The sequence below is a fragment of the Cloeon dipterum genome, chromosome X (genome assembly GCF_949628265.1).
Source record: "Cloeon dipterum chromosome X, ieCloDipt1.1, whole genome shotgun sequence".
Taxonomy (NCBI): Eukaryota; Metazoa; Arthropoda; class Insecta; order Ephemeroptera; family Baetidae; genus Cloeon; species Cloeon dipterum.
In genome coordinates, this window is record NC_088790.1 from 3,054,100 (window position 1) to 3,105,362 (window position 51,263).

The 51,263-nt window shown below is 42.1% G+C and overlaps 2 protein-coding genes across 2 annotated transcripts; one reads left to right on the top strand and one right to left on the bottom strand.

Moving 5' to 3' along the window:
* Nucleotides 1-7,701: 7,701 nt before the first annotated feature.
* timeout (timeless circadian regulator timeout) lies at nt 7,702-49,965 on the top strand. Its single transcript, XM_065492634.1, has 28 exons — nt 7,702-7,951; nt 8,376-8,529; nt 9,005-9,110; nt 9,179-9,253; nt 9,300-9,434; nt 9,541-9,636; nt 10,723-10,886; nt 10,945-11,062; nt 11,118-11,264; nt 12,438-12,550; nt 14,467-14,599; nt 16,255-16,409; nt 16,594-16,727; nt 16,788-16,950; nt 17,012-17,092; nt 17,151-17,248; nt 44,177-44,324; nt 45,053-45,275; nt 45,643-45,785; nt 45,836-45,942; nt 45,998-46,101; nt 47,337-47,430; nt 47,491-47,619; nt 47,948-48,088; nt 48,152-48,339; nt 49,086-49,421; nt 49,591-49,789; nt 49,846-49,965. The coding sequence occupies exons 1-28, from the start codon at nt 7,855-7,857 to the stop codon at nt 49,902-49,904; spliced, it is 3,840 nt and encodes a 1,279-aa protein (XP_065348706.1). The 5' UTR covers nt 7,702-7,854; the 3' UTR covers nt 49,905-49,965.
* Nucleotides 17,570-20,751, bottom strand: LOC135945166 (insulin-like growth factor-binding protein complex acid labile subunit). The gene has a single exon (XM_065492635.1). It carries the CDS (start codon nt 20,648-20,650, stop codon nt 18,158-18,160), a length of 2,493 nt encoding a protein of 830 aa, XP_065348707.1. The 5' UTR covers nt 20,651-20,751; the 3' UTR covers nt 17,570-18,157.
* Nucleotides 49,966-51,263: the final 1,298 nt, after the last annotated feature.

Here is a 51,263-nt window from a genome sequence, read left to right on the forward strand (position 1 = left end):
TTTATTAGGCACTCGGGCTATGCTGCCCGAATCGGTAATATGCTGGTTGCCGGTTTCCCAAACTTCTTCGCTGCCTCTCCGAGCGTGGCAAAATAATGCTGCTTTAATTGATTCAGCGTCAAAGTTTGTTCGAAAATAAAAAAGTTTCTCTCTCGTCCAAAAGTTCCGATCATTATCAAGCACATTTTGACTGCGGCTGTGTGTGTGCTTTATTGTTCGGCGCATAAGCCTTTCCCTTGCCGTCCGCTCTTGCGGAAAGTCCTGTGGAGACGGCCGCTCCATTTGCAGATGTGTGTGTTTTGTTTTATTTTACGGTCCGCTGTAAAGTAAAAGTATTGGCAGAGTGGAAGCAAGGCGCACAGCTCAGCATTCCAAGCCATTAATTCTTTCCTTGAGCGGCACTTTGGTGATGCGTGATGACCTGTCTCGGGCCTCCTTGCCACATCAGATACAAAGCTGCACTTATACGCTTTTATTGTTCTCCATCTGCGTCCCTTGCAATCCATCGGCCAGCCATTGGATTAGAAAATAGAAGAGCACTGGCCCCTGGTTGCAGCTTAAATGCGCGTCCCAGACAATTGCTTTTGCACACATAAAACCTAGCAAGGCCGGATTTAGGTTCAATCAGGACCAGCTGCTTTTCATGTGACAGAAAATAACACTACAGGGACAAAAATTTAAAATGGGACACTGCAATTTAATTTTTTGACATACAAAATTTGAATTAAGTTGGACTGGTCGGCATTTCGACCAAAGATAAAAAAAATCAATCTAAAAAAAATAATTAATTGTTACCAAATTTTATTGCATAATTAAAGAAGATTTATATTGAAATCTCCTGGAAAATGTTTGTTGTCTATGCATGAACTCATTTCTAAGGATTCAGTTGAAGCCAAAATTGACTGTAAAAAGTTTTGAGAAAAGTGGTTGCAAAGGTAGCATGCTTTACAAATGGGGAGGGCTGTTTCCTTACTTGAAATCCTGTTTTATTTCACAACAAAGAGTTTCCCTAAAAGGTTTCATATGCTGTTGGACAGATCTCGACCAGAGGAATCGAAATCTGTCAAAAAAAATGTGGTCAAGCACTGGAAATTTTGGAGAAAATTTGATAAATCGGAATTTTTACTCCTTTTTTACTATTTAAAATTGTAGAATAAATTGTTTATCGATCAAATGCTTCAAATAATTTTCAATTGTCGCCCTGTATCGATCCAAAGCTTTACTCAACTAATTTATGCATAGGCAACCTGTGCGTCTTCTTTGATGGGCGGCGCAGCATCTCACAAAATCTCTCATCTGTAATCAATTTGATTTTAAACAGCAAAGCAGATTAAATTTTATTACGATTCCAAGTGCTGTGATAGAATATAATTTGCAAAACTCAGTGAACGACGTCGTCAAAATCCGTTTTATGATATTAAGCAAAATTGAGTCTGCAGGCGGAGGATGATTTAAATTTTATGACCGGCACACGGGCAAAGCCGCGAGAGCTATACATTACAAAGTAAACAGCACGGTGTCTTGATGGCGCGCTAGATGCATTTTGTATAACGAAAGTTTGTCCTCGGCGTCCCCTTTAAGGAGCATGAAATGGGCGCGTACATATTTATGAAGTGAGTACTTGCCGTGCAAATTCCACAAGAGCTGCGTTAGCAAGTTGTAAAGTGTTTGCTCACTCCGAGGACGCGGGTTGAGTCGAAAGGGATGAGACGCCGCTGCCGCTGCCGCCGCCGCCGTCGCCGTCAGATATGTATGCGGCGCCACACACACCCTTATCAGAAATGCACGCTGGTCCACAGGTGAAAAACACGCGGTGCGTCTTGCCCGGGTCTCTCAGGACTCTGGCCTGGCAGAAAGTGCTTTATCACACCGAGTAGCAGAGAGACAGAGAGAGAGACAGCATCCAGGTTGGAAATTTCCAGTTCCCAACCAACCGACGACACCACTTTCTCTGTTTACGCGGCCCTGTGTCGGTCTCTCTTTCCTCCTTTGTCGCCGGCAGATTGCACTCATCCATTACGGAGCAGACGACAGGGGCGCGTCTAGTTTCCGCCTTCTCGCCCTGTCATTTGTGCTCTTGGTCAAATGGGATTTCTTTTTTTGGCGCCCGCATCAACGCTCGAGGGTCGCATTATGTCAATAAAATCGAGCAAATCGGAATTTATTATGATGTGGATAAGATTTAACAGCGTGGAAACTTTCTGCAGCGCCAACAGCAAACAATTCTATCTTTCTTCATTATACAAATAATAATAAATTGGCAAATATGTACATATAGTGATATGTTAATAAGGCTGTCGACCATGTCCTCGATGTGCATTTCCAATTCACTGATCTCTCCGTAGAACAGATTGTTTTAAAGACCGTATATGACAAAGTTTCTGAGCACACACCAATCGATTCTTGAGGGTTGAATTAGGTAAAGTGGATTTTTTTCCGATCAAAAAGTCCAGCGCGACTTGTGAACTTTTTTTCCCGCCAAAACAATATGAATGCGAGAACTGCGCATGCTTGCGAGCTGGTTTGAGCACTTGCAGAGAGACCGCCTGCACGAATGACTTCTTTGTCACATCCAGCCAGCTCTGACGCATGCGCACTTCTTGCATTCATATATTGTTTTGGCGGGAAAAAATTCGCACGTCGCGCTGGACTTAATTGGTCGTCAAAAAATATCCACTTTACCTAATTCGACCCTCTCAAGAATCGATTGGTGCGTTCTCAGAAACTTCGTCAAAGCAATCTTTAAAAATCATATTGGGAGAACTGCCGATCATCCATTATTTGTCTGTCTCCCCAGGCCATGCACAAACAAATAACGAGTCCGATATTGAAAGTTCACAGCACGCGCCCCTGAGGGGGTTAGTTAGTGTTAGTTGGGTGCCTTGTCATTCTCATTCCATTTCGGCCGATAGACGTGCGGACGGCGTAATGCAGATAGATGAATGAACGCAGCGGCACAAAATGTTCACAGTTAGTTGCAACGGACAAAGCTCTGTAATTGGAACGGCGAGCGAGTGGGCTGATTTGGGTGCGCACGACGTGGATGCGGCTCAAGTGCCTTTGTCATTGTTTGACGATGTTATTATGGCATATAAGCATCGTTCATTCCAACGCACATAGGGTTCACCGGATAATTCACCAGATATACACTCCCGCGTTAATAACAACGAATGCCCTCGTGCAAAATAAATTGAGGACTTCCATCAAGCAAACCTTTTATTCTTTTTCACAAAATGACACCAATTAAAAAGTTAAACAATGGGAGACATACTAACTTGATAATGAGCACGTCAACAATTCAACGCGAAGTGCATAAAATCGGTAGAAACGTAAAAACCGCCGTTACTTTGGCGGTTTTTGGCTTGAATAACCTACCCACCGACCAATCAGAAAGAACCATTCCCTTCTTTGATTTGTCGCCAACGTTCTTGTCAGTCAAAAACCGCCAAAGTTTTACGATTCTGCCGATTCTCAAGCTACTTGCCCTAATTCAAATCTCAGGAATCGATTTGCATTGTCAAAAATGAAACTCCAGCCAATGTTGAGCTGTATTATTCATCAAACACACGCGGTTTCAAAGCTGCTATTTTGACCTACATGCTAAAATTTAGTTGCCGTTGCTCATTGCTCATGGATTAAACGAACACGTAATTGCGGCTTTGAGCTAAAAGCACGTAGTTTCGTTACACTGATTAAAATGTGTCTGTGCTCAAGACATAATGATGGCGCATGAACTAGGACAGAATTTCATTAAATTTGCTCTAAAACTGCATGCACTCTGTCATTACTCTTTATTAATCGCAACACTAGCAGCCATAGCGTTTCTCTGCTGCAGCTAATTTATGATGCAAAGCATTCGCTCAAAACTATTCACGAGGAAAATTAATTTGCCTCTCTCATATATAGTATATGTGCAGTTATGAAAGTGCAGCAGGATTATTATTAATACACTGCCGGGCTGACCTGCTTTCTTGATAGAGAGCAGTCGTAAAACTGGCTCGTTTAAAAATGCAAGCAGTTACGCCGGCCATTAGAGCAAATCATGCTGTTAGATGCATCGAGTGTGCATTACAGGAAAGACCCGCGCGCGCATTTATTACCATCAGCCAGCATAAGTCGGGACGTGCTGCGATAAAATGCAGAATGTTGCAGACGTGTACTTCTGTGCAGCCATGGTGCGCGCCGAGATAAAATTGTAGCTTTCATAAAATGCTCGCTCTTCAGCGCAGCTTTTTGCAATTATGCACGTTTTCTGCTGAGACGGAACCGACGTGCAATCAGATTGCTCCTCCACCGAGATATTGCGGATTTTCCGTCATGTTAAACCAAAAGCAGATGATGAAATTGCTCATTCTGATCTTTTTTCCATTTTGCCCGCTGTAAAAATGAATAAAAGAACGGAATGTGAGTTCTTGAAGGGACAATATATTTACTTCTTTCATGGAATTTCATTTTGATATTGAGGAGAGAAGAATAATCTACTTTTTAAATAGCAATGTCACTGGTTGTAGGAAAAAAATTTCATTTCAACCCTCTAGAAAAAAAAGGAAAAATGGAGTAAAACATTAACATTTTTTATTCTTTTCAAATAATTTAAATATTATCCGTTTTAATTTTGAAGTAAGGGATGGGTTGGTAAATTAGACTGACGAAGTTTTGGATTTTTCGAAATATTTTTAAGTTTATTCGTTTGTTATTAAAATTATAGGGGGTTGAAAGGAATGAAGGATCAGCACCCCCTTAACCCTTTAGCTGGTCAGGGGAGGTCTCAATGAGTATAGCGGTGTTCAGTTTTTGAAATTCTGATTGTTAGAACCCGAGATTTGGAGGTGCAAAGAACCCAAAAAATTCGAAAAATAATTTTTTTTCAGTTTCGATATGGAATATCTCGAAAACTAAAGAGAACACCACTCTGAAATTTAAACACAAGTTTACACAGGTCGTGTGAAAACCTTAAAGCACATTTTCAAAATCACAAATCCCGAAAAAAATTAATTTAGCACATTTTTACCTCCTATAATTTTGTCTCCTCGTAAAAAATGCCGATTTAGATGGGTATGGTTTTACTTTTGTTTGTAAATCCACCGAAAACAAACAAATACATGCGAGTAACACACAGCTGCGTGAGCAGAGGCGAAAAAGGAACTCTTTCAGGCAAAACATTTAATTAAAGCAGCATTCTAGGTGTTTCTTTAGGCCGAGAGAGTGTATTAAATTGGTGCAAACTCAACATAACAGAAGCAGCGGAGGCGGGCCAGCGAGCCTGGCATAATAGCGGAGTTTTATCGCCGCAGAACAGCGAGTACGAGTGTACTACCGGCGACAAAAAGCGGCGCGAGGAATGCAAATGGAGTGTTGGTTCGCACACGCCGAGCTCCGGCCGCGCTGCCTTTTCTCTCTCACAGCAATTTTACTAACAATAAAGCGCCCGTCGGACATTCCTTTGTGGTTGTCACTCGAGCTGAATTCGCCGCTGCAACAGCCGCCCTTGATTTATCTCGCGCCAAGCTTTTTAATGGCCAGATCCACGATTTTCACCCTCTGAATGCATTTTAGTGGTTGCACACTCCCGACTCCAGCCCCTCGGCCCCCGTAAATAAAGGGATGAGCCGAAATTTACGGCTGCTTTGATTCTAAATCCGGCCTAATGCACATCTGGATGCGTCAGATTCCTATCAGGCTATCAGGGACCCGTCAAAACAATATATATTTCTTTAATCTGGAGAGGTAACTGCCCTGAATATTGCAGATAGCAGATAAAACGAGTCAGAAGAAGCCATTCAGCAGAGAAATACGAAAAGGCAATCCAAGATCGGAATACACGCTACGGTCGTCTTTGGAATTTCATTATCAGAAATTCCTCAGAAGCCTTTTTTTCAGTAGAAAAATGCGAAATCAGACTTTTAATTTTGTATACTCTTACAAAAATGTTAAAAAAGCTGTATATAGACTGGGGATTATATTTCCATGTCCACATGGGATTTGCAATTTTTTTTCAACTTTTTGTTGAGCATATATATGATTATGTTTTTTATTGTGCTGTCGAAATAACCAAGCTTGACGGAAAAGTGTGCCCGTTTTTTCCCGGCAAATCGGGACGCTAAAAATAGAGAAAAACTCGAGTTCTAATGAAGCTATAGAGCATCAAACTTTGTGTCACATGTTTGTTGGACACACAATATAACATTTCTGTTATATAACATTTTCAGGAAATTTACAAATTTAATATTTTTTTTTAGAATTATTTTTAATTTCAATTCCTCAAAACCAGCTTTTTTAAATTTTATCCAAATATTGGATGAAATGTTATCCTTATGTAGCATGCCTAGAAATGTGTAAAAGTGGCCTGTTTTTGTTTTTAATTCTGGAAAAAACCGGACAGACGCTGCAATATTTAACTAGTAGCTGCAATTCTCATACTTGTATAGTATAAATCGTTCCCGTTGCTGTATCATGAAAAGATAGCACTGAGATATTTCCCGCGCAGATCGTCAAACCTACTGGAGCCATGATCATTACTGAAAGTAAAATGAGAAAAATTCTGCCATAGCAATTAGCAGCAAACAGGTAAAGTCTCCCCGCGCCTTGTCGTTCATTAAAATTCATGTCATCGCCGTGTCGCGGTCGCAAAAACAGACTTTTTTGCCTCCCCCGTTTTTTACAATTTTTTGTTCACGTCGACGCACTCAAAAGCTTTCATTGTATATTTCCCGTATGCGAGTTGTGCGGTTTCAGCTCATCTCACGTGGAGGAAAAGCGTCAGTACTTTGAAATAAATGACGAGTTTTCAAAGGAAGAATATGAAATGGATATACTGTGCATTTCTTTCATCTCGACTGATTGCATGCAAATGCACTGAATCAATCGCAATTACAAAGAGGGAAACGCTGGCTCATGGGAATTGCTTTGTCTCGATCGTACAAATGCAGTTTTCCTTTCTTTACATTTTATTTGCGATGCAAAATCTTCTTGATTGCGACGAGTGCAAACTGTAAAATACAGACGAGGCGCTGCTTACAGTGTCGATCCCTTTTACAGCTGCAAAACCCGATTTTCCTTGAAAGTAAAATTATTGTTACATTCTGAGAAATAATTTGTTTCCTATAAATAAATAAATGGGACACAATCTAGGGAAATTCAGCTCAAAATTCGCATAATTTTGGATAGATCGCGATCAAATGAACCGAAATCATGCAAAAATATATTGAGAAACTATTTAATTTTTCGAAATATTGGCAAATTCTGAGATTAAACCACTAAAGATTTTTCGGCAGCAATCCAAATTAGTTTAAATATTACTTTGAAATGCTTTCAATGCTAAAAATACGATAACCTGAAGTCTAAAAGAATTTTTTTAATACATATTTGTTTGCTTTTAAAGTAATTAATAATGCATTACAGATTTTGTTGTTGTTGTGTTACAAAGCTCCACAATAAATACATGCCAAGCAAAACAAACCACTAAAAATATCCCAAGTGCCCTCATTTCGATGTATATTCCGTATAAATACGATTAAAACTAGTAAAAATCACCATGAAGAAGTTCAAAGCCGCGTTTCCCGCGCTTCCATCTCACCAGAGGTTTGAATTTCCTTCTTCTTGTGGTCACGTGACCAACCATCCAATCAGCGTTCGCCGCAGCCAGCCTGCAGCTGGGCGGGAATCATATGTTTTCACTTTTCAGTGATTGCGCGCTGTTTGGTGTAGTGCTCTTGTGACAGTGTTTAATTATTGTTCTTTTTCCTTTGATGTGCGAAGAAGTCAACTAAAACTTGTGAACCTGATTGAGAACAAGGTGATTCCTGGTCCAGTGAGTCCTGCAGGAGCAAGAGTCAGTGATTCTCTTCGTGCAACATGATTAACCCAAAACTGTCAGCCGAAATCGCGGCTGCTTGCAATGCCCTTGGTTTTTACGATGGCAGCAAATACACGAAGGACAGATATTGCTTCGGTGAGTCTTCTTAAAGTCTGAACGTCTGGTTATTATGTACATACATGCATAGAGGTGTAATTGTACATAATGTGGGTCGATTTTGTGAATTAAAATCAACAAAATAAACACCGCCAATTTGATTAATTCTTAAGTTAAATTACAATTTTCGCCGCGACTTACAGATTTCGCCACCCATACATAATTATATTTTATAATTATGGGATTATCATATGAACTGGTGAGATGTGTAACCCGGCGGAAACAGTATTTTTTCATATTTATGTATTTTGATGCGTAAAAGGCAAGAATCAATTATCAATTTTACGAATTTTACTAAAAATTGGGATACTACTCTCGATAGTCCTTTAGATTTTTTTAAATATTTAAATTTTATCTACCACACATTTTTGCGCAGTTTATAATTTGCATTTTTATGTCTCAGAAACGGTGAAAGAACTGATTCGGCACCTCCGTCGCGATGGCTCGCAGCACGAAGCGAGGCAGATGCTTGGCGAAGCGAAAGTGCTGCAAAAGGATTTGATTCCGCTGATGAAAGACTACCATGACGATAAGGAACTGTTCGGCATCGTTCTCAGGTAATTATAGCCTCGCTCTCTCTTTTCTCGTCTGAAGCCAAAATTGCCATTTTCCAATACGCGCGGAGATGGGGGGCGGCGGTGTTTTGCAGCAGGCTCTTTCACGCACCCTCCTTTCACTCTTTCTTTCCTTCATCATCATCAAATATTAAAAGTCGCTCCCTTTCAAAGTGCGCACAAAGCTGTATCGAAGTTCCACTCTTAATTAAGTTTGACGCAAAGTGCGTTTTCTTGGTTGGTTAATGCGTGCGCTGGAAAACTTGTTCTACACGCTTTACAACAGCAATTTATTAGATTTTGGGAGAAACAACTAGCAAGGAGAGCGCACCTATTAATCCAATAAATTCGGTTTTTAGCCTTGTAGATGTTAAGCTTAATTTTATGAAAACTCTCTTAGAAAAAAAATTAAACTCAAATTTCTGCTCGCAATTTTCCTAGAGCTTTTTATTCGAATCGAGATGTTTATCGATTTCAGACTAATGGTTAATTTGACTCATCCTGTTCTGCTGCTGTACCGCGAGGAGGAACCGAATGATCCGCAAGAGAGGAAGAACTACCTAAATTTACTTTCCCATCAGCAAGTGCGTTGTAACGTTTTTTAAATCAAATAATTTTATAAACAAATAATCCCCCCCCCCCAAAAAAAAAGGAATACAAGAAATCGTTTGTGGATGAAGACATCTTCACTGTTCTTTCGCAAAAACTGCGATCTCTGCTGGAAATTGTAAGTGCTCCAAATTGCAGACTCCCAAAACTGAATGGTCTTTTAGGATTGGACCGAGAGGGATGAAGACACAAACATTGAAATCGAGCGCGTGCTCATCCTGGTGCGAAATGTTTTGCAAGTGCCAGCTGACCTTGCAGAAGAGCAGCGAGCAGACAACGATGCATCAATTCACGACCAGGTCAGTATGTGTTCTGCACCCGAGCTAATTGAATGTTAATTAATGAACACCGACATGCAGCGTTATTGATCAATTCCTTGTTAGTGCAACGTAATTATTTGTGCAGGTTCTCTGGGTTTGCCATACCTCTGGAATCAATGCTATTTTCCTCTATCTCGCCTCTACTGAAAGTGAGCAGCCCTACTTCATGCACATCCTGGAGGTGAGTACCCATGCATCTAATTTAAAACTAGATAGAATCTCGTTATTTACTTAATAGGATGACGTTTTATATTTTTCGGAAAAATAATGAATTTGTATATTGTCCAACAAGCTGAAGTAGAGTTTTACAGAACAAGAATAAAAATAAAAAAAAGTTGTGTTGTTGACAATAGCAAGTAGTTCGTTTATCTCTAATATCAGGACCAAGAAACAATTCAATTTTAGATTTTTCCCAATTTCTCAATGATTTTTCACTTTATTTTGATTCATCTCCTCGCTTTCTATTCAATGGTGTGCGAATTCGGTAAATTGTGAAAAAAATCGTGACAATGCTTGATTAAAACGCAATATTTTGAGCCGATTTTCTCAAAAATTAAAAAATAGCATTTCTCTCATTGTTAATATATTATTTCATAGGAACTTTTCACAAATTTTCTTTAAAGCTTTATTTCAAAAGATATTCCCAGGGGAAATTTTCGATTCGATGGAGTTAACGAGTTATGGAGCTTTGGTAAAAACTAGAGCGTCCATCGGGATATTTTTTGTCCCGAATTTACCTTTTCCCGAAAATAATTTTCCTGGTTCAGTCCGGTCCCGGGAAAATGTTCTTATTTTTTAACCGAAACATGAAAACAACCTTCCGGGAAATGTCTCTAATTTATAATTTGGAATAAATGGTCTCAAACTTTAATTTTAAATTAAAAATAATCGTTTTTCTTTTGCTCAAGCAAAATGAAAAAATCAAATTATTGTTCGCCTATTCTTCTCTGGTACATGTTACCAAATTTTTCCATCGGGATTCCTGCCCCGAAAAAAATGCCTGATCCCGGCTCGTTTCTCATTGTATAACCGCTTAATATACTTGTGCTCGGTACGTCGGTACCCGGGTATTCCTGGGTACTCAAATATTTCCCAGCCTGTTGGAAGCTCTAGTAAAAACTGAAACGTGAATCCTATTTATTTCAGGCGAACTCTCTTTAATTGAAGACTGTTTATTTTCTCTAACGTGTTGTAAATAAATGCACAAAATGCTGAAACCTCTTTGAGAAGATAATGAAATTCTTGGTTCGTTTCTCTCTCGTGATAGATTTTATCACAAACGCTGCGAGAGCAAAATGCGGCTGAGCTGGCGACCGCGGCCGCCGAGCGGAGTCTGGAGGAGCGCAAGAGGGACGAGAGTGAATTAAGCAGATTAAGACAGGCTGAAATTGAGGCGCGGCAGATGAAAATGAAACTGCTCAGGGGATCTAGGTTTGTAGGCGCTCTCATGGGCCATTATTTCCTCCTAACGGGCTCGCTCGCTTTGCAGACACTCAAAGTTTGGCGGAACTTATTGCTTGAAAAATGTCAAGTCCATCAGTGAGCGAGACATGATTTACCACAAGCCGCTCAACGCTTTTACTTCCATCGACTTCGACCACAATAAGGTTGGAAGCTTTTTTTAATTTACACTTTTCGCTTAATTCATGACGTTTGACGCAGACCAAAGTGAAGACTCCAAAGAACAGGCGTGCCGACAACATTGACGTGCAGGAAAGGAGGTCTGCCTACAGCATCCGACTTTTCCTCAAGGAGTTGTGCATCGAGTTTCTGAGCGGAGCTTACAACGCCGTCATGTACCACGTCAAGGTAGGGATCAATCTCATTTTTAAAGTAGAGCCTGTGGCTTGAAATAGGTTAATTACTCACTGAATCACTCAGTCGGTAATTCGACAAGACATGCTGGAAATTGGTAGAAATGTTTATACCGTTGAATTGGCGGTTTTTTGGTTTGAACACAGTCAGCTACCAATTAGAGGGTGGATCTGATTGGACATGCACTCGTAAAAAATTCTCACAGAACCAAAAGCGGTCGGCTACTCACGGTGAGACTCAAAGTTGCGTTCTCAATTTGAGAGCCGCATTTTTCTTCTCACCGTGAGAATTAGCTCTCTTTTGAGTGATAGGGTTGGTCTAATTGTGAGATCGAGACAACAGCGCCACAGTGACAGACAGCCAGTGGAAGCAAGTCAAGAGATAAGTCTGGCTGCCTTGTGGCCCTGCCGCCTGCCGTTGATACGTCAAAGAGCCAATCAGAGATTCGCCGCTCCCTTCTCTGATTGGTCGGTGGCGTGCTTGTGTCAGTTGTGGCTAGGTTTAAACAGAAAACCGCCAAAATAACAAAATTTACAAATTTTATCGATTTTTGGCACACCGTTTTGAGTTGTAGACCGAATTATTTGGCTTCTCAACCCAATTCGACCCACACAAATCGATTGGTACTGTCAAAATATTTTATTCCAGTGCTTCTTTAATGTCTAAATTCACCATTCGCGAAAGTCTTAGTGTTCAAAGCCGCTAACAGATGGCGTCACCGTATACTTCCGATTTTAAAAAAACTTCCGTTTCTAAAACTCAATCAGCCCTTTAAAATGATTTCCTTTAATGTGTTAAAACCAAAATTGGTTCAGCCAATCCTCGTAGAAACGTGAAAACAACATTATTTAGAAATAATTACCCTTCCCGACGTTTGGCTGGGCTGATCAGCACATCAAAAGTAATCATTTCAAGAACATGCAGTATTGAGTCGTCTTGAATCCTTATTCTCCATTTTTGCAATTAGTAATAATGAGTTTGGAGTAGTTAACCGAGTTGCTGCTATGAACACTCCTCTTGATTATAAAGTTTGTTTGCATACTCGAGAGTTTCCCCTTCGTCAACTCTCTGTCAGCGCAATACAATGCTGATGGTAATTGAATTATCGTGATGACTTAACAACATTGAATTCGCGTCAGCCTCAAGATAATTTCAATCTTTCTTCAGGACTCGCTTGTCAGGAACAAGGGACAGGAGAACGACGAGTCGTACTACTTGTGGGCACTCAAGTTCTTCATGGAGTTCAATCGGAATTACAAATTCCGCATCGAACTAGTGAGGTAGGATTAATAAGATATGTGTGTCAGACGGCGGCGGCGGCGACGGCAGCAGCAGCAGCACACATATTGAATTTCTAATGAGTAAATAAATCGATGGCGAGCAACCAACAACAGATTGCAACCACTTGGAGCGAACGGGCGGCTGCTCTGCAATTACATTACATGATTTTCATTAATAAACCAGAAGCCGCGTGTGCTGTGCTGTTCCGACTGCAAAAGCGCACCAGGCCTTCAGCTAAATCACAGACCATAACTGTAGCTTTTTACGATAATTGCTGCACTGCTTGAAATATTCATGCAATCTTGCAACATTTGGCAAATAGTGCCTCATCCGTTTTGGCCAATTTAGAACGCGAGAATGGCTTTGTTGGATTTAAATGACATAATCACTGCGGACTCTGGATGCAGTTTTTAGTGTTATTATTTGATCATACGAAATTTGAGATCCTCAGGCATTTAGATTTCCAGAAGAATCCTAAGTCACGGGTCGGAGGACAAAACTGGCATTATGTTAAGAAAACTTTGAGAAATAAGAATATTGCGACCAAATTTTGGAAACCTCAGTATCTCATCTCCCCGTGGTGCAATTTCAAAAGTAAGATGAGCTTTGGATTCCTCTCGCCGAGCGCGATCAAATTTACACCAAATTTGATGCCCTCGGTCAAGGTCAAAGGTCACTTCTGTTAATTTTTGTTTATATTTCAAATTTTGGAAATGAGTTACGGATTTTGGAATTTTGAAAACATGCTTAAAAGTTGAACTAAGACTTTTATGAACTTGTGTGAAAATTTCAGAGTGATATACTTTTTGTTTTTGGGAAATTTTGCTTCAAAACGCGAAAAAAACTGAACCCCAAATCTCAAGTTCTAACCATCAGAATTGCAAAACCTGCACATTGTTAGCCTCGTCTCAACCTCCCCTGATCTTCTGAAGGGTTTGCAACCCCCTTGAAAACGTAGGAAGCATTCACAGAAGTACATTTTGCTATTAAAATTGTAGCAGGGGGTTGAAGGAGTTGGATGAGCATCCCTGAAACTCTTGAGTTGCTCTGAGGAGGTCGAGACGAGTCTAACAGTGTGCAAATTTTACAAATCTGATTAGATTGTTATAACCTGAAATTTGGAGTTGGTTGTAAAACAGGAATAAGTCGAATAATCGTGTTTACTGAGCTTTGAAGTGGAAATTTCGAGAGAAGAATAATATAAATTTACACAATGTGAATGGGACAACTTAAAAGCACGTTTTAAAAATTCCAAAAACTTGAGCTCATCTCCAAAATAATTATTAAAATCCACATTAATCAGTAGGGACCTTTGACCTCGGCATAGGACGTCAAATTTGTTTTCAATTCAATCGGGCTTGTCGAGAGAAATCTGAAGCTTACCTTATATTTTGAAATTGCACCACTTACATACGTCTCGAAGTTTTCTAAATTAATGCAGTAATATACTAGATTAAAATTAAAATTTCGTTAGTCTCCCGAACCGTGATATTTCGTTATAAAATTGCGCTTTAAAACATCACGCAAAGTTTGAAGGCCGAATTTCCATCCTTTGTCTGTAGGAAATGCGCCCTCTTTCTCTCTCTCCCGCAGGCGGCTTGTTTACGTTTAATTTATTTCTCTGAATGACGATAAACTTTTTATTCAATGCCAAAATTTCATCCAGTGCGCTGGAAATCCTTCTTTGTTTTTACAAGAGCAAGAAGTTTCAAACGCCGCGAGACAAGTTTTAATTTTCTTTCTCTGTTTTTGGCTCGGCCTCGCTCGCGCCGACTTATCAAAAACAAAGGCCGAGAGTTCACATCAAAAGCCGGGCCTTAATTTGCTCCTTCCTCTTTGGAGTGTGCGAATGCAAACAAAACGATTTGCGCACTCGCACAGATGGGTAATTAGCGGTGCGTGTGTGTATTTGCAGTGAGACCATGTCTGTTCAAACATTCCACTGGGTGCAGACGCAGCTGGACCGCTGCCACGAAATGCTGCAGACGCTGAAGAAAAACCGGCGGCAGTGGGTCAAGAGACAGCACCTCGCTCTCAAGGCGTACCAGGTGAGTGCCTCTAATTGCGCCCTCCATTGTGTGCCGAGCCAAGCGAGCTCATTCATTAAACCTTGTATCAACAATAATTATTCTCCCCAGATCGCATATATTATGATAAATGGCTCCTGCGGGGATTGAAAATTTATCGCTTCTTGAATTTATTCTTTCAAGGAAAAACACCGGAATAATAGAACAAGGGAGGGTTTAAAAATAAAGATTGTCTTAATTTAATCACTCGGGAAGGCTGTTTATAGCTTCAATAAAAGTTGTTAATGAATTATGCAACCGGCGGGCTTTGTATGCGTTGCGGGCTTGTATAATCAACAGGAGCTTTTGCTCTATTGTGCTCTGGCGTTATTCTCATCCTATTATACCACTCGTGCATGAATGTAGTAGTTTTTTATACTTAATGTCAATAGTAAATCGCAGAATCATCTGTGTGGGAAATTAATCTGGTCGTTTATGTGTAAAAGTTAAATCTGCATTCGATAAAAGAGCGCGAAATTTACAAATAGACTATTTTTTTTCGGGAATAACCGTCCACAAAATCCCAGGGAAACTTTTAAATTAAGTTTCCTATGCTTTACAGAAGAAGATGGGGAAAAAACGGAATATTTTTAACAACAATTTGTTTTGATTTTGAACACGGTTCAATTTTCTAATCTATTCAGCGTTGATAAATTGATGAAATTAATGTATTTCAGAGATTTCGTGCTGAAGACTTTTACGCTCGCTAATTAGGTGTTTTTACGAGAGATTTGATATCGTTTACAAATTTTAAACTTTTTAGTGAGCACTTGCTTTAGAGTTTTTTATTGTTTTTAGAAAGTGTTTAAATAATCTAGTTTAACGGAAAAATGTGGGACCGTTTTTAGCGGGAAATCTGGGAATTTCGGCCTCTCGAAGCTAACAAAATTGAAATTATCTCGAGTTCTAATGAAGCTATGTGCCTCAAGGTGCCACTTCAGCCGGCCGACAAAATGCGTAAAAATATTGGGATAATTATTATTTCAACCATTTTGAAGCAATCAGGGTGCTCATAACCACCCTGAGGTGTCCAAAATGGCTTCCAAACGGCAAACTGCACATATTCTGCAAGCTCTCAAATTTGCCGTTCCAACGGTATGCAGATCTTGCAAATCGAACCAATACAGAGCCAGGCAGACGTCAATAAAGTGGATACCGTTCGCTTGAAGGCTACCCTGATGCCAGGGTTCGATTGTGATTGCCTTACATGACCTCAGAAGTGCCCCTTAGCATGTTCCGAGGGTAAAATTTAACCGGTCATGTGATTTTGATTTTCTTAAAAGTCACCTGATTTAAAAAAACACCCTTTTCTCATCTTGAAAAATTGCAAATCTCTCGTGGAAACACCTAAATATTAAATTTTCATATCTTTTAAAGTCTTTACCTTAGAAATTAATCAACATTAATTTTCAAACCGTATTAAAATTTCATCATGGATTTTAGAAAAAATCAGCTGTTAATTTTCCTTTCGGAGAAAAATGGCCAGAAAACCAAACGGGCAATGTAAAAATTTCCTCGTAAATATTTTTTCAAGTATTTCATTCTCTCCACCTCGGTTTTTTATGCGGTTCCAATGTGCCAATATCAATGGCACTTTGGCTGCGGCGCGTGTAACCTAGAGGACCGCTGATTTGCAGGAGTTATTGATGACCCTGCTAGAAATGGACAGATCGGCTGACGAGGGTGTTCGCAGCACGGCCCGAGTCATCAAGAGCAACATTTTCTACGTCCTCGAGTACAGGGAGATGAGCCAAGTGCTTCTGCAGTCGTTCGATCCGAGCAAGCTGCCTCTGTAAGTTCCTCTTTTTCTTCTGTTTTTCCCGCGGAATGTGCGCGTGAATTTATAATTAGTGTCAAGAGACGTAAAGCCTCTTACTCGGGCTTAGTTTTCTTTTACTTTTTACGAAATAAGCTTGACTAGATAATTTTGATCTGTAAATAATTGGCCCTTCAAACCGCTTTCCTTCGTTTCACAGAAATTACTTGGGAGATTTACTTGAGACCAACCATGTTTTTCTCAAGATGCTAGAGCATTTTTGTAAGAAGGAGAAGATCATGGTGCAGAAAAAGAAGCGGAAAGGCGGCTCTAAAAAGAAGAAGCCAAAGAAGAGTACGCTCTTGCCAATTAAATATATAAACTCTTCTCTATTTCCATAATAATATTTTACAGAGGTGCAAGAAGCTACGCGGACAGAAGACATCAAAACGGCCGAGGAATTGTGGGAAGAAGGTCTTGCCGAGGAGCTTTCCGTTGTCATTCAAGAGAACCCGAGCCTACCTTTAGTGGCGATGCCCTTTGATGTTCTCTCGGAGAAATCTGAGGATGAACAAAAGTAGACACCCACACGCAACTGCGGCAACTATGCCTAAATTAATTTGAATGGAATTTTGCAGGATTGACTGCTTGAAAGTAATTAAGCGGCACATGAAAGAGAGGAATTTCATGGAAGCCATTGCCACTTTAAAAGCCGCCATGTAAGAAAGAAGGAAAAATAATTTAGACTTGGAATAAAACGGTTGGTGGTTTTCGCAGCGAGATTTGGCCCGACCTTGGCAGCACGGACAACGGAGAAATGACCACGGAGGATCAGTTCGTCGCCCTGAAAGACATCTTCTTCGCCGAATTACCTGGTGAGTACAAAATCGTAGAGAATTGAAACATATTCAGTAACAAACTCGGCCAGGCGCGACTCCCTCTGGTTGGAGCAAAGCCGAATAAGTAAAGTCATAAATATGCAAAGCCTGACGTGTGCGCTCTTCGCCGCCGCCGCTGCTGCTGCTGCATGAGAAAGAGAAAATAGCTGTGCGTGCCGTTGTTTATTTTGCTCTGTCGGCTTGCATTATTCAAGTTAATGACTTTCCGAGGCGGAATTAGTCGTGAGTGGCTTTATCTCTTCAAATGCACTACTACTAAGTGAAGCAGGAATGTTTTATATAGTTAAACACAACTCGTTTGAAAGAGAACACAAATATAAGCTTATATTTTGCATTTCTCCGTTTACATGTTTATCAGCAAATTAATTCACTAAGATTTTGAACAGATATTTTAACACAAACCGCATGTCTTTTAAAACACTGTCAGTCTACAACTTTATTGGCTATGAGAGGTTGGAAATGATGCACAGACGAAAGGGCAGAATGCAGAATTCACCACACGCGCTTAATTTCACTTGCATTTTAGAAGAATATGGTTCAGTATTTATCTCAATCTACGAATTATGTATTGTGTGTGTGTGTGTGTGTGTGTGTGTATATTAAAACTGGAAGATTATTATCGTAAAAGTTGTCAATCAAAATATCAAAGCGGTTTTTGTTACAAATTCGCTCACTCGACTTTCTCGCGCAGAATGGGAAGCAAGTAACATTGACGAGAAATAATTAAAATTAAAAGAAAAAGACTGAACCTTTTTAACAACTACAGCACAGGTAATCACGAAAATTTGGCACTCGCGAATATTCGAAACCAGCCAGCCAACAACTAACAGTCAACACTCGCGGATCACAATTGCAGCCCACAAAAGGGAATTGCTCGCGCTCTGTTTAGTAGCGCACATCGAGGGGGCCGTACTCGGACCTGTAGTTGTCCGCGGCCGCATTGTCTCTGTACGAGTTGAGCACCCGCAGGTCCATCGGCTCGTCTTCCGGCCTGTTGATCACGGCCCACTTGTATTTCAGTCTGCAGTGGTACACAAACAGAATCAGCAGCATGCTCACCGTCAGCGAGCTGAGACACATGATCAGTCCCACGGGCACGTTGCTCGCCGCCCCCGCGGGCAAACCGAACTTGGCCGCCTGCGCCTCCGAGTAGTTGCGATTCAGCGGCTCGTCGTAAAACTCCTCGCCGCCCACGATGATCATGCCGCTCTCGAAGGACTCTTCGTCTTTGGCGGTGGTGGTCAGCGGTGCAGGCGCCTCGGTGGTCGCCGGTTCGGGTTCTTCTGTTTCGGTCGTGGTGTAATTCAGGGTCACGGCCTCGTGGTTGATTTCGGCCGTGGCCGTCTCGGTCGTCTGGAACTCGTTCGGAATGGCGATTTTCGCTTTGGTTGTTTCCGTGGAGGTCGGCCCTTCCGTCGTCATCGATTTCGGGGTGGTGTATTTGTGGCCGATTCTGTACGCTCGCGATTTTTCCAGCACCCTGTTCTCGCCTTTGAGCATTTTCTCGGTCAGCTTTGCGATTTTCAGCAGCGTCGATTGCGGTCTGCGGACGATTACAGGCGTTTTAGTGCTCGCGGGCTCCGAAGTTGATTTAACGGCCACCACAGGTGTGGTCTGCAGATCGGCCGCTTTCGCCCCCAGCTGCGTCGTGATCTTTGCCGTGGGTAGTTTGATTTTTTCGTAGCTCAGCGGCAAGGTGCTTTGGGGCTTGCTCGTCGCGTTCGGCTCGATCGAAGTGGGCGCCAAAATCTGCGTCCGCGTGGGCGGCAGCGACGGCTCGGCCGTCACGTCGCTGCTCGCATTCGCAAATACCGACGTCCCATTGTCGCAAAGCATATTCTGCGAATCAATTATGCGCAGCCGGCCGTCTCGTTTCGCGAGTGCGGCGGAAAAGCCGCGAGAGCAGTTCCAAGGGTTCAGGGAAAGGTGCAGGACGCGGAGTTTGCCCTTCTGTGCCCAAATGTTCTCGGGCACATTTCTCAGCGAACAATTTTGAACGTTTACCTCTTTAATGCCGAACCATAATTGGAATTGGAACAATTGTGCTGCGAAATCCGCACTTCCTGCCAGGTTCAGGGTGCTCAGCTCGGAAAGCGGTCCGATGGCGGCCTTGAGATCGAAAGACTTAGTCGAAAAGTTTCCCAAGGTGAGTGTTTGCAGGTGCGGAGAGTGCTCCATCGACTCTGCAGTGACGACAAGCTCGTTGTTGTCCGAAAGGTCGACTTCCTCCAATCCGTTGGGGCCCAGGGTGGCCGTCCTCAGCGAGTTCTGAGCCAGGTCGAGTTGCCGCAAACCGGGAAGTGCGCCAAAAACACTCCCCTCCACCTTGCTGATCTTGTTTCCCCGCAGCGACAGTTGCTTGAGTTTGGGCAGGCCGGCAAGGTCGTCCTTGCTAAGTGCCGAGATTTGGTTGCGGTCCAGCACAAGGATGTTCAACGACCTCGGCAGCGACTTGGGGATTTTGCTTAATTTGTTGTCGGATAGCCACAGTTTAAGAAGCGACTCGAGCCGGCCGAGCGCGTCGTCCTCGATTATTTCCAACCGATTGACGCTCAAGTCGAGCAGGTTCAAATTAGGATAGCTCTCAAAGTCGCCGCGACGCACCACGCTAAGTTCGTTGGCGATGGCCCGCAATTCGCGGACGCTCGGCCCCAGCGACTGTGGCACCCGCTTTAGTTTCAAGTTACTCACGTCCATGTAGCGCAGCCGGGAGCCCAAAAATTCGAACCTCTGCAGGCTTTTCAACGGATTCAAAGAGAGTACCAACCTCTCCAAGCCCGGCATCGGCAGGAAGGTGCCCGGCTCGACGCTGGTGATCTTGTTTTCGGACAGGTCGAGCCACTGCAACCTCTGCAGGCCGCTGAACGTCTTGAACGACAGCGCCTCGAGTTTGTTGTTGCTCAGGTTTAAAGTCTCCAGGTTGTTCAAACCGACGAAAATGCTCTTCACCTCTTTGAGTTTGTTCCATCCGAGGTCCAGGTGCCTCAGCAGCAACAGGTTGTCCAGGGTGCCAGGGTGGACGACCTGTATGCCGTTGTGGCTGATGTCCAACGTGCTCAGGTGGTTGAGCATCACCAAGGAGCCATTGATGAGCTCGGTGATGTCGCTGTGCCGGATGGACAGCTCGATCAACTTGTTGGGGAAGGCGCCGCGGGTCGTCTCCCACCTGAGCACGCCGAGTCGGAATTCGCGCAGTTCGAGCCGCTCCACGTAGCGCGGCACCTTCTGCGGAATCTTGGTCACCTTGGTGAGATCGCCCTCGCAGTGGATGTAGCGCGAGATCTCGTCGCAGTAACAGGAAAATGGACACTGCTCCTCACCACACACCAGAGTCACACCTGCCGCAAAAAGCAGCAACAGCGTCGTTCCTCTGTCCATGATTACTCTCACTCACTCACTGCTGTGCGGACGAGCCACGTGCCTCGACAGGTTCGTGCCGGGGAGCGCTCAGCATCTTACTGACTGGCTCAGCACGCTGGCTGCTGGTTCCGCGAGCCAGCCACGGAGCGAGCGAGCGAGCAATAAACGAGCCTGCGCCCTCGCGGCGGCAGCCGAGTCTGCAAAACTTTGGCGCACACACAGCGATCGAATTTATAGTAGCCACCCTCTCTTCGCGTCCCGCCCGCTAGCCGGCCGCTCTTACTTGGAAAAAAATCTCATCCCTTTTGAAATCGGGATAAACGGCGGAATTATGCTTGCAGACGTGATTCTGCTGGAATTGCAGCAGCCCAGAATTGAATTTGTTTCTATGCACTCGCAGCGGGACTGGCGAGCGCGTTTTGATTGCATTTTTATGCAAATCGCAATGATGCAGCCTTGCCAAGGCGCGCCTGCGAAACTTTTTACTGCCTTTTACTCCAGCCGTGCAATTACGCCGTTAAGAATTGAAATTAGACCGTCAAGAGTCAGTCGTCGAGCGGGCGAGCGAGCGCCGCATGCAAATTTCATTATGCAAAATGCACGGCGTGAGCGACCGGGATGAACACTTCATTTATTAAATCACGCGCCGGGAGTGCATATCGCTCGCAATCAGTGAGGCGCCGCGTATTACGCAAATTCAGTTCAAATAATTACCGACGAGAGCCTGTAATGCCCTTAATACGTGACTTCATTAGGTTCCTTTTTAAAACATAAATATGTATAAATACGTTAGCCAATTAGCATCCATTTACGCTCTTGCGGTTTAATAAATTTCTTGTGAAAGTGACATTTCACTTGTACGGCTGCTCGTCATTTCTTTTGAAACGCGGCCTCTGCGTATATGAGCGTGAAACGAGTCCATCGGCAGCGTGACCACTCGCTCTCGATGACACAATAACACCGAGACTTGTTTTTGCACCACCGCAGCCCGGCCAACCGGCGCACTCGTTTAGTGTTTTGCGTAGGTCTCGCATTATTTCGCTTTAATAGGCAAATTACGTTATTGATGGCAGTCACTAACGGCATTACACGAGAGTGGGGCCGCGCAGTATTTACATTCACTCAGCGGCCGCGGACAATCATAATAATAAAACTGTCGGGCTGGGAACGGAATGCTAATTGTCGCGTCCGCTGTTATGACGACATTATCAAATTCTAACGGCCCAGCTGTGCGATTTTGCGTTCAAAATATTTAATTTGACGCACTTCCCCAGAGAGTGGAATGAGATGTGGCCGCAAACGCAAAGACTGGAAGGCTGCAGGGAGATGAAGTTATAATTAGTTGGCTTTACAACACTAGACTCAAGGGTAAACCCCTTTTCGTCCTCCCAAAAACCAAAATTCCTTGCGATTTGCCTATTTTTACTCGCAATAAATAAAATTTGCGTGGAAAATCTCGTTCAATCGTGCGAAACAATGATAAACAAGCAAAAATCCAGCCCCCGACATCGAGATAAATCTCCATTTACAGCGCGCGCATGCATTATTCACTTGTCAAAACTCAAGAGGGAAAAAAGGCGACGGGAAAAGGCCTCGGCAGACAACATGAATACATAGACGGCGCAATTTTTACATTCAAACAGCGCTTTCCACAGTTCGGACGGAAAAACAGCTCTGCGCGCATTTCTATCTGTCTGTCGCTTTTCCCAAGCGTATTTGGAATATAAAAAAGTTTGAGCTGAATATCGGCCTCGCTAATTCAAAGGCTTCCTCCATTCGCCATTCGAGTGGGAGCTGATTAATTTCCAGTTTGCTGAAAGGGAATAAAATCTCTAGTGATGTTTTCTGCGCGCTCTAATGCGCCGCCAGCGAGCAGATGAAATGAAACAGCGACGAGAAAGGAGTGGTATGCACTGCACACAGCTTATAATCATGCGAGAGGATACAGCTAACACGAGAGATTATTTTTTTACTAACTAACAAAAAAACACGCGATGTGCATACATGGCGTCAATCCGGCCTGAAAAGCCAAATGAACTTATTCCATTTCAAAGGAATCCGAATCCAGTCCTTTCATGGATTTTGCGCTTAAAAGGTGTTGCAATCAGTCGCTAATCCAATTCCCCCGCTAAAAAAACGCCATTCGCAATGCGCAAAATGGATCGCGGCGGCAGCGGCTCGGGTTTTCAATAAATTGGTGACGCTGATGGAATACTGATGGATCGGGCGACAGGCTGGATTAAAATTTGTCCGGCCTCGAGCCGAAAAGCGAAAAGCGGCGCGATGCAATCAATATCAAGCTGCGTGCCGAGTGTTTATTAATATGCAATGCGTGATTTTTGCCGGGGATTAATTAAAGCAGATTTATTTCAGACAGACAGGTGAGAGCGGAGGGTGCACGAGCTCGAGATTAGCTCCGGGCGGCTAGGGGCTCCGCAGCGATGAAAAGCTGAGCAAATTAATTGACTGCACTTCCTGCGTCTCTCCGAGCGTAATTTAATTCCTGAAAGCAGACATTTTGTTGTAAGGGAAACGCAACGAGGCAGCTTTAGAACGGTTCTCGCTCAACAAACTTCTCTTATAAATCAGTCAAAAACAGCGTTGCCTCTGTAATAATTTTGTAATTTATGTTCAACCAACTATTTCAAAAGCCTGCATGTCTGTCTTTCACGCGTTTCAAAAAGTAAACTTCTGCTACGTACCTTTAAACAGCATTTTTTATGGTTTTTGGTCTGAAAAGAGCCTCAAGAACGTCGGCGACCAATCAGAGAGAAGGGATCTGTCCTCTGATTGGCTCACGTGCCTGTTACTTCCGCTAACTGTCGCTGCGGCGCTGCTGTCTCGATCATTAGCCAATCAGAGGACCGCTCACTTCTCTCTTGTGGCAATTTAAAAACGCCGAAATATCAGTTTTTACGTTTCCACTTATTAAAAAATTAAATTCCAGTTCTTTTAGGTAAATTCTTTAAGCGTGAAAGAAAAATAGCACTTCTGTCGGAAAAGTTCGTTTAATAAAACAGCTAATCGAGTCTTAACATCCCCAGTGTGGCGCTTAAGCTCCACTAAATTTCAATTAATAACAGAGACGCGGGCTTGTTTTTATTTAAAGCGCGAGAAATTAACGTCAGACGGAAAGTTTCTGCCCAATCGGGCAGCTCGGCGCGAGGGAAGCGAGCGAGCAGCTCACATAAATTATTTTGCTTTGGCGGGCGTTTAGCTGAAAAGGAGTCAAGTTGGAGCATTTTTCATTCCACGCACTATGCATGATGGAAAAGTCCGCTTTTTGCGGCGGCCGCTTCTCCGCCTCCCGGGCCGTCCTCGTTATGCAAATTTCTGCCTGACGGAAATGGATACACATTTATTATACAAGTTGCAGAGCTAGCTTTTCAATGAACGTCCGAACTGGCACCAGAAAAAGACCAATTCCATTTGTAGGCGGCCTAGGGGAATTTCGTGGATGGCGCACGGATGCGGTGGAAGAAGTATAAACTCGATAAAAACTCACGCTGCTCTGTCCTCAAATTGAAAAGGAAAAGTACGACAATAGGGTGAAATAAGAAATATTCTTCAAGACGCAGCTCTCGCACTCGTGCTGTTAACTTTGCGCAAGTAACAAAAAGAGCCTGCGGTAAAGGAGGAAAAAAGACAATGTGATTCTGTCCGGAGATGGTAACTTAAACAATAGAACGGATTTAAAAATGCACAAGAGCTTAAAAGAATTTGTATGAAACACTTAAAACCTTAAAACGGGAGTTGTCCCAAAGGAAATGGTCCGGAATAGAAGTTTTTGGATTATTTCCGGTTTGGAAAACTTGCAGCCACCCCAAAAGAAAAGAATCGATACAGGGCGACAGTTGAAGATTTTTTGAATTGTTGGATGCAATAAACAATTTTTTCTTCTTTCGGAACTTCAACAGTAAAAATTAAAATTTTCTCCAAAGTTTCCAGCGCTTGACCACATTTTCTTGGCAGATTTCGATTGCTCTCGTCGAAATAGCATGTGAAACCTTTTAGGGAAACTCTTTGTTGTGAAATAAAATAGGATTTCTAGTAAGGAGACAATCTGACCATTAGCTAACTTTGCAGCCACTTGTCTCAAAACTTTTTAGTCAATTTTTGGCAACAAAGATTTTTCAGAATTTTACAGTATGATATCCTCTTTAAATCAATTTTCTTGATTGTTCAGGCGAGTATGATATTAATTTTTTGGTAAAACAATCCGGGCTTTGCTAGTTGTGCCGCTTGACTGATTTTTAGAAAATATCCATTTTGCGTTACATCCGTGATGATAAATTCCCTGTCACTTTCCGCTTTTTCCTGCAACCATGGTCCAACTTTTCAATCTCAGCATGAAAGCGAGACGCACGCACAATGCTAATCAGCGTGCTGGCGCGGAAAATTCGGCAACCAGCGTTTTTGCAGCCGATCGAAATCTCATTTCGCGTAAATATGATACAACGCGGCGTGCAAATCGAGGGAGGTGCCCCTTTTGCCGCGCGGCGTAAAAAGTCTGCAAGGAGAGGCACGAATTAAAAGTTCATTTTTCTCGGCGCGACTTAATGGTGCAAAAAAATCGGCGACAGCCAGCCAGCAAGCCAGCCTGCATAATGCGCGGAATTATCCGAGCGCGCTTCAATAAATCAGACGAGTTGTCAGCCAGCCGAGCGGCCCGCGCGCGCCAGAGTTGCTGACAAAAACAAGGAACACGTCTGCGAAATCAATGTTTCTCGCTGAGCGCAAAAAGTCTGTCGCCCAGAGTAATGTGCTCTCGGTTTTTAACGACAGAAATTAAGCGCTTTACGATTCTTTCTTTCTCCCCTCTCAGCGAATGCATTCGATTTTATATATCATGTAGAGAAAAGAGTTTCATTAGGCCGCCTGATTGTGAGTCGAATCAAGCGAAAACTGCTCTACTTGTTTGACGCTTCATTTGAGATCATGATCCATTTCGGCCTTTGATTGAAAATCCTCTTGATCGATTTCTCTGCTACGCTGACTCTGGTATATATTACATTTTTCAAAGCTTTTTCTGATATCGACCAGATATTGTAGTCGTAGTGAGCCCCCTGATCCATGAACATCTTACTTTATTTCGACGTCCGACTTGTGTTTCGAAAGTAAATAATCCATTATTTTTTTTTTAAATTCCTAGTCCTTGGTAAAATTTTGTTATCATCTTCAAAAGAGGTAATACATCTGTCAAATCGACTTCAATGAAGATAGGCTTGCCCCTGTTCTATAGAATGCGGTCGACACGAGTCTTGTGAAACTGCAGAACGACATTCGTTCCGCTCTTGGCGGCAGTTTCCGCCTCTGCTGCGTAGAATGCAATTCCTTGGCCTGAACATGTTTGCCCTTCAGTACGGAGTAAGTTGTCGTTTCTCGTGCACAAACTCGAACATGAAACCCAGCACAGATAAATTTCTAAACATCCTGGTAAGGAGAGCGAAATAATCGCCTTCTTCGTCTCGACAATAATCCTGAGTCGCGATCGTTTGAATAGCGAGCGCGGGCTTCTGTCGATGATGCGCTGCTCGAGTGCACTGCACACATTTTCAAGAGCTGCATATATGCACGTATAGTGTATTATAATCATTGCAATAACAACACGGGCTAGCTTGCTCTCGCTGGTTAGCGCGCAGACAAAGAAGAGTGGCTCATGCCTCACTCACAGCAGCCACTCACTCACTCACTCTGGAGCAGCGAAACAATGATATGCGCGCCGTTGTGAAAACAAAGCGCCGGGCGAAATTGCATTTGCGTTTGCCTTTCGCATAACACCGTACACATTATTTATAAAATATGCAGTGCGCTCGGCGCCGGAATCAAATATTCAAAATGCACTCGTTGCGCTCATGAATTTTGCATTTTGATCGCGGAGCTGCCGCGCGTTTTTGCATTTTGCATTGCGCCTTTCTGTGTCAGTGCATTTCGTGTTCCGACATTGTTTGAAACTTGAACTCCTTCCCAACATGCATAAATAAAATACCACGGGGGTTTCATTTTTTACAGTGCCAGTCGATTCCTGAGGGTCGAATTAGGTTTGACAGCCGAATCATTCAACATGACCAGCCGAAAATCGGCAGATAGGTAAATACCGTGATTTTCGCGGTTTTTATTTGAAATAAGAACGCCAGCGACCAATCAGAGAAAGGAACGGTTCTCTCTGATTGGCCGAATCGAGACAGCAGCGCCACAGTGGCAAGGAAGGTCAACAAGCAAGATGACTCGCTTCCACTGGCGTCCAAACCAAACCAATTCCTTCTCTGATTGGTCGCCGGCGTTCTTGTTGCTGAAATTATCGGTGTTTTCGTCGTGTCGATTTGCCTGTTCTGATTCGACCCTCAGGACTCGATTGTGCTTCTCTTAAAATACAAAATCGATGTAACGGTCTTGTTCACTGCTGCACAAATTCATTTAGTCCTGGTGAAATCTGTAAAAAGCATTTTAGATGTCGGAAGTAGGTGTTGAGCGCTCGTTCCGACGATTCAGCTGGACGAAAAGTGCTCCATTCACATGCAAATTGTGCCTGGATCGTCCTCCTCGGTGGTAAAAATGGGATAGAGGCCGCCTTTTGCCAGATTTGGACATGATGAATGCGATCCGCCCCCGACAGGAAAGAGCTTCTGCAGATAACAAATGAATTGGCCAAGTGGAGCATAAACAAGTCGTTCCTTTTTGCCCAGCATAATGCATTCGCCGCTCATGTGTTGTGTGCTCGCTGCCTTTCGCACGACGACGACATAAAGCGAGCGATCGATTCCCGACTGGAAGCTACTCTGCCAACAAATATTACGTCTCCATTATGCCCGGAGGCCAAACAGTAAGCAAAGCGATCGTTCCGAACGCTGCAAGGGGCAAAATTTCCGCTGGGTGCCATCTTCAAAGCAAAGCAAATTGAAAGTATCTGTTTAAAGCGCAGACTCTTTGTGAAATAAAGCGCGTTTACGTTGAGATCTCGGTCTGCACTTTTATCGCGAGCGCACAAAAAATTCCTCGCTGAACGAGACACAAAGAGACAGTGAGCTCTATTGCCTTTGAAGTCTGAAACTTTCCACGCGTAGACCTCTCGACGGCAGCGTGACAAAATTCGACAAAGGAAGGCTGCGTTTCCGGTGCCAAAAAGAGCCTGAAGCACTAAACTCAAACGGCCGGCCGCGAGATTTTGATTTTCCCCCACTTTATGACTGCCACAGCCGCAACACTCGGTGATGGAAACAACTTTTTTCATGCCTCCGCTCAAAGCAAACGAGAAAAAGGATAAAAATTTACAACAGTCGAGTGTTTGACATTCCATTTTGCAAAATGAAAACTTTTTTGCGGCATGCAGCCTGACGGCTTTCATTCCGCTTGCAATCCCCGATATTAAATTATGATGCGTGCGGCAAGGGAAGGGGGTGCAAATCGCATTTTTCATTCTTGTTCAGGCACAGATAAATGTTGCACTATTTGCTGGAAGTCTGTCAGGGAAGTTGAAATGCCAGAGCCAGAGGGGAAAAAGCACAACGCGATTAAAATGCAACTGACACGATAATTGACGCCTTGTCTGCAACTTTATGAATGTTTAACCGTATTAATTATCCGCATCAGATAAAATTTATCTGTTTAAACTAACTGGTAATTCCCATAGTGTTCGAATCCACCAATAGATGGCGCCAGTGGTTTCTTTCGATTGCGATTTAAGACTCAATCCTGGAAAACAAAAATCAATCCACGATTCTACGGCGGTTGGCTTAACCGATTTTGGTTTTCAGCACGTCAAAAGAAAATAAATTAAGTGAAGAATGCACAGTGGCAGGATTGCGTCTGAAATTGCAGTGCAAGTGCCTTAAAATCCAAAGTATATGGTCGCGCCATCTGGTGAATTGCAGCTGTAAATATGAAGTGGTTGCTATTCAACCCGTCTGGCACATTAAGGAGAGTTCCCTCAAAAGAGGAAATGCTCAGTAACCTATCATCTAGTTACTCCTTGTTGAGTCAAGAGCTTGCATTTGGCGCACACCATATACCAATTAAGATCTGCTCCTTTGATTTCACGCTGCAGAAGATGAATGGCCTAAACAATCCAGCACTCAGCGCTCGGTCCACAAAAGACCGTGTTGGGGGTTTATTGTGGCCTATCGTGCCAGTTAAATAGGGCTGGGAAATTTAGACGAACGACAATTTTTTTCTGAGCTTCAAATCATTGTAGGACCAAAATAAATCTTCGAAATAACCATTAAAGTGAGTAAATTGGTCAGGGCTGTGAAAAAATACGTTTTTTTTGTTCGGGAAATAGTCAAATTTTTTAAAGGTCTTTAGATTAGATTAGACAAAATAAAATATCTAATTTAAAAATCGTCTAAAAAAGACGACCCCTGTATTTTTTCATAGCCCTATATATACAGATAAATAATTCACTCGAGACATTCAGTTGGCGTGTCTATTAGCCCACGTGAGTGTCAGCACAATTTCAGTCCAGCGTTGGCGGAGTTGATGGGCGCGTGTCCCAGCCAAGACAATGCGCCCGCCTGTCACCAAGCAAGCAGGCCTCGTTTTCTCCCTCGTTCTCCATCCGTCCGTCCGTTCGTCCGTCTGCTCGCTCATTCGTGCGGTGACACGAAATTATCAACACTGCGCCACTCCGCCGGCCGAACTGCGACACCACTGCCCCGGACACTTTTAATCATCGGCAAGCGCACAATAACCGTTCTCTCTCTCTCGGCCGTCTGCTCCAGATGATTTCTCTAATGGCAACCGTTCGTGCTGATACTGCATGACCTCTGATATAGAGAAAATAATTATTTTTATCTATCCTAGACAGGGTTATCCAATTTTGCGGTAAAATGTGTTTTTTTGCGCTAGAAAAACAGCTGGAAAAATCACCAGTTTTGTTTTTTTCCGAATTTAACCCCAAAAAGGTCACATTTTCCGGAAAAATGCGGGTTTATGCGAACCCTGATTCTAGATACTGCGGAAAAATAGTACAATTAAGCTTTGGGATTTAAAATATTCTCGGTTAATACCAAGGTAATTACTCTGAAATAGGATTTCCGGAGATTTACAATTCAGAAGAGGCCGTCTTCTATTTTAAATAAAGGTCTGTAAAGGCACTGTATGCATTCCACGCTGGGGGCACGAGAGACATAATTGGTGCGAGCGGCCGCCTTCGGCTAATAAATATTCATCGCCGCTGCGGTCGCATTAAAGGAAGAGCGGCTGGGCCCTACTTAACGTCATCATTTGATAAGAAGCGAGTGCGCCTTTTGCGTCCCCAGCCTGTTATTTTCACTCGCTCGTGAGCATTAATACAGCCATTTTCCATGATTTGATTATGAACGCTCAGTTGGCCAGCTCGAACTACCGTAATAGTGGAACAACTCAAAGTTTCTAACCTTCCACCAGGTATATAGGGGTTACAAACTCTCAAAGTGGATTTGAATTTTGTTGACAACAAATAGCAAGTTCTGATTCCTCGAGAGATTAAAGTGGATCGATAGAGGGCGACGGTTGAAAATTATTTGAATTGTTGGATGAAATAAAAGGACTTTGTTGAAGTAAAAATTCAAAATTTTCCAGCGCTTGACCACATTTTCTTGGCAGATTTCGATTCCTCTCGTCGAGATCTGTCCAACAGCGTAAGAATCCTTTTAGGGAAACTCTTTGTTTTGAAATAAAATCGGATTTCAAGTAATGAGACAGTTTGACCAATTGCTAACTTTGCAGCCACTTATCTTAAAAATTTTTGCGGTCAATTTTGGCTTCAACTGAATCCTAAAGGATGAGTTCGTGCATGGGCAACAAGCATTTTCCAGGATTTTGCAAAATTTGAGAAATAAATCGTGGTTTCACAATAGGGAGACAATTTTTGACTAAAAAAATCAAATTTTCAGAGAATGGCGCCATTGTTAAATCCCTGGCTCTCTCGATTCCCTTGAAATTTAGGTTTACCGGGAAATAATGAAACGCCACCCCTCTCTACACTTTAATGCGCAGGTCGCATTTAACAAATTTGAACAGGCTGCTCTTGTAATCTGTGTGAAGTGGTTGAAACCGCCTCTCAAATTGTCAGCGAGGCGCAAAAATTAAGAACCCTCGAAAAGATATCATCTCTGTCATGCTTGACAGAAATGCGTCGAGCCAACAAAAACAAAGGCACATAGTAGAAAGATAAGGCGCACCTCGGCGCACGGTATCGAGTGGCGATGGCGGCGGCGGCTCACTCACTTTATTAACGCTCCACGCAGCTCCGTGGACCAAGCCGGCCGTGGAATGAATGCGAGCTTATCCAGGGACGTGATCTCTTTGGATCCCTCCCCAGGCACTTGGCCCTCGATAATAGCAACCCTTGATTGTGCCCGGCTCAAATTACGCAGGTGCAAACTTCCATGGCTCCCTCGGTGCACGCGAATTTGCATTTTGAGTGTTTGTCTTTGAGCCCGTTGGCTGTTTGCCGAACGCGACGCACACGGAGCCGCCGCTTTCTGCATCTGCACCCCTGAGCGGAGATGACCGCCCCGGTGCCGCAGGGGGGTTGATTGCGATGCTGACGCCTGTTTGATTTCGCAAGCGGAAAATTGGTCACTCTGGAGATGGTTGCGAAATATCGGACTGGCACGCACGGGAATTGATTTTGTCTAAGTGTGTTTGACAATTTGATTTCAAACGCTAAAGCTGACAATTCATAAAATTGCTGACGATTTTTGAATGCAGCTAAAGATGGAGTCCATTGTTTAATCAATAAAATAATCGAAAATGAGAAGATTTACCGTTTTCTAAACGATAAAAATGAAAATTTCCTTTCAAATTTTTCTTAATAGTAAAATCCACTTAGAAAATCGATTAAACACAAATTGAACGTTGGAAATATATTAGATTTTAAATTATTGATATCATAAAACTCGTCCAACTGATTTTCTATGAGTGGAAGAGGGTGTAACTACATAAATAAATAAATTGGATTGACACGTGTTGCAAAGCGCGGGAAATCGTAAAACCTAGCGTTTTCATTGAAATTTTCAGCTGAAATGCTAACTATTTTAATGATTAACCAGTTTTGCAGGAAAAATATTCAAATGCTTAAAAATTAATTTATTGTCCTAAACTTCATTGTGGACACATACAAAAAATAAAAAATACCATTTATGCAACCTGCTTGGCAGATGTGTCAAGCCGGTTGCCTAACCCAACATTTTTCAGTCACCAGTAAGTAAGTGGTCGAATTTTCTCCCCCCGCCGGGCTGATATAATATAATATATGTATTCCATGCGGCGGAGGCAGCATGATTCCGGGGGCTAAAAGCGTAAAATCGTGGGTAATGAAGCCATTTTGACATAGAGCGCGTGGGTGGGCGAAGGAAGACGAGCAAAGTTAGATAAACGGGCGTCGTTGGCGAACGGGGCGTGTCATTATCATAATCATCAACGTTTGACGACACCCCTAAACAACAAAATCGTCCGTGTTGAGCTGCGGAGAACGAGTGCGCGTAATTAGATTTATGGATGACAGCACGCGCTGATTAGCATGATAACGGACCGCATTAGCGATGCGCTCACGTGCGACGAGCGCGGCTCGATTCGATAAGGCGGCAGGAACAATCGATCTTTCCGCACACATTCTCGCTTCCGCGTTCGCGAATTTAATCATCTGTCAACTCGTAAGGCGGTGATTTACAGTGCGTGCTGCAGCAGGCATTGTAATTCAATGCGGCCCTCTTCTACCCTTCTGCCGGGTGATAATTCAATTTTTCCGCCTAATGCATAAATTCAATAACACACGCGCTGCTCCAAGTCGCGCGGATAATAACCTTGTGCGCTTCGAGTGCTGGATTTTCTTTATATACTCCTTTTTCCTCTCCAGTGCTGCCAAGGAATGAGGAAAACTTCCGCACTTATCCGAACTGACATGACTATTGAAGACGTAAACCATAAACAACCCTCTACTGCAAATAATTCAAACCTGAACGAGATGTTTCACAGCTGTCTCAAAATGGGATCAAAATTTAGATCTCAGTAGTTGCCTTTTTTAATTCTAGAGCAGTTTTTCGCGAATTTGGAGTTCGATTGGACAGGATTTTGTGGTGTTGAAAATATTAGATTACACTTTTATTAAATTTGCTTGTTGATAGATGGAGAAATTTGAAGTTCGGATATATGGGGGCGTTCCCTAGTTCTCAAAATTCCAAAAAATCTAACTTTTGACTGCGTTGAGATATCACTTTGAAATTTGCACTGCCCGACCTAGTATTCGATCCTGAACAACTTTTCTATTTACAATAAATTTGCAGGTTCAAGGTTAAGGTCACCTTTCGCGGCCTTTTTTTCGAAAATTCAAAATTAAGGGTAGTCCCCTTCGACTTTTTTTTGGTTCCAAGTCTGAAATATAGCCCGTGAAACTATGCACATGTACACCAAATTTCATAGCTGCAATCGTGATATTTTTGCTGCAATTCGAGTTTGAAAATTAAAAACCGGCTCGAGGCCGCTCATCCGCACATGCGCAGTTCGCCTCTCGTTCGTTAAGTGTATTTTTCGCATTTTATTTGCTTAGACACGTCAAGAAGGCCTAGGGTGGACCTAGGAAGATCGAAATCGACCTTTAGGGTCTGTCCCTGACGTTACCCTGATGTTAAAAATGTCGTAAATTTCCCATTTCATCGAACTTGGTGTCTTTTCATAGGTTTTACCGCTGTAAAGCTCAAATAAAAAGCCAAAACTGCCGAATGACAATCCTGAAACTGGTTCTTGAAGTAATTGTGGTAGCCATTAATCCTGACGTGATGTTATAAATGATTAAAATTTGTAATCTTAAATTTTTTAAATAATCCAAATGTTTTTGAACGCATTTTTCCTTTAAAATTTTCAGTCTTCGATTTTAATATCTTATTGTTAGATGAGAAATGAAAATCAAACAGCCGAGATGGGCCATCTCTCGGGGTTGCCGACTCAAATAGATGACAAAAGGGTCGAGATAAATTGCGCAAGAGAGTGAGAGGTGTTGGATTGCGTCTGGCAAGCGACTCGAGTTTCCAACTCGGCGAGCAGCCGAGGTATCCACTTTAATTGAGTCTTGCGTTGACAGGCTGAAATATAATGGTGCATCAGGAGTGCGCTGCCTCCCGCCGGCTGGGGTAGCGAAGCTGTGCAAAATGAAATATTGACACAGCCGCGCACGTAATAACCGCGAAAGGCTCATGGCCAGCGAAAAAGAGACAGCAAACGATTGTTTGCGCGCACTCTCTCTCGCAATTTGATCAAAGCAAAGTTCAAAGACCCCCGGCCGGCGTTGCTCCACATTCCTACGAGTTTTGCTTGCCGCGTGCGCGCTCTTAATTAATTAAAACACGCGCGTGCCAGGCAGCAGAAGTGGAAACGCAAAACTTGCCTGCTTTCGCTCAAAGTTTGATTAATCACATTATGCCCGGGGTTATATCGAGATGGCCTGCTCTGGCGATTATTATGGACGGACCAGCTCTTGTCTATTCCATTGACGGTGAACTTGACCAACAAGTTTCACTAAGACATGAACATACAAGTTCCAGACAACAACTTGCGCTGATCGCTTTAGGACACAAAAGCAGCTTAAAACGATAATGTATTAACTTACAATGTTCTCGTAGTTAAAGGCTTTCTAAAAAAAAAAAAAAAAACTAAAAGTGGCATAGAAAAAAATGTTAAATTATACGAAATTAAAATTTTTTATTTAATTTCTATTTTTTTAAATTTTTGAATGAATAATTTATAAAACACTTTTAGCCTACAAACGTCCGTATCAACTTTTACAACTCCAGCTCAATAATAGCTATTATTTTTTATGAATATTTTAAAAAGTGATACGTATAACACCGTTGTATATATTTTTATTTCTTTATATATCTGTAACTTACTATCCACTAACTTATACAATTTTAATCCATTTTTCTTTATTTCTAGTCATAATTATTATTAATTTGTTTCCTGAATTCCTTTCCACTTGAGATTCTCCAGGGAAATTAAAAGTTTTATGCTAATGAGCCTGAGAATCTACCGGCGCAGAGTAGATAAAAAGTGGGGTCCACACCGGCTCTATTTTTAAATAAAGGATAGCATTATACTATAACAATAAATCATCCCTTTCTCTGGCTTATTTCACATTCAAATTCACGAAGGGAAACAGCTTTCGCCGAGCCAGCCGCAATTTCCCTCTTTTCCCTGCTTGCCTTTTCATTGGCTGACAAAACAAGGAGAAAACGAACGCGCCCTTGGCTCGACAAAAGAAAGCAAAGTGGAATTCGCCGCAAATCCCGGAGGACGAATTCCCCGTCTGGCCCGAGCGCAACCGGAGCAAAAAATTGAATGCAAATTAGACGGGTGGGAAAATATTATTCTTTCATTTCGCAGCTGGATTTGGACGCAATCGGGGGAGAGGGCGCCGAGCTAATCCCTACGGCCGCTCTTAGACGTTAATAAATGTCAAGACTTCACAGTCTCGACGTAATCCCACCCGAAAATAACCAACTTTCGCCTCCTGACGGATGCTTTCTTCGCCTACAACACATGTTATGCACGCAACGCGACGGCCCCAAATCAAATTAACACACATCTTGTAGAGAGAATGCACTAGAAATTCTCAAAATTTCATTTTGACCTTCATGTTAATGTTGGGAAAGAGCTGAAATTGTTTAAAAATTTCGCAGAAAATCGGCATGTTGTCTCCCTACTGTAAAATAACGATTTATTTCACAACTTATGAAATTTTTCCTCAACATTTGCACGAGCGAGATCAAAATCAAGAAATTACTACATTCCAATCATCGCCAATGGATAAAACCTTTTTCCAGCACCAAAGTGAGCCCAAAAATCCATTGTTAGAGTTTTAATGCGTGGTGAATGGGACAAGTTGTACACGAGTTTGGTGTTTAACACGACTACTCCTTGTTTGCCACCCAGCAGGCAATTTGTTTATCTGCACACAAAATTCGGAAAGCGCGTGTTTTCTGTCGGAGCAAAAATAGAAACTGCCGCCAGAGTTGCTCTGTGAATTTTGTTTAATATTTCGCGAGATTGCAAACAAATGTGTGCACGCAGTTACGGCCGCGCTGATAATAAAGTTATTCTCTCCCCGCTCTAATATTTGCTTTAATCTTGCACAGAATTAATTCAAATTTGCCATGAGACTCGACGCGCGCTGCGTTATTATGAGCAAACTCCTCTCGATATTAAACACACTTATGAGGGAATTTGCATAATTACAAAGCAGCCCTCGACTTTCTGCTTCGGCGGAGAGAGAACGAGAGAGAGAGAGAGAGAGAGAGAGAGAGAGAGAGAGAGAGAGAGAGAGAGAGAGAGAGAGAGCAGAGAAAGTGGATTTGTTTTGAGTGTTCTCATCTGATATGAAGACGTAAGTTTGCAATTTGCCGCTTGAATCGCACTAATTATTAACGCAGCTACTGCTTTGCTGTGGGGTTGTTTTCCACAAATCAAGGATGCAAAACAGTCGCATTAAAAAATTCAGTGCAGTGGTAAAACCCGTTTTTTATATTTTTGCCAGTTTCTTCAGTTTTTAATTAATTTCTCGACTTGAAAAATTGTCAGCGATCAATTTTTGAAGAAATCGTGGCAGAAAATAGTAGTTTTAAAGAAAAAAATCTGCCATGTCCTTACCGACCGCAAATTTTAGATTTTCACTTGGAAAAAATGGACAAAATTAATTTCTTGCGCAAGAAATTGGTAAAAAAACCATCGGTGAAAAAAACCGGGTGGTAAACAAATGCAACCCTACCACAAATTAATGGAGATTAATGAGAGATTGGGAGTTTCGTTATTTTTTAGAAGCCTCCCCACACCGAGGTCCTTGATTGAAACAGAAAGTACGTATTCAAGAATGGTTTTTCTGTTCCTAGCCTTACCAGTTCCGTCAGCCATATTCCTGTTTTTTCTAGATTTTTTTTTAAATTCCGTATAACAAAATAGTTATATCAATAAATAAATAGGGTTGTGATTTTATATAAAGATTATTTATAAATAATAATATAAATATTATTTAAATATAAGAATTTTGAGTGGAATTGTAGACGTGAACACTTTTTAGGCTAAACATTTTGGCACATAAAAGAAATATAACGATTTTTCTGATATCTATGAAAATAAAAAAGATTTTGATTGTTTTGAAACAATATTCCTGTCTTTTCCTGCTGAAATTCCAGGAAAAAGCAGGAATTCTTGTTTCCTGTCCTGAACAGGCACTGAAACGCCTGAAATTTGTGGAAAAGGTGCAAAAACCAGCAAGTGGCGCCTCCTACCAGCCATCTTTGACATTAAACAGCCAGTTTTAGGTCCCCAAGTTGCTCAAATATCTCCTCCTGAGAATGGCCAAGTGCACCAACGGCTGATCAAACAGCTCAAGGATCTTGATAATAATTAATTCTAATCAAACAAGGGCATGCTGTTCAATTGTTCCTGAAATCTTGTTATTACTATCGTCAGTCTGCTCGCCAATTGGAAATCCTTCAAGTGCGCGCATGAACCGCGAACTGCGTCACCACAACATGAATGATTGACAGGTTCGGGCCTTGGGGGTGCGCTCGCTTGAGCGAAAGTGATTAGCGCGCAATCGGCTTAAACAGCTCGCGTAGCACGCAAACAATCCGCAGCTCTGACGATCGTCTTGCGAGGCGAGCTTTTTAGTGCAGGAACATTTTCAAGGGGACGACAAAAGAGCTGCCAGAGCATATCGAGATTAAAAGTTTGCGCATTCCTTCCGCGGGCTCACGACGAGGCTGTGTTGGTTCGTTGCTTGCTGTTTGGGAGTATTTCGGCCGTGGCAGCCGCATAATCTCGCTTGCACTGCAGATAAAGAGGCTCATTGTGCGGTCGCATTGTTCTTGTGCTAACTAACTATTGTAAGGCAGCAGATACGCGCGGCCGTGGTGCAATAACAGCCTCGTACACGCACTCGCCTCAATAGCCCGCTTAATAAACCTGCGATGTGCCGGAGTGCACAATACGCCGTGTCAAATTTGACGGTGAAAAGGTTTTTTCGATCCTTGTCTCCGTCTAAATTTAGTTGGCAGATTTCACCTTGTGTTTTCGGAATTGGTATTTCCATCAAAGCCTTCTGGATCTGGAGAGGGTTGGAAAAACCCATTGCATTGCAAAAAATTGTTTTTTTGAATTTTTATTAAGATAAAAACTCTAATGATGGATGACAAAAAATAGGGGTTTTTACAAAATCAGTATAAAAGCCATTGTTTTCACCAAAAGACCAAAAATTTTAACACTCATCGTCATTTTCCCTAAACTTCAGACTTTTTGGCGCGAAATGTGACCTTTTTGGGGTTTAAAGACTGTCTTTGACGAAGTTTCTGTGCACACCAATTGATTTTTGACGGTCGAATTAGGTTAAATGGATATTTTTTCCGACCAAAAAGTCGAGCGCGACTTACGAACTTTTTTCCTGCCAAAACAATATAAATGTGAGAACTGCGCATGCAGAGCTGACTAGAACTGACAAAGAAGTCATTCGTACAGGCGCAAGTGCTTAAACCAGCTCTGACGCATGCGCAGTTCTCGCAAATATTATTTTGGCGGGAAAAAGTTCGCATGTCGCGCTGGACTTTTTGGCCGGAAAAAATATCCACTTTACCTATTTCGACCCTCAATAATCGATTGGTGTGCTCAGAAACTTCGTCAAAGACGGTCTTTAAGATCAAAATTCATGATGGATGACTAAAAATAGGGAATTTCACCAAAGCCACTGGTTTCACCTACATACAGACCAAAAATTTTAACACTATCAACGTAATTTTCCAAAATGTCTCATTTTTTTGGCGCGAAATGTGACCTTCTAGGGTTAAACTCAGAAAAACCCAGACTGGTAGTTTTTTCCAGCTAGTTTTCGCGCATTGCAAAATTTGCGAACCGTCCTTTTGGAGGCCTACTCATAAGCATGACGTGTTTTACGAGTGGGTGGCCCATTTTGGCCATTTTAAACGAATGGATTATGAATTAATAGTAGTCTTTTAAATAGGAACAACACGTAGTTTGTGTTGTTTTAAACGCCAACTCGCTGACTAGAAGCGATTGCGAGTGGGAGACGCATCATTGTATTAGCGAGTTTTGCTGTGTGTGCGTCTCGCTGGCGCTGCCACTCGAGCAGGAGCCGTGAAGTACTGTTGAAATTAAATGCACCCACGTCATGTTTCTCTCCTCCCGCTCTCAAATAAGTGCCAAACAGCACAAAATCCCAAGGAAGCAGTTCGGCACGTGGGTTAAAGCCCAAAAGACTGATTCGACACGATCATTCTTTGATGATCTAAATCAGGAGTATTTTTTCCTCTCAAAATTTCGTTAATTTTAAACTTCATAAAATTACCCGCGAGTTTTTAGTGTTTTTGTTGACATTTCGCTCGAATTTTTCCTCAAACGAGCCGTACAAAAAAGGTTTCTGATTTTTTTATTCCCAACTTTGGTGCATTTATTAGTTTTTGTTTAAAACACCTGGTGTGCTAGCACTTTCTCATCTTGCACTCTTTATTGATAGAAAATTCTCGGCGAGCTGAACTCGTGCTGTCGTCACAGAGAAGTATTAAAAAAGTTTGCCTAAAAGCAAGCGTCCGTTGCGCTAAAAAATAAGCAGTTTCTTGTTCACAAACAGGCCGATAAAACGGCGGCTGTAAATCAAAGTTTTATCATTATCCGATACACACGCGTTAAAGCATCTTTTTGCTCGAGGCGCGTAAATCGAGAGAGTGCAAGCAGGCGAGGCGCGTAAAATTGATAACTCTGCGTGCAGGCAGCGCCGCGACTTTTAATAAGAGAAAAATGTTTGCAGATAAGCTCTAATTCTTTTTTTACGTTATTATATTATGCCGGCGTCTCGTTTTCATCCGGGGAAAGAATATTGAGTGGAGCGCAGGCGGCTGGCTGGAATTACACTCGGCTTCGCACAGCGAGGCGCACAAACGGAGGCATAAAATTGCTAATTTAGCGCGCGAGGGAAGGGGCTCCTTTGCCGAATGAGTTTTGTTGGAGTTTGCCTCTTGTATTTATGAATAATTTAAACAAGTCGCGCCCGCTCGACTCAAAATCCTGTCTTCAACTAAATTTTTGACGACGTTTACTGTCTTCAGCGCGCTCGAATTCTTGTTATTTCATTTTTCCTCCTCTGGTGTTCATCCCCCTTTTGTCCCTAGTAGCACCAACAGATGTTGAGAATTTGTTGCAGAAATTCATCCGTTAAAAGATTTTCGAGAGTGCTACAGATCGACTTTTTGGCTCTGTGATACGTTTGTTTACTGCAACAAGTTTTAACTTTATTAATTAGCAATGGAATTTCATTTTATACAGCGCCAATCGATTCTTTGAAGTCAAATTAGGTCAGTCGACACGTGCCGAAAATCGGTGGAAACGAAAAAACCAAAGAGAAAAAGTGCCAGAAGCCCGCCGCCATATTGTATTCCCTCAGTTACGCCCCCTCATCATTTCGATTTCAAGCACATCAAAAAATCGGCCAAAAATCTAGTATTTTTTAATACTAAATACCCCGGTGCCAAAATTCGAAGGAAATCTAATTTGCTCACAATCACAGTCCAAAATCCACTAACCTAGGTTACTTAGAATAATCCATAATTGAATTAACTAATTGACATTCATCCGGCTGAGGCACGCGGGGCCAGACATGAGTTATAGGTGGTGTAATCTCTCGGCAATACAAGGTAAAAGCATTATTTCGAATTATATTCCACATGTCGAACTCGCTGAGAACTTTCCAGCGCCAAGCACACACAACATAAGCCTGATCTAATTCTGATTTGCTTTTCTCCGGTGAGCCCAGAGGCAAATGAGCCGATCTCTGCAGGGTGTATCTTGAAACTTTGTTGGAAACAGGCTTGCGGCTGCAAATTCGCAGTGTCGGCTTTCACTTGCAGAAACACGGCTCGCAGCGCATTCCCAGGGGCCGAGCGTTGATTTATCTCGGCGATAATTTGCTGCAATTGGGTGTCTGCGTTGTTATCAGAGTTAGTTAGCCCGCACGCTGCATATAGGGGCTGCTCTCTATTATGATCACTGCAAGCCAAGTGAAAGCTGAAGCTTCTGCGATGGGGGTGCAAGACCGTTGTTGCCGCGCGGCAGCCGGCTTACAAGGGGATGCTGCGCTGCATTAATGCGACGTAAATTTTGCACGAGAGGATCTCCCGCACAGACACTGGCTGCACGCTGAGCCGGCCAATTATTTATCTGCCCGTCCGGCTGTTTCTGAAGCAGGGAAATTGCGCTTTAATTGACGCAGTTAATTGTTTGCAGCCCATTTGTCTCGGTTTTCCTCTCGGGGCTTGCTCTAAAAGTCAATTAGAGCTGGATTCACCTCTCTCCGTGTCCTTTTTTGTCTAGTGCGTGATAGAAATGCTACACAGACAGACAGACAGACACGTACACAATTGATTTCATTGCATGTCGGATCCAGGATAATCCACGGCCGGCTTCAGTTTAGCAGGAATTGCAAAACTACAACCGACACATTTCATTTTTTGCAGGTTGGGCAGCTGAATCACTTGGTATACAGTCCGATAGTCAGGGGGAAACGTAAAAACATTTTCTTGGGTGGTGTTTGGTTTGAATAAGAAGGTTCTACCTGATTGGCCAGATCGAGACAGCTTAGCCACAGCGACAGCAAGCGAAATGTGCCTATTATTTCCACTGACTGTCACTGTGGCGCTGCTGTCTCGATCTGCAGTTAGTCAAAGAGCCAATCAGAGAACCGAAATGGGTTTTTCCTTAGTTCTCAAAATGAGGTATGACTAAATTTTGTACGCTTACGGTACTAGACGGGAAACTAAATTAAATGCCCCCACTCCTGCCCTAACTATTCGCACATTTTAAATTTTGTATCGCGTTCAGGCTTGTGGTCCCCGAGGCCATTATTTTGGACGACGCTAAGCCGGGTGTAACGCGCCTGCCTATTCAGGACTGCGTTTGAGCTTAAAATTTTATTAGAGTGTCGCACGATTTAGGCGAATTGATGCACGGCTGGGCTATGCACCTTGCCATAAAATGACCCTTTAGTTTCGTTGCGGATTAGTGAGTTAACCCTCGCGACAGTTATGGCCCGGCCGTAACCGGCGTGCCTCATAAACCATTATTTGGAAATTGTCGGGGGTTAATAGACGCCATAAATCTCGTCGGCTGCAGGAATCATTTTTGTTGTAAATGCGATCGATATAGTGCACCTTGGGTAATGATTGCGGTTGTCGCCTCGACCGAGGCAGTAAAGCAACTCGAGCACCTGTCGTGCCGCGTGCGGTCTAATTGTCTCTTTTTGCCAGGCACCAACAGAGAGAGCGACGAGAGAGAGAGAGAGAGAGAGAGAGACGGGGAGGATGCACGTCTAATTTCCACGGGGAGTTAGCAGCGCGAGAGTCATGTACATCCAGGCTAATTATCTCGCGCGCGAATTAAAGGGCTACGTGATGCGTCAGACTATGAAACCCTATATCTTTGCACAGGCTAATGAGCAAAGTTCATATTTTAGTGGGCGTGACACGAAGCTTAAGCCAAGACGGCTCGCGCTAATCCACCGCAGGATTAGACCCATTCAGCGCTTTTTATTAAGGTGGGCGGCAGGGTGATGTATGGCCCGAGGACGAGCCCATTTCATCTATTACAATCTATAAAACGGCATTAACCCCCTTTTTATCGGCTTCCCCGAATTGCTGCCGCTCGCCGAGTAAATAAACACGTGTTTGAAACTAGCTAATAAATATCACTGAACTTTCCTCTAGTTGGCTGTCAACCGCATGTTATGTTAGCGACTCAAATCAAATGCAAGAAGAAGCAGCAGCAGCGCCGACCGCAAAGCTTAAGCCGCCGCAAAAACTTGACGCTGAAATCTGGAGGAACTCGCCTCAAAGTGGAGAGACGAGCAGGCAGCGCACCGTCATTGTAGAGTTTGCGCCGCCGTCACAGCCCTAAGTACTAAGTAAGCTAGCAGGGCGCATCTTTTTTCGCAGTTAATCATTAGGTGCGGCACTTTTACTTTGAATTATGAAGCTCATTAGCTGGATTTATAAAGGCAGCTTTGCGGCTGGCGCAGAACTAAACCTCCACCACCTGCATGTTCACGCTAAAGCCCAAACTAGCTCTTCCACGGTCGCATTTTCTTCTCACTGAAGAGCAAGAAATATTTTCATCAGCTAATTTTGCGATTTTAAGCTGGTTTTCGTAGAGTTGAAATTTAAAGTAGCAGTGTAATTTCATTTTTGACAGTGCTGAGGGTCAAATCTGGTTAGAAAATCGAATTGCACGCTCGAAAATTCTCGAAAAATCGGCAAAAACGTAAAAGATTAATTATTTTGACGGTATTTTTGGTCTGAAATATTAGTTAAAAGTGTCATCCAATCAAAGAAGGGAGCGTATCTCTGATTGGGATCGAGACAGCAGCGCCACAGCGACAGTCAGCATAAGTAGCCAGCCTAGTTCTTTAAATTAGATTCAAAAAAAATTAGATTGATAAAGGGCAACAATTGAAAATTATTTGAAATGTGGATGATCGATAAACAATTTTCAATAATCAAAAAGGACCTTGCTAGAGTAAAAATTCAAAATTTCTTCAAAATGTCCAGCGCTTGACCACATTTTCTTGACAGATTTCGATTCCTCTCGTCGAGATCTGTCCAACAGCGTATGAAACGTTTTAGAGAAACTCTTTGTTGTGAAATAAAATAAGATTTTAAGCTAGGAGACAGTCCTCGCCATTTGCAGTCATTTTTTCAAATTTAGGTCAAATTTTGGCTTTAACTGAATCTTAAAATTGAGGTCATGCATTGGCAACAAGGATTTTTCTGTGTTAATACTCTTTAACTGTGCAAAGCAAACAGTTTCAGGTTCGAATTGAAACGAGCCTATCCGCTTTAACGGTGTGTTTGCCAAATTTGATATTTATAGATTCAAGAAGCGTTAATTTCCGCTGCCTCTCTCTAGTTGGATGGGCAAAAAAACAACACTCGGGCAAACAAACCCGGCCAGCCAGCCACCCACCCACCGGCTCGTCGACGCATCCATGCATAGTAAAAAAGGGTTAATTACCCAGCTCTAATTACAAGGCATGCGCTCGCCTTTCTCGACAAACAGCAGGCAGGCCGGATTTTCTCACGTGCATTTTAATGCTGGATCCATTAAAAGCTTAAAAAGGCCTGGCTGCCAGCACCGCTTTTTGCTCTGCCCACGGACACATTATTTTCAGATGCTGTTAGTCAGTCAGTTGGGCTCATTATCTCGCCGCCGTTGCCGCTCAGCACAAAGACACTGTTATTGCAGCGCTGTAAAAACTTTGCAGTTTCCAGCGAAGGCCTTTTGTGTTGGTCGGTCGGTTGGCGAGATAGGCAGCGCCGCTTCACACATCAGCCCATCTCGTTGCATATTTTACGATGGCCTGCTTTTGTTCCTCTCTTTTCCAGCAATTTCCTTTCGCTGACAAACTCGCGACTCTTTGTCAGGTGAAATTGAAAAATTAACGCTTTCAATTCAAATCTTGCGTTCGGTCAGATGTCTGCGATGAAAGTTTCATTCACGTTTTGCAACTGTCCCCAGGCGAGGAGCAGAGCGAGGAGCGTGCGCACGAGCCCTCCGAGTCGGAAGGGGAGCGTGGTGCTGGCAGTGACGACGAGGAGCAAGATGCCGCCGGTGCTTTCGCCGAAATTCACGAGCAGAACTTTAACTTTGAGGACTTCATCAACAGGTATTAGCTGCTGGAAACAATCTACGACGTTTCTTAAAGTGTATCATTGCGCTTTGTTAACTTTGAATGCCCTCGAGATGTGAACTCATGCCGTAAAATAAAGCAAAACTTCCCAGACGAATGCGAAAAATATTAAATGTAAATGTAATTGCGGTTCGAAGCCTCCATTTTCTTACCACTGAATATTTTAACTGCGCTAGAATTAATTTCGAGCGAAATTTGACAATGCTCTTCCTGCCCTCAATTTGTAACAATATTTCTTTTAAGATTACGTCTCATAAAAATTTTCTCTACTAAATGTTCATTTTTACGGTGTTTTGGTACAAATTTGGAAAACTTTGAGACCTCAGTGGTGCCATTTCACAAAAATAAAGTTTGCCGATCCTTCTCGCCGAGCTTGATCGAACTGACATCAAACTTGATGTCCTAGGTCAAGGTCAAGGGTTATTACTGTTAATTTTAATTTCTAATTAACATTTTGTACATAAGCGCAGAATTTTGAAATTTTAAAATGTGCTTTTAAGTTGCACCATGCCATTTTTAAACTTGTGTGACCATTTCAGAGTGTCGACCTGTTTGGTTTTCGAGAAATTTCACACAAAAAATGGAAATTTCGTTTAGTTTGCCAATTTGTTCTTTCAACCCGTGACATTTCGTCTTGCATTCAATTTTTCATCGATAAAATAGAGCTAAAAATAATTTTTAGTAATTTTCGCTGCCTTTTTCAGGTTTGCCCATCCGAGGGTTGTGACAGCATGCTGCCTCATGCTGCGGGGATTCGACAAGAGCGGCGTCCGCCAGTTGCAAGTGCACGCGGCCATCAAACTTCTGCACCGCATCTGCTTCGACTGCAAGAAGCCCGCAATGGCGTTCCAGGCGTCGCTCTTCAGGACCTTCCAGCGAGCCATCAAGGCCCAGGCCAAAGGAGGACCCATCGGCGCCAATGCAAAGGTGCGTTCCTCACCTGCAACATGTAGAAAGAGACGAGTGGCTAACCTCTTGGGCTTTCCGGGCCTCCAGACGGGAGCTTCGCGCTATTTTAAAGTGTTTGATTTAAATTTATTTAAATTCCCCCATTGGCTGGATCTACGATTTAACTTGATAACTTACCATCCCGGTTGCCACGCTTCGATTGCTTGTGTTTTAGCTGAAATTCGTGGATTTGGTAATATTTTTACACTTTTACGTTTTCAATAAAATGTTTTGGCTCAGAGGACAACTTGATACCCCGCCCCTGCCCTGCGAAACGCACAAAATTTTCGGCACTTGCAATTCTGTATTGATAGGAGGGAAAATAACAAAGAGAATTTTGTTGCAGGAGCTGGCGGATTTCGCAAAGTACATATTGCAGCAGTTTGCCAAGGTCTCCCACACGAATCCGCACATCTTCCTTGAGCTGCTCTTTTGGAAGACTTCCAGAGATGCGCACGATATTGTTGATGGCTATGGCAGCTACGAGAGGTTTCAAATAGACTTGTTGTTAATAAAGCTAACAATCAATTTGTGTACAGCTCCAAGACGATGAATAAAAACGCTTGGACGGAGCAACAAGAGGATGAGATCCAGAGACTGGCTACTGAGTTTACTGCCAAGATGCAAGAAGAACAAAGCCGCATTGGTATGAAATGCATTCGTTGAATATTGCGGTTGCTTCATTTTATTATAAATTGCAGATGAAAGTGCCCTAGTTGACAAGGTTTGGGAAAACTTGATCGATCTTCGATCACACTCGAGAATCGCCGTTTACAAGAAGATGAAGGAGCTTGGCCTCATCACCGTGAGTCTAAATTTAAATTTAGATATTAATAAGGACTCGCAGTTTTTATTTTGTTGCTATCATTTGATAGTGTTTGATAAAAATTGCAATTTGCCCAAGGAATAGTTCCCGTTAACCTCAGGCTGGTTCTATCAAATGCCAATCACCCCTTTGCCAAATATAAATCTTGAGTAGTCATTTTGTCTTATCTAAAAGATGAGTTTAGAAGCAAATACCGACTCATCGTTTAAAACCACCCCTACCTATTTGTTCCTTCAGCCCCTCCCAAAGCATTTTTTATTCCTATTTGGAGCTCCTTTTTGGAATTATTTGAACCAATTAACACTTTAAAATTGTTTTATATAAAAAATTTTTAACTTTTTTATCATTTGACCCTATTTTGTCCCCGCCAAACCATTATTTGTTGTAATTGATCTCAAAATTGTCACTTAAAAACTAGTAATGAATTCTTGACCCAGTCATTAAGTTTCTAAAAATGCTTTTGGAGGATTTGAGAGGTGAAATATTAAATAGTTCAACAAAATTTGTCCCCTGACTGTTAAAATGATGTTTTGTTTAATGATAAGTGGATAAAATCACATTGAAAATAATGAATGACAAGAGTCCTTCAAAGGTCTTGTTTTAAATGGTTGAAAGATTAAGATTGTGAAATAATGGAATACATTTTCTAAACAAGAGATCTAAGTTACAAAAAATACTATAGGGTTTATTTAGAGGGTGGTTATGGGGTTGAAACATCCAATGGTTTAATAAAACTAGTCAAGGCTACTGGAGAATTGTTTCAGTTGAAGAAAGGCTGCTTAAATTGTGATGAAAATAAACTATAACAAATTCTTTTACAAGGGTAGTTTTAAGGGGATGTATTAGGATTGGAAGAAGAGAATGGTTTAATTTTATTTCATGATATAAAATTTTCATTTAAACAAGATACATAAACCAGCTATAAACAAGAGACATTGAAGGTATCAAAAATTATTATTTAGGGGGTTGTTTTGGGTTTGTAGCCACAATTTATTCTACTTTATGATTCCTCTGTTATTGAAGGGATAAGATGGTGTAAGGGGTTGGAATATAATTAAAATTCATTCCTTTTGTTGATGTAAGTCATTTCATCCAGAATTAGATTAAAAAATTAATTTTTTAATTACAAAAAATCTTGAATTTAAAATGAATTTTTAATTTAATCAGTATGCTTGCCTTTTATATTGAACTAAATTTAATTATTCAACATTTAGGGCAACAAATCCATCAGTGGCAGAGTGAGCAAGTGGACTGATGAAGATGTTGAGGAGCTAACTCGGCTTTACAATCAATACAAAAATGATTACAGTAAGAACAAATTCCAGGATTAAATTATTTTCCCGTTAATTTATCTATTTTTTTCTGCAGATCCGGTCCAGAGCATCGCTGATGGTTTGGTGAACAAGCGTAGCAAACAGACCATCCGGAAGAAACTCATCGAAATAGGGCTTGCGACCAAGGAGGCCCTGGCTTGCAAAAAGGGAAAAAGAAGAGCAGGTAGAAAATCATTCTCTTTAAACAATTCTGGGAAGTCCTTGTTGTCAGTGCATGATTCAGTTGAAGCCAAAATTGACTGTAAAAAGTTTTGAGGAAAGAGGCTGCTCCTTACTTGAAATTAAATTTTATTTCGCAGCAAAAAGTTTCCCTTAAAGGTTTCTAACGCTGTTGGACTTTGAATTTTAACTGAAGGAAGGCCCTTTTTTGATTATAACAATTTTTTTTATCGGTCAATTGCTTCTTGCATCCAAGAATTCCAAAAATAAACTTTAATGGTCACCCTGTGTCGATCCACTTTAATTCCAAGATATATTTCTGTTTTTGCCAGGTCTGCAAGGAAGAGAGAGTGACGGGAGTGAGGAGGAGGGCAGTTCGGATGAGGAAGAAGCAAATCAGTCGAGAGCAACCCAAAAGTTTGTGTACAACAAAACAGCTGCTATCGAGAGTGTCAAGACTGTGATGGAAAAAGGCAAAATTTGCTCTTCACCAGTGAAAAATGAATTTTTTACAATGCCTTTCTCTCTGTGCACAGGAATGTCAAGTGCCGTGCGTTGGCTGATGATGAGCGTGAATGAGACAATTCAAGATCGGACTGAGGACGATGACGACGAAGCGTCACCACTGATCCCAATGCTTGAAGAAGACTGCGACGCAATGGAGGACGAAACGTTCCTGCTTATGCTCAGGAAGATTGGCATGGCTGCTCCTGTCGAAGGACAGGTGTGTAGATGTAGAACAGAACTCCAGAAGGAACAAAAATTTTAGTTTTGTAGAATCCCATAAGAGAAGAGGGAAAGTATTTGATTTGACAAAGCTTGCAAAGGTTTTAATAATTCTCTTGGGAAATGATGGATATTTTACAGAGGTCTCAGCCGCGAGATTTACGGCGGCATAAATGACTCAACCGATATATTTATTTGCCCCTAAGCCAACTTTGAAACCAACATCACTCATTTTAAAAATAAATTGACAAATTGTAGAAGCTCCTAGAAACCGTCAAATTAAATATTTATTGATAGACAGGTGACTGCCCAATTTATTTTCAGCAAGCAAATAAATTGATGAGTAATTTTACCGTTATTTCATGTTAAATTTGTACTCTGCTATTAAATGCCTTGTTTCCTTAAATATCTGACCGAAATTGCTAAGTAAAAATTGAGTGGAGAGAAGTAAAGGCTTGTAGTAGAATTTTAGTTTTTACTTTTAAACACCGTTTAAACGGCTCTTATGCAAAATAACCAATTTTGAAAAGATAAGCAGCTGAATTTTTAAGCCAAACTCATTCCCCTTAAGTAATTTGTCAATATATTTTCAATATAAACCGTTTTAAGCTCATTTCAATCTCATTTAAAGCTCTATATGATGTTAAAAACAAAAAATATTTTTTTTCTCTGATCAATCTATGTGAGCAGAGCTACAATAATTATTAAATTAATCTTGACTTATTCGTACTTTCTGTTACACAGGAAACCAATTGGAGAATCCCGAGTGAGCTTTCCGTGGCTGATCTGGAGGAGCGATCCCAAATTCTGGCGCACGCCCTGGACGGTCGACTGGACTCCCTTTTGCCGCCTCGAGATGCAACCCCTGAGCCTGAGCCTGTACCCAAAACCTCTCAAAGGCGAAACAGAGCAATGCTGGAGTCAGACGATGATTCCGATGCAGAAAGCACAGCTCTGCTAAGGAAGGAAAACAACAGTGCGAATAAGAGGAAACGAATCGACAGCTCCAGCGACGACGACGAAGAAATGATGCACAAACTCTTCCATTCCTCAACACCGGCAGCTTCTGAGAAAGCACAGGTTCCCGTCATTTTTATTTTGTTTATTTAGGAGAGCGTTAACTTTCTCAAAAATTAATGATAAAATTCTACTGCAAGTCATGATTTTTGAAAATTCACTTTCGAGAAATTATGGCAGTTTGAAATTTCTAATTTTAGATTGAAAATAAAATTATCAACTATCATTTTAGGCTGGAAAAAAGAAATCTCGAATTATGGCCATTGACTCGAGTGATGACGAGGGCCAGCCAGAGGAACCGCTAACTGAACAAGCAGCAAGCCAAGGTTCCCAAGCTGAAGTTGCTGACAATGAGGCGCGCGAGACGTCGGACAATGAGAGAGATTCCGACGACGAACCACACTTGCAAATTGTCTTGAACTCTGGATCAGGTATTCGCATCAATTTGCTGCCAAATTAAAAACTTAACGAGCATTCATACTTTCAGAAAATGATTCTCCAAAGAAAAAAAGGGTTCACATGGTGATTCCGGATGACAGTGATTGACAATTTAATTTTTCCAGTTTGTACACATGTTTTCAATAAAGTTATCTGCTTTTATCTTGAATCGGAAATATTTGAAACATTTTGACACCCAAGTGTTTATTAAATCTCTTGCTCAACACTCATGATAGTATTTTAAATGTATGTACATGTTGAAACAATGCATTTAGACTCGATCAGTAAAAAGAAAAATGAATAATTTCTTTATCATGTTAATGGTCAAATATTAAAATGTTAATGTTCCTATTGTTTTCGGGTACACAAAAGTCATAATATCTGATTGAGCTGATTAAGAGCTGCTTCTAGTGATATTTTTTGAAGTAGGCTAGGAGTTCAATAATTTTGAAGAAATATGGAAACTCGCTGAGAAACCATAAAAATTTGTGTCAAAATTTTTCTTGCGAATTTTACGGAACATTTTTTGCAAATTTTGAGAATGCATTAACACTCGTAAAGCCTGGTCGAATGAACATCAAATTTGAGGTCCTTGGTCTAGGTCATAGGTCACCAGGGGTCATTTAACAAAATTTCAGGGTGTTTTTGGGTCTCCTGAAATTTTTAGAAACCCGAAACGCCCCTCGAAAGTGGTCTCTTGGGCTTGTGTGTAAATTTCAAGGCAGCGTTTGGCTTCGTTCAAATTTTGATTTTCAAAAAACCCAAAATTTTGAATTTTAGCAAATATTTTGAGCGCCAAATCTCGCGTTCTAACTGTCAGAAATGCAGAAACTGCACACCGTTCGACTCGGCTTGACTTTTCCTGGTCAGCTGAATAGTGTTAGGGGTGCTCACCCCTCATCCCCTATTCATACCCATGTCGAATTGTGAATAATTTAAATGATAGGAATTTTCCTTTTATATCTGGAATTTTTAAGCGTAGTAATGCAGGGATGATGTTTTAAAACATTTTTTAACACGCGGTAAAACGCCTTACAATTAGCTAAACTCGTCCCCAGTGCATTCTTTATTATTTTTCAATTCAGATATTTTGTGTCAACCCAGAAAATTCTCTCCATTTGCATCCTTTTCAAGTCGTGACTGCAAATTAGCGCCTTGAAATTGACTCTTCAAATAACTCTGGCGAAGCACGCTAGAGTGCCTTGAAAGGCTGTTTTGCGCGAAAGGGGTTTCCCCGAGAAAGTGAATCGTCACTGGCACACGTACATTACACGCATTTTCCTTGCATTCCCTTTCAAAACTACCCCCAGTTAGCACAGCATCGATTCGAAGAAACACGAAATAAAACGCAGTTTCTGACGAAATTCACCCCCGCAACCCCAGAGAAAGTAGAGACCCCAAAAAGTGCCTCCTCGCGGTCGATGCCGCGAAATTCCTCCCATTTCCCCTGCCGCCGTGTTGTGTGTG

Bases quoted from the DNA above. Each gene is read 5' to 3' on its own strand.
- timeout (XM_065492634.1), top strand. From the start codon at position 7,855: ATGATTAACCCAAAACTGTCAGCCGAAATCGCGGCTGCTTGCAATGCC. The intron at 17,093-17,150 runs GTAAGAAAGAAG...TGGTTTTCGCAG, and splicing joins GCCACTTTAAAAGCCGCCAT to CGAGATTTGGCCCGACCTTG. The intron at 45,786-45,835 runs GTTTCAAATAGA...ATTTGTGTACAG, and splicing joins GGCTATGGCAGCTACGAGAG to CTCCAAGACGATGAATAAAA.
- LOC135945166 (XM_065492635.1), bottom strand. From the start codon at position 20,650: ATGGACAGAGGAACGACGCTGTTGCTGCTTTTTGCGGCAGGTGTGACT.